Source organism: Heterodontus francisci, chromosome 22 (genome assembly GCF_036365525.1).
Source record: "Heterodontus francisci isolate sHetFra1 chromosome 22, sHetFra1.hap1, whole genome shotgun sequence".
Lineage (NCBI taxonomy): Eukaryota > Metazoa > Chordata > Chondrichthyes > Heterodontiformes > Heterodontidae > Heterodontus > Heterodontus francisci.
Genome location: NC_090392.1, coordinates 49037147 through 49109235, shown reverse-complemented (window position 1 = coordinate 49109235; position 72089 = coordinate 49037147). Strand labels below are relative to the sequence as shown.

Here is a 72089-nt window from a genome sequence, read left to right as displayed (position 1 = left end):
GAGACCATTCAGCCCCTCGAGCCTGTTTTGCCATTCAGTTAGATCATGGTTGATCTGTACCTCAATTCTTGTTACCTGCCTTTGATCCATGTTCCTTGATATCCTTCATATCCTTACCAAACAAAATTCTATCAATTACAGTCATGTAACTTTCAATTGAAATGCCTTTTTGCAGAGAAAGTTCCAGATTTCCTTTCCCCTTTGTGTGAAGAAATACTTCCTGATATCACTGCCATAGCCTGACTCTAATTTTAATACTGTGCCTCCTAATTCTGGATTCCCTGCCTGCAACCTATCAAATCCCTTCATAATTTAAGGGCTATCGGAAAAGAGAAGGGAAGTGGGACCAATTCAATAGCTGTTTCAATGAGCTGGAGCAGGTAAGATGGGACGAATGGCCTCCTTCTGTGCTGAATGATTCTTTGATTCTATGAACCTGAATGACTCCAATTAAATCACCTGCCTCATTAGTATTGTGTTCTTACCCATTTAAAATGAATATCCAGGGTTGCTTGGCACTAGGAATGGACTGAAGAGAATTCTGATAGCTGGACACCAATGCTGACAGCATCCGTTTAAAGTTTATTACTTTTGGAGGGGGTGTCTTCTTTTGCAATTATCTTTACATCAGCCTCTGTGCCATTTGGTGTGGGGGTTGCCGTTAAATCCCGCCTCTGCACCCCACCCCCACCCCCCCCCCACCCAACCCCACCTCCATAAGTATTTCAGCTAGACAGTAATGGGCTTTTCAATGTAAATTCACCTGTAATTTTTCTTTAGAAGAGGACCAGTGGAAGGATGTCAGGCTGATCAGCCCCCACAAGTCAGTATCACCTAGGCCAGGATATTTAGGCAGACACCAAACTAGCTGGATTTGTCAGACGATCAATTCCTGTGGAAGTTTTGTTTCTCCAAGGAATCTGGCCGAGCTCTAATTTTCAGATTGTGCCTCCTTGTTCTGGATTCCACACCACAGGAATTAGTTTCTGTGTATCTACTCTGTCGAATCCCTTGACCATTTTGAACACCTCAATCAGGTTGCCCCTCAACCTTTTCAACTCAAAGAAATAGAAATTAAGTTTATGAAACCTGATCTTGTATGATTCTAGATCAAACCTGCTACAAAAATTTGAGCACATAATCTAGGCTGGCACTTCAGTGCGGTATAGAGGGAGGTGCTGCACTGTCAGAGGTGCTGTCTTTCAGATGAGATGCTTAACTAAGGCCCTGTCTGCTATCAGGTGGATGTAGGAGATCCCATGGCAATATTCAAAGAACAGCAGGCGAGTTCCCCCTGGTGTCCTGGCCAATATTTATCCCTTAGCCAACATCATAAAAATAGCCAATCTGGTCATGATCACATTGCTGCTTGTGGGAGCTTAATGTGTACAATTTGGCTGCCCACATTGCCTACATTATAACAGTGACTACACTGCAAAAATACTTAATTGGTCATGAGGCACTTTGGGACACCCTGGGGCTGTGAAAGGTGCTAAATGCAAGTCCTTCCTTTCTCCATGGACAATCAGTGACAACGTATCAGGGCACTGAAACGTTACCCAGTGACAGATTCCCAAAGGTTCAGTGTTATACATGGTGGCCATGTTGCCCTCTGCTCAATGTCACTACTGACATCAAAAAGAAGGGATTTGACTTTCTCAGTGTGAAGCTAATTTGCAACCAGCATCGGCCATGTTATGCAGGTGAGCGCTCGTCTCATAAAGAGCTGCAACGGCACCTTCATTTCCTTCATTGCAAGGCAGCTCTCTGTGCCAGCACTCATTGTCTCAGTACGGCAAATCACAGGGTGGCTTCTTGGAAGTGGACGCTACCTTCTGCAGTCATGGCTCATGACACCTGTGTGGTATCCCAGTGCACCAGCTGAGCAAAGGTATAATAACATCCCTTCAATCATTCATTGAAAATTGGCTAGTTAAAGATGAGTTTCAGGTGCCTGGATCAATTGGAGGGGGCAGGGGGTAAACAAACAAACACACAAAAGTGACAGGCAGCACATGACTAGCTGATTCATCAAGCATGCCCTGTATTCAGGATATCTGGAACATCTTAATTAGACACTTCCTACCCACCACTGTCCCCCACTGCTACCCTGCTACCCAATTGCAGCGATGTAATATCTTGGGAGAGGCAAAATAAACAGAAACTGAAATCCAGGGAGAGAAAGGGAAGCAAAAAAAAAATTGGAAAATCCTTCTTCAACCCCCATAGTTGATTGAAACCAGTCTGGGAGCGCATATGGACCAAGTGTACATTAACTGCTAAATCGCCATGCTGGCTTCATTGAATTGATGCCAAAGGCCCAACATTGGGGAGCCTCAAGCCCGACCGTTCAGGCACAGGATTGTATCCTGCACCCCAGCCCCCGAGTTTCCACCCCAAGGAATCTGTTGGCAAGAGGATGGGAGGAGGCTTCCATTTTCCCTGGCAGTGTTTAGGGAAGACTAGCTCCATTTCCTTTGTAATGTTGGGGATGAGAAAGGGATGGAAACAATCATCGTGTTCCTCATTACAAGTCAAAGTCACCGCTTTGGTTTTATAAACATGATGTGTTTCGATGTAGATCACTTAAAAATAAAAACAGCTTTGTTTCTTTGAATGGATTTGTGATCCGCTTTACACTTACTGACCCTCAAAAATTATTTAATTGGATCACATGATATTCTCTGCACCATCTGTTAGCGTTTAAATGGAAGACAGAGGAATATCGCACACACACGTTAAGCATTCAACCACTAATATTGTCAACAGTCATTTCTACTTCCCATCAACATACTTCTAGCATCATTCTCCATGTCCCAAACTGTTTTGGCAGCTGGAATGAGGGTGAGCCAGGAGTTGGGGGTTATAGTTTGGTGTCCTGAGATTTGTTTTGCTGATTCTGAATGCAGCAATAATCTGAATGAGATTAACAGTGAACACGAAACACAGAGATAATTGTAAAATATTGCCTTTTATTTAAAAAAACAACCATTGTCCATAAATTTACCAATCCCAAGCTACCTGAGGGGAGCTGAGCCCAAAGGATCATGCTTTTGAAAATTGGTACTGTATAGCCCCTTTCTCTGGCCCTTCTTTGCTTCAAGTGCAGCTCTCCGCTAGGACCCCATGTTTGGTGAATTTACCCAATTTAAACAGATTAACCTCTGCATTAAAATATGGATAGAGGAATGTAGCACCACATGTTAATCACTATTACACCATGTTGCTTGTGCCCATCATTTGCCAGTTTTCAGTTTAGAAACTCCAAAACAACCAACTCAGAAATTAGACTAGTCCAAGTGGACAGGTGGTAAACTGAACTTCTGCCATTGGTAAGGAGCTAGAATGGAGGACCAGAGTCTACCCCTGCTAGTGTAGTAGGTGTCAGCTGTATTGATCTCTTGACCCTACAGCATGCTGAAAGGGCAGAGATCTTTGGACGAATGTTCCTGTGGCTACTCGTCTGATTTTTTTTTGGCCAACTTGGCATTCATGTTTAATATCAGGATGCCCCAGTGAAAATAGGACTTTTGCGTGTAATAGCGTCCAAAATCTTGCATTCTGAGAATTAGAAAGATATCTCCAGTCCACGTTCTTTCTCCAGACCTGTGCTGTACAATCTACAGAGAAGACAATGATTGAAACTCCTTGCAGTGATGGACAAAGACATCCCCTTGCTGACAGAGAGATAGGCCAGTTTTCATTCCTCTAAAGAAGTGCTGACTGACTTGGACATTAATGTATTAAATTGCCATTTGATTCCTGTTTATTCACACATCTGTCAACAATGCGTTATCTATCTGATACATGCAACAAGGCAAGGCTGTGCTGTGGACATTAAAGAACTGCTACAGCCTTAAACTCTTCCCTTGCTTTATACTCAACACATTCAAACTCAGTTATTTTTTGCCCTTCTCCAGTTGAAGCTTTGACATTGCTGAATGTTTATAACCCTTGCATCAACATCACTTTGACTGGCATTATTAGAACATTGAGGCATCCATGACGTGACTGCGTGCAGCAATGTGCAACAGCCATGGGTTCTACAAATGGCTTTGTACTGCCTTCACAATTTCTATTCAGAGTAACAATTTCAGGCAGAAGACTGTCTTTGGCCCACCTATCCACAGCATTCCCTTTGCGCATTTCTTAATGAGCCTGAATCCCATTTGTTAATAAGAACCTGTCTAGTTTCTTCTTGCAGATTTCTTCTTCCACCTGCCATGCCACCAATCTGTTCCACATATTTACCATTCTTTTAGTGAAAACGTTCCTTTTGTATTTCCTATTTTCATTTGTTGTCCTTAATTCGTAAACTTAGCTCCTTATGTTTAACTTCACGGAAGAATAGCTTCTTAGATCCGATTTATCCAAACCTTTATTAATTTTAAACACTTCCTGCATATCTCCTCTCAGCCTTCTCTTTTCAAGAACGATAACACACAGGGTACTCAATGGCCCAGGATAAGAATAATCTGGTTATGATGTTTCTACTTTATACCTACTTTGTTTCAGTAGAACCCATTCAATTCAGAAATGTTTCAGGATGTGTGTAATTGACACCTTTCAACCTGACTGGCATCCTTTGTTCTATATAGACAGGTTGGCAATGCTCGAATACACATGTAGCCATCTTTTGTAGCATTATCCATTTTTTAAAAAGGTAAAGTCAAGTTTATAACTCTTCAGTTTGAGTCTGTATGTTTACATCGTCGCACTTCTTGTAAGCATGACGGTTCTTTGGCTCTATCCATTGGTTCCCAATCCACATTTTCACCCGGTTGTATATTTCCTGGATAGATCCCCTGTCCATATCGCCATTCTGCTTCCATCCTCACTAAGGAATCCATAGACTGGAGGTGGGCAGCATCACAGCCAAGCTCAATCCTGTCCTTACCCAAGGCTCAAACTCAATATATATCAGTATCAGGATTCCTCAAAAGATCAGATCTCCGGGGCTGATTGTAGGCACTCACATTTCTCTACTAAGATCAGTCAATTAACACAAACCAGGGATCAAAGCAGGGATCTGTGTAATTGTACATCTAAAGCTACTCATTCAATAAACTCTCTGAGCCCATGGAGGATCTCAAGAGCAGTCTTAAAGAGATAAAGTCTCTAGCTGCAATTCTTTGGGAGGGGAGGGAGAGGAGAGGAAAAGTGTTCCTTTCAGTGACTCTGCAAGAACAGACAAAGATCATGGAGTAAGAACAATGTTGGTACGTGAGTCTCTTTCCTTTTATTCATTTTCAGCATGTGGACGCTGTTGACAAAGTGATATTCAATGCCCATGTATATGGGAGCCACCTTCTTGAACTGCTGCAGTCGTGTGATGAAGGTGCTCCCAAAATGCTGTTTGATAGGGAGTTCCAGGATTTTGACCTAGTGACGATGAAGGAATAGTGATACCTATCCACGTTAGGGGTTTATGGCTTGGGGAGTGGATTTTGGAGGGAATGGTGTTCCCGTTGTCCAGGTCTTGCTGCATGCGGGCATAGCCTGCTTCATTATCTGAGAAAAACTGTGCAAACATCAACGAACAGCCCCACTTCTGACGTTATAACAAAGGGAAGATCATTGATAAAGCTACAGAAGATAATTGAGCCTAGGACACTGCTCTAAAGAACTGCTGTAGCGATGTCCTGGGACTGAGATGATTGGCCTCTAACAACCACAATCATCTTCTTTTGTGCTAGGTATGAATCCAGCCACTGGAGATTTTCCCCTGATTCCCATTGACTTCAATTTTACTAGGGCTCCTTCATGCCACACTCCGTCAAATGCTGCCTTGATGTCAAAGTAAGTCACTCTCACTTCTTGTGACCATGTTTACAGTAAGGCTTTAGAGGTCTGGAGCTGAGTAGTCCTCGTAGAACCTAACCTGAGCATCAGTGAGCAGGTTATGGGTGAATAAGCAGTACTTGATAGCACTGTTCTGTGCAAAAATTGAATCAAATAGTCATAGAATCATAGCAGAAGTAGGGCTATCGTGCCATGCCAGTTCTTTGAAAGAGCTATTCAATTAGTCCCACTCACCCTCTCCTTCCCCATAGCCCTGAAAATTCTCCTTTTCAAGTATATATCCATCTTTCGGATGAGAAGTTAAATCAAGGCCCCGTCTGCCCTCTCAGGTGGATGTAAAAGATGTCAATGATTCAATGAAGAACAGGGGAGTTCTCTTTGATGGCCTGGTCAATATTTATCCCTCAACCAACATCACTAAAACAGATTATCTGATCATTATCCCATTGCTGTTTGTAGGAAGACACAGAGTGGGGAGAGGGGGATGAACACACAGAGAGAGGACGGGGGTGGAAATGGGGAGAGGGAAATGGATGCAGATATAGGGGAGAGGGAGATGGACATAGAGGTGGGAAAGGGGGATGGACACAGAGGGGGGGAGAGGGGGATGGACACACAGAGAGGGGGAGAGAAAGATCACGATCACTCCTCCGAATTCTCCGCATCGCTAAATCAAGTGTGTGGGCCGACATTGTGCAAGCAAAAATAATGCATGTATCTCACTAAATAGGGAAAAATGTGTTTTAAATCAGACTTTGTTTTAATGGCATTAGGCTGACTATACTCTTTACATACAGATTAATTTCTCCCATATTTGGGGCTGAATCAATAATTGTGTCAAATGTGGTGCAACATGTTGGTGCCTATCCCTGTGCCCACTGCTATAACACGGATTTACCTTCAAGTAGCTGTTTCCAGTCACATCTCAGTTTAGCAAAATTGTCCTGTCCCCAGTTGAAAACTTTTACTCTTGTCTATTTTTTTCCTTTTCCATAAGTTCTCTAAATTTACTGAATTATGATCACTACCACCAAAATGCTGTCCCACTGATACTCCTTCCACCTGCCCAGATACATTCCCTAAAACCCGAAGTCCAGAACTGCCTCCTCTCTTGTTGGGTTTGTTATATATTGGCTAAAAAAGATCTCCTGATCACATTTTAAGAATTCTGTGCCCTCTGTACCTTTTACAATGAACTTATCCCAGTTAATATTAACGTAGTTGAAATCCCCTACTCATGCTGCCCTTTTGTTCCTGCACTTTCAGCAATTTGCCTACATATTTGCTCTTCTATCACCCTTTGACTGTTTAGGGGGTCGATAGTATACTCCCAGCAGTGTGATAGCCTCTTTTTTGTTCCTTAGTTCAATCATATGGCTTCATTTGATGCTTCTTCTAGCATATCATCCCTCGCCTTACAGCTGTGATTGTTTCTTTAACCTCCTTTTTTTATCCCCCTCGCTATCCTGTCTGAATACCAAGGCTGGTCCAGTTAGGTTTCTGGTCAATGGTGACTCCCAGTATGTTGATGATAAGAGATTCAGCGATGGTAATGCCGTTGAATGTAAAGGAGAGATAGTTAGATTCTCTCTTGTTGGAAATTGCCAGCAAGTTGTAAGTTACTTGCCACTTATCAGCCCAAGCCTGAATGTTGTCCAGGTCTTGCTGCATGTGGGAACGGACTGCTTCAGTATCTGAGGAGTTGTGAATGGAACTGAACACTTGCAATCATCAGCGAACATCACCACTTCTGACCTTATGATGAAGGGAAGGTCTTTGATGAAGCAGCTGAAGATGTCTGGGCTTTGGATACTACCCTGAGGAACTCCTGCAGTGACATCTGCGTTAAGATAATTGGCCTCCAACAACAACTACCATCTTGCTTTGTGCTAGGCATGACCCCAGCCAGTGAAGAGTTTTCCCCGATTCCCATTGAATTCAGTTTGGCTAGGGCTCCTTGATGCCACACTTGGTCAAATGCTGCCTTGATGTCAAGGGCAGTCACTTTCACCACTGGAATTCAGCTTTTTTTGTCCATGTTTGGACCAAGGCTGTAATGAGATCTAGATTCGGGTGGTCCTGGTAGAACCCAACTGAGCATTAGTGCACGGGTTATTGGTGAATAAGTGCTGTTTTATAACACTGTCAATGACATCTTCCGTCACTTTGTCGATGATTTAGAGTAGACTGATGGGGTGATAATTGGCTGCATTGGATTTGTCCTACATTTTGTGGATAGGCCATACCCAGGCAATTTTCCACATTGTTGGGTAGATGCAGTGTTATAGCTGTACTGGAACAGCCTGGCTTGGGACATGGCTAGTTCTGGAGTACAAGTCTTCAGCCCTACGGCCAGATGCAGTTGGGGCCCATAGGCTTTGCTGTATCCAGTGCGTTCAGGCATTGCCAGATATCATGTGGAGTGAATTGAATTGGCTGAAGTCTGGCACCTAGGTAGATATATCCATCAGAACTTGGCCAGCATGGTCAGTAGTGGTGCCGCTGAGCCAGTTTTGTGATGGACATTGAAGCCCTCCACCAGCATACATTCTGTGCCCTTACTACCTTCAGTGCTTCTTCCAGGTGGTATTCTACATGGAGGAGTACAGATTCGTCAGCTAAGGGAGGTAGGTGGTAATAAGCAGGTTTACCCAGGTTTGACCTGATACCATAAGATTTCATGGAGCCCAGACTCAATGTTGAGGACTCCAGGGCCACTCCTTCCCAACTGTATACCACTGTGCCACCATGTCTGGTGGATCTGTCCTGATGGTTGGAAAGGATATACCTACAGATAGTAATAGAGGAGTCTTGGATTTTGGCTGAAAGGTATGATTCTGTGAATATGACAATGTCAGGCTGTTGCTTGACTCATCTGTGGGACTGTTGTTCCAATTTTGCAGGGTCAACTTTGTCATATCCAGTGCCGAGGTTGATGCCAAATGTCTGGTTTTCTTCTTATTTGACTTTTTCTCAGTGGGTTGATACAACTGAATGATTTGCTGGGTCATTTCAGAGGGCAATTATGAGTCAACTACATTGCTGTGGGTCTGGAGTCACAAATAGGCCAGACCAGGTAAGGATGGCAGATTTCAATTCCTAACGGACATTAGTGAACCAAATGGATTTTTACAACAATCCAGTAGTTTCATGGTCAAGATTACTGAGACTAGCTTTTTACTCCGGATTTATTTTTAATTAATTGAATTTAAATTCCCCAGCTGCCTTGATGGGATTTGATCTCATGTCCTGGATCATTAGTCCAAGCCTCTGGACTACTAGTCCAATAACATAACAACTATGCTACCGTTCCGTAGAAACTTTGAGGGGTCCGTATGTAAGTGGATGAGCAGAGGCTGGAGGCGGACTCGGTGTGAGTCGGGAGGTGGGAGAGTGTGGCTGTGACACGTGCAGCACAGAGTGGGCTGGCTGTCTTACCTAGAAGGGAAGCGCGCATGGAAGAGCACTGAGAGCAGCATGAAAAATTCGCAGTTACTAAGGCTGGTAGTGGGCACCAGGTGAGTTCAGCCTTGTCCAAGAGAGGCGAGTTTTTAAATATTTAAGTTAGAACACCCATCTCACTGACATCTGCAAGTAGATGTTGTATGATTGCCTTTAAGAGTGCTATCCCTTTAAGATATTAGTATGCTAATGAGCTAAGTACCAGGATGTAGTCATGTGACTACAAGCCAAAGTCACTCTGTAACTGTAACACCTAGAGGAAGGTTCTGTCAATAGTTTGCTCTGTGCTGTATATAGCTGGCTGTAATAAACCTGTTTGAGATCTTCAGCATAACTGGACACCATGCATCTCATTTATGTGGCATCAGACATCATCAAGAACTCATTACAGTAGATACCCTCCTCATTCTGTATCCATCCCTGGAAAAAAACTATCCCCCTATTCACTTACAACTGTACTTTCAAAATCTCAACCATCTAGCCTTGGGCCCTCCATTCCCCACAATGTTGCAGCTACTGATTTGCTCAACCGCACCCTCACCTCCACCTTTGATGCCTTAGCCCCCAATAAAAAGATCAGTCTCTCTCACCTTGGCTGTTCCCCCATTATGGCCTTCATCTCCACTCCCTTAGGTCCAAAGGATGCAGACTTGAAAGGATATGGTGGAGAACTGGTTTAGGCATTCACCACCAGATCTGGCTGGTCTCCCACATTCAACTCTCTGTAAACTTCAGGTCATCCAAAACTCTGCTGCTCGTGTCTTAACTCGCACCAAGTCCAGTTCTGCTATCACCCCTGTGCTCACTGACCTACTTTGGCTCCCAGTCAAGCAATTTTTAAAATCTCATCCTTGTTTCCGAATCTCCAAATCCCTCCATGGCCTCACCCCTCCCTATCTCTGCAATTTCCTACAGCCCCACAACCCTCCTCTAATTCTGGCCTCTTGTGCATCCCTGATTTTACTCGCTCCATCAATGGTGGTGCGCCTTCAGTTGCCTAGGCCCCAAGCTCTGGAATACCCTCCCTACACCTCTCTACCTCACTTTCCTCCTTTAACACACTCCTTAAAAGCTACCTCTTTGACCAAGCTTTTAGTCATCTGATGGGGGGGGGGGGGTCCAGAATTACAAATCCATTTGAAAAGGGGTTCTTCAATCACAAAACATTGAGGACCACTGGTCTAGCTGTAGCCTAACCAGTCATTTATAAAGATTTAGCATAACTTCCTTGCGTTGGAATGTATCCAATGAGCAATACCACAGAGGTTTTGAAAATTTCATTGACACAATGATGGCACCGATGGCATGGTGATCTCCTGGGATTTTTCTCCTTGTTCCCCTGTCCTAAAATTAGAAACTTAAAGCTGGGAATTATCAGTCAATTACATTGACATGTATAACCGGAAAAGTGCTGGGGCCGTACATGAAAGAGCTCATTCAAAGCATTTAATCAGCGTAAAATCCAAAGTGACAGGTTTTTGAAAGGCAGGTCATGCAAAGATTTTTCTAAATTCTTTGAGGTCGTGACACACTTGGGAAATTTTCTGGACCTTGACCTTCATCAAATCGTTGAGAAGGTCCCTGGCCAGAGTGGTGTGTGTGAAACGAATCTCTCCTGGGACCCGAGATGGAATTGTAAATTGGATTAATGGGCGAAATGGGAAACAGAGGATAAGTAATAGTTCTAATTGCGAAGTGATGGCCAAGCGACGTCTCAGAATTCGTTGAAGTTCCTTCTATAGTTAATGGTAAAATGTGTTGGATGTATTTATATTTGACTATTTAGATGACCAGCTTGTGAACGAGTACAAAGGGAATCAATAGAGCGAACCAGGGGTAGATGAGAAAAAAATGTTCACATAGCAAATTATCGTCATCTGGAATGCATTGCTATAAGGGACAGTGGAAGCAGATTCAATAGTACCCTTTAAAAGGGGATGAAATAATACTTGAAAAGGAAACATTTGCAGGGTTATGGAGAAAGAGCAGGGGAGTAGAAATAATTAGGTAGGTCTTTCAAAGAGCCAGCATGGGCACAGGGGGCCGAGTGGCCTTGATCTGTGCTGTATGATTCTATAAATGTTGCAGAAGGTCTTGATAGAACAAAGGTACATCCACGATACAGAATTTGAGCAGTAATCAGATTGTGCTCAATCAGCAGAATAGACTGGTACATGGTGCAGTATATCCAAGCCAGCTGAAGCAGTTGGAAAGGAAAAGATTCCAAATTCAGCAGGAATTAGAGAGACCAGCCTTGGTGCCAAGATAGAGAGGGTCGAAGCTGATGCAGAAATGAGAACTGGGTAGGTTCAACTGCCTTCTCATTCCCATCTTCCTGCATTCTCCAGGAGGTTGCCACTTACACACAGGCATGACCTCAAAAGTATCCAAATCTCAGCAAGTTTCAATCTATTGAAGCCTTGTCTAAAATGCCATTAAGTGAGTGGACCTCTCTCCCACCCCTCTGTTGGTTGTCTCATAGCATATGTAGTTCAGAGACTACAGGCAGAATTTTACCAGCCCCTGGGTAGCAGGTTGGGAGGTGGGGTGGGTGGATGGGTGAGGTGTGGGTGGAAAGCTGGTGAAATAGCAAGGATCCATGTTAGGACATCTCCCCAGTGCAGTCCCGCCATTGGAGAATTTTCCCAGCAGCGGCTGCAAGACAGATCGGCTGCTCATTCCAAGGGGGTGGGGAGTCGATTTACTATTTAAATGCCCGATGAAGGGCCATTTTATGGTACTGCTGCCATTTTGTCAATGGTGCGGAGGTCATCGCCTTAATGCAGGTTGCTTCCCTGAGGCACCCAGGTGAGGTGAGGTGAGGGGGGAGTGGGGAGGGGGGGTGGCCATTGGAGCCAGGGGCTGCATGGCCCCAAAGAGGGAGAGGGGAGGTTGCGGGCAGGAAAGGCAGCCCCGCAGCCCCAACAATCTCCCCAAAGGGATTTCCCCTGCGACCCTCAGCCTCCTGATTTTTTTTAGTTTTTATTTACTTACCTGTCCAAGGCTCAAGGTCTCACCTTTCCTGGTGGCGATGCTGGGGCTTCAGAGCTGCCAACCCTCTAATTGGGCTGGCAGTATCAGGAGTCCACTCGCTGCCCTTAATTGGACGACGGGCGCAAAGGCGGCCAATTAGGAGGCTACCTGTGCTAAAATGACAAGTGCGGGCTCTGGACCCACTTTTCACCCCAACGCCAGAGTCCAAAAGCTTGTGGTAAAATTCATCCCAATTACAAGTCAGTGTAAAAGAGACTGATACTAAGCAGCTGCCTGCAAAAGACAGATGTAGGAGATTGGATTCTGTTTAAATACTGATTTAAAACTCAGACAACAAGGAGTTTGGAACAGCTTGGGAGTCTCGCAACCAGAAAAATAAGGGAGATGAAGAAGTGAGGATTCAGAGCCCAATATCTGACACTAAACAGATGTTACTGCTTATCTGTAACATCTGTCACCGACACAAACACAATGAGCTAAATGTTCTCCATCTGTGGTGTAATTGCTGTGATTCCGTGATTTATGCATCTTCACAGCGATAGAGCTAATATCACTAGTCTTGGCGAGGGAATGTTCAATGCAATAAGTGAGGTTGTTTGAATTGTGCTTCCCACTACACCAAGTGAAGCTTCTCACTCGTGGTCAAACCAAAACGTAAAATGCAGCAACGTTCTAAAAACGTGTATTATTTAATATTTCAACTTGTAAGATAGCATGGCCGAGAAATTGGTCCCATTTTTCGGGCACTGCTAAGACTACTAAGGCCCCAATATGGTGGGGAGGAAGTGTGTGTACATTTCAGGCTGGAAATGTGCTGGCCAGCATGTTGGGTAAGGACAAACCTGAGGTGCCCTTTACCACACCTAAAGCAGGCAATAGTCCATTAGCATATGCAAATCAGGGGTCTACTACCTGTTTGATGTCCCCTCTCCAAGATTGGCTTCCTGAGACAGCTGATGTCATCGCTGACTGCAAGCAAACCAAGTCAAGGGATTGCCTGCCAACCAAGATGATAAGTAATTTACCTGAATGTGGAGCCTGGAAGAGGAGGAGTGGGGAGAGTATCGAGGGAGCCTTGGCTTCTCCATGCAGGTGTAGGAAATGTGCCCTGTGCCCCACACATATGCAAAAATGGGCACGCCTGAATTTCTGAGCCCATATGTTTTCTTTTCATTATAGTCTGTATTTCCAAATGTCTTAAAGAGAAGGAGCTCTCTATTTATTTATGAGAATTAATGATGCATCTGAGGCCTGTTAGTTCATGGATGGGCATTCTATCTCAGGGAAGGTCACCCCATGAATGTGTTTGTGAACAACGAGGTACTTCTCCAATAGTTGGCCAGCTTAGAACAGCGCATCTGCTGACCTACAGCTTCAGGGTCAAAGTGTGAATGGGTCATCTGACCAGCCTTAGGGATTGGTCTCACATTGCGCCAAACGTTCAGACTATTCTTCACAATAGTTTTTGCTACACCGACCCATCTGAAGATGGAATTTTCTCTGCAGCCCAAAATATACATGTCAAAAAGTTTTAGAAGGATGATGTTGCTGTGTTGGGATTCTGAGCAGGCTCACTTCCTCATTTCCAGTATCATCGGGCTGAATTTTACCAACTACCCCCCCCACCCCCCGCTGTTGGGGGTCGTTGGGTGGGGGGGCCTGGAAAATACCTCTGGGAGAGGTCCGCCACAGGCCCAGGAAGGCCCTGCCCCACACTACCGCTCGGCGACGGGAAACACATATAAATATGGTAATCAATGTAAATTAATGAATTAATAAATTACTGGATGCCGCCGACCGTTCCGCTCCGTTATTGCAGTCGGTGGCCGGCACTCCCATGCTATCCGATCTCCAACCAGTGATGGTAGGGAGGGGGGAGGAAATAAGTATATCAGTGTGGGAGCAGGGGAGCGGGATCAAGCTTACCTGATTGGTCTAGGGGGTGATGGAAAGGGGTAAAGTTGAAAGTTTCTAACCTTTGGGGGCGGAAGGTCAGGTACACAAGGTGAGTATTTTCAGGGAGGAGAGGGCAAGGGATGAAATGTAAATTTTTTAGGGAGTTGGGAGAGGGGCTAGGAACATTAATTTAATAACTTGTAATAAACTTTAAAGCAATGTGCCTTTCAAACTTTAAATGAAATGTAAGGGCTTGAAGCCCTTTAAAAGTGGCGCCAGCGCTTGCGCAGTGGCACTGGATGCCATTGGCGGGGACGGAGTGCCCACCCCCTCCATGTCATGGGGGGCAGTCCGCCCCAACCATGTAAATGAGCCGCCACGTTTAATATCGTGGCGGCTCTGTGGAGCAAATCCCGCGCGTGCGCCCCGCTATCTTTGAAGCTACCCGCCGAGATTGGCAGCAAGCTGGTAAAATGCAGCCCATCGTGTTGCTAATAGGGTATGTGGCATTTTATCTGTTGCAGTCCTTCATGCCGGTCTTTTATTGAAACTAAGGCTACAAATTTACCCTCATTCTAATTGCAACCAATATGGAATCTGGACCTGGGAATGAGCTGAGCAACAACCTCTCGCTGGCACTTTGGACAGCTGGGCAGGGCATCAGGGAGCAAAGACTGAGCAGGAAATGATCAGTCAGCTACATTACATGCTGCAGATGGTTTAAGGATGCATCTCTTGCTTCCCCTCGCCCACCCCCCACCCCAACCTTAACCACAAACCTACCCTTGTGCCTTTCTCCTTTCAGATACCCAAGAACAGCCACCCGGCCAGGAGGTGGTGGAAGACCAAGAGCGGGAAGAGCAGGAGGACAGTGATGAGGAAAAAAGACCGTCACCCGCTCGAACACTTGCAGCCACCAGCACAGATACTGACCCTGCACATACTTTAGAGGCACATTGTGAGACACCGGACATGAGTTTTCTGCACCCCGGGCAGGGAACAAGGTTGGCACAGGTGGCATCTTGGAAAAGGGCAAGGTCACACATGAGTTCAGCTGCAGAGGACTCAGGTGAGGACATTGATGGGTTGGCATACAGAAGAAGGATGATATGTATGCACACTGAAATGTTTGCTGCATTGGCAGGCCTGCCAGAAATCCTGCAGTCAATATTAAACAGATTGGAGGAGTCCAGCACCAACTTCGCACAGGGCTTTGTGCAAAGCTTGGAGCTCATCCTTTCCAGAATTGAAGTGGTGGCCAACTCCATGGCAACACTTGCAGACCCATCGATGATGCAGCATTTGATGGCCAATGTCTCAGCTTCCATTGTAGTATTAGGAGCAGCCACCCAACGTCTAAGTGCTGCAGTGGAAGCTCAGACTTCAATCATGCAAGCTCAGCTCGCTGCCACAAAGGCTCAGATGCTGCCCTCATTGCTGCTGATACCAGTGTTGAAAGGGGCTTACAGGGTGTCACAGCAGTCCAGCAATCTGTCCTCCAACACATTATTACTTTTGCTGAGGCACCATCCCAGGGGAATGGCAGTGGCACCGTGGAGCACAAACCTGCTGTCCTCTCTCAGGAGGACATCATTTGTCCCCCCACCACTGCCACTCCACCAGTGACCCTGCTATTGCCTCTCAGCCAGCCCAGACTGCTGCTGCCCATGCCAAGATGGTGCAGTCTGAAACCAAGCCTTCGAGGCCAGAGCTGCTTGAAGGTGTCCTGAAAGGCCATCTGCAGTCTTCCCCAGTGGAAGTCAGCAGCCTTCCACCAGTCATGCTGCAGCCACTGGGGTAGCGCTGCATAGGTGCACTAGGCCAGACATAGGCATTGGCCAGGCATAGGTATCCGCAAGACAGCCGCTAAGGGAATGCATAAAGATGCTTAGTTGACTTTTCTATGAAATATTGGATGGTTTGATTTATAAATTTGGTTTGTAATGTTTATTTTATGTGGCTTTTACTTTAGCGTTGTGGCCAAGATGATGCTGTGATGGTCAGTAACAGAGGGAAGGTAAGGTGTGAAACTGTTGGTGAATGGGGAATTAGGGCTGAATTCATTGGTACTGCAGTTGGGCGAGTCAATCACGCACAGCCTGGCCAGAAAGGGGATGTGTCGGATGCCTCCTCGCTTCCTCCTCTTCCTCCTCACCTGGTCACCTAATACCTGATGGCAAGGTCATAATACCTATGATGGCGAAATTGTACAGCATACAGCAGACCATGACAAATCTTGACACACATTCTGCCGAGTACCTGTACGGCTCCTCCAGAGGGGTCCATACAGCAGAAGCATTGTTTAAGCACCCAAATGGTCTGCTCGATCACATCCCATGTGACAGTATGGCTCTCATTATATGTATGCTGCTCATGTGTGTGTCATGAGCAAGGTGGTCAGCGGAGAGCCATGTCGTCCAGTAGCCACCCTCTGGTTTCTCATCAAGGTTCAAATGCAGATAGTAGAGCGGACTGCCACAGAAAGGAGGCTGACTACTGCCAACATACTGGGCATTAGCTTGCATGATTCACTGAGTATGGTCGCACACCAGATGGACATTGAGGGAATGGAACCACTTCTGGTTGTGATATATTGCTGAATTGACATGTGATGCCCACAAAGCAACGTGCATGCATTCTGTGGCACCCTAATCCAGCAATCCTCAGAAAACCGCATTCCTGATCCACCTACTTCTATCTAGCAAGATTGAAATGTATTCAGCTCTCTTGGAATGCAGAGTCTCAGTGACCTCCCTAATACAACAGGGACTGGTGAACTGGGAGATGTTGCAAATACTTCCTGCTCCAGCCTGAATGAAGCCCGGCACATAAAGGTTCACAGCCACGGTCGCCTTCACAGCCACTGGCAATGTCGTCCTCACCCTACTCTGAGGCTGCAGTTCTGGCTGTAACAGGTCATAAATTTCAGTGAGCACCTCCTCAGTGAAGCAAAGACATCTGACACACTGTTCCTTGCTGAGGTTGGAGTTGAATTGCTCCCAGAGCACCCTGGATGGATATGGCTTCCTACTGAGAGCCTTTTCCCTGCCTCCTCTGCCTCACTCTTTGAGCAGGTTGACCTTCTCTGTGTCGCTCCCTGTCATGCTGCAGGCCAAGGGGAATACAAACTACTGTATCCATGGCTGAGAGAAAGTGTTTTGCCCAGAATCCTTGAAGTCAGGACCAAGGCCTTTACCATGTGTCACAGCATGCCCTGTAGACTTCAGCAACTTTAACCAACAGTACTAACTTCCAAACTGTTTTACAAACTCAGCAACAGCCAGTTCACTGGTTCCACCAGAGCCTTCCTTGGTCCAAACATGGACAAAAGATCTGGATTCCAGAAATAAGGTAAGAAAGACTGCCTTTGATGTCAAGGCAGTGGTTTTTTTTCAGGTTCGCACTTGCTGCTGTTCAATATTCAGTGTATTTACACCTAATCTGTACTAATGCTTTGTCTTTCAACACACCATTAACATATTGTTTGCCTTTGCTCCATGACCTTTTGGTCAGCTATGTGGCCTGGTCCAATCTAGACCTCCTTTGTTATCTCTTGCCCCACCCCCACCTCACTTGCTTATAACCTGTGACTTTTCTAATATTTGTCAGTTCCGATGAAGGGTCACTGACCCGAAAGGTTAACTCTGCTTCTCTTTCCACAGATGCTGCCAGACCTGCTGAGTGGTTCCAGCATTTCTTGTTTTTATTTCAGCATTTGACTGAGTGTGGCATCAAGGAGCAAAATTGAAGTCAATTGGAATTAGGCAGAAAACTCTCCACTCGTTGGAGTCATAGTGAGCACAAAGGAAGATGGTTATGGTTGTTGGAGGAGAATCATCTCAGCCCCAGGACATTGCTGCAGGAGATCCTCAGGGTAGTGTCCTAGCCCAACCATCTTCAGCTGCTTCATAAATAACCTTCCCTCCAACATAATGGCAGAAGTGTGAATGCATGCTGATGATTGCACAGTGTTTGGTACAATTCACAACTTTTCAGATACTGAAGCAGTCCATGCCCCCATGCAGCAAAATGTGGGCAATATTCAGGCTTGGGCTGACAAATGGCAAGTAACATTAGCATCACACAAGTGCCAGGCAATGACCATCTCCCACAAGAGAAAATCTAACCATCGCCCCTTGACATTCAACAGCATTACCATCGCTGATGAATATCCTGGATGTTACCATTGAACAGAAACTGAACTGGACCAGCCATATAAATACTGTGGCTACAAGAGCAGGTCAGAGGCTGGGAATTCTGCAGTGAGTAGCATCTACTGACTACCCAAAGACTGTCCACCATCTACAAGGCACAAGTCAGGAGTGTGATGAAATCCATTTGCCTGGATGAGTGCAACTCCAGCAACACACAAGAAGCACGACACCATCCAGGACAAAGCAGCCCACTTGATGGGCACCCCATCCACCACCTTCAACATTCACTCCCTTCACCACTGGTGCAACAGTAGCATCATAGTGTATCATCTACAAGATGCACTGCAGAAACTCGCCAAGGCTCCTTCAACAGAACCATCCAAACAACCTCTACCAACTAGAAGAACAAGGGCAGCAGACGCAAGGGAACACCACCACCTGCAAGTTCTTCTCCAAGTCACACACCATTCTGACTTGGAACTATATCGCTGTTCCTTCATTTCATTGGGTCAAAATCCTGGAACTTCCTTCCAGCAACACTGTGGGTGTACCGTCACCACATGGACTGCAGCGGTTCAAATAGTCAGCTCATCACCACCATCCTAAGAGCAATTAGGGATGGGCAGTAAATGCTAGTCTTACCAGCGACGCTCACATCCAATGAACAAATGAAAAAAAAGGACAAATCAATCAGCAACTAACCTGAAAGTACTTGATGATTTCTTTGAACAGTGCTGGTGGGGTGTCCTTCCTGCTGCTTAATGCATAATCTGCTGTGTGAGGTCAAGAGAGGGCATTAGCTGGAGTGTTGAACTCCAAAGTGACAATGCTGGCGGCAAATCAACATGTAACGCCAAATGAGGTCACAATTTCCCTACTCTGCACGCTTCCGGCACACGCTCCTTGCATCTGTGCTAATGCCCTATCCAAGATGGTGACTGGTGTGGCCCAAACTAGAAGTGCAGGCACAGGATGTGGACAATTTTGGGACAAGAATGGCACCAATAGCGCTGATAAAAGCAGCACTACGCAACTGAATTTTGTGGCACCTATTAGTGAATCGCCCTAAAAACCCTCTTTATGACTCTCCTGTGACACGATCTCGGTGATCCTTGGTATAATGCAGTGTGGCGCTGGAAGAGTTCCTGATTTTAACTCTGGCTTTTACTCTTTGCAATAAAAATAAATGGCAAAGAACACACTGACATGCTTTACTGAAATTTTATTCCATTTATTTTAGTGTTAATTAGTTACACAAGTTCAGTCAAAAAGTTGACACAAGCAATATGACTGAGGGAAATTGCCAGCTCGGGTCTGATAATAATATTGTGTTATTCTGATCGGGGAGTGAACCCTGTTCAGAGTCAGAGCGCATCTGAAGTGTAATTAATGTCTGATGCTCATGTCAAAAACCACATTGAAATTCCAGTGGCTGCAGTAAATAAAAGGAGAAGATCTTCCAAGTTAGAAATCCCGGCACAGAGCTTTGAATGACATAATCGTATAATGGGAATTCAGGCACAAAGATCAACATCTCTCACTCCTAGTGACAATTTTTCTTCTCAATAAATAGATAATCATGCAGGCTGTGAACCAGCTGTGTCAATCGCCATGTTTAGTTTCTGGCTATACACTCACGTTGCATCAAACTCTGTACTGGGAGCTCCAACTGTTAATATTGATTCCTTGATTTCTCTGTATTTTGTATCTCTGACCCCCACTCTCCTGCATCATGGTGCCATATGCCCACATTTTTTCATTCTGTGATCCACTGAACACCATTTTCGATGAGTGGAACAGAGCCTCTGTGTACATTACAAAAGAAGACTTGTATTTACATAGCACTTTTCGCAACCTCAGGATTTCCCAAACGCTTTACAGCCAATTAAGTACTTTTGAAGTGTAGTCATTGTTGTAATATAGGAAACATGGCAGCTAATTTGTGCACAGCAAGCTTCCACAAACAGCAATGAGATAATGACCAGAAAATTTGTTTTAGTAATGTTGGTTGTGGGATAAATAGTGGTCAGGACACTGGGGATAACTCCCTGCTCTTCTTCAATATAGTGCTATGGCATCTTTTACATCCACCAAAGTGGGCAGATGGCATCTCGGTCTAACAATTCATCTGAAAGACATCACCTCAGAAAATGCAGCACTCCCTCAGTACTGCACTGGACCATCAACCTAGATTTTGTGCTCAAGACACAGCTGTACTCAGAGGCAAGAGTGCTACCCACTGAGCCACAGCTGACCATTATACAATGATGGTGAGGAATATGTTACTGGATAACACGGGATATTGTGAGCCTAGTCAAAAAGAAAAAGGAAGCATTTGTAAGGGCTGGAAGGCTAGGAACAGATGAAGCACTTGAGGAATATAAGACAGTAGGAAGGAATTTAAGCAAGGAGTCAGGAGGGCTAAAAGGGGTCATGAAAAGTCATTGGAAAACAGGATTAAAGAAAATCCCAAGGCTTTTTATACATATATAAAGAGCAAGAGGGTAACCAGGGAAAGGGTTGGCCCACTCAAGGACAGAGATGGGAATTTATGTGTGGAGCCAGAGGAACTGGGCGAGGTGCTAAATGAGTACTTTGCATCAGTATTCACCAAAGAGAAGGACTTGATGGATGAGGAGCCTAGGGAAGGGAGTGCAGATAGTCTCAGTCATCTCATTATCAAAAAGGAGGAGGTGTTGGGTGCCTTGCAAAGCATTAAGGTAGATAAGTCCCCAGGGCCTGATGGGATCTACCCCAGAATACTGAGGGAGGCAAGGGAAGAAATTGCTGGGGCCTTGACAAAAATCTTTGCATCCTCATTGGCTACAGGTGAGGTCCCAGAGGACTGGAGAATAGCCAATGTTGTTCCTTTGTTTAAGAAGGGTGGCAAGGATAATCCAGGAAATTATAGGCCGGTGAGCCTTACGTCAGTGGTAGGGAAACTATTAGAGAGGATTATTCGGGACAGGATTTACTCCCATTTGGAAACAAACAAACTTATTAGCGAGAGACAGCATGGTTTTGTGAAGGGGAGGTCGTGTCTTACTAATTTGTTTGAGTTTTTTGAGGAAGTGATGAAGATGATTGATGAAGGAAGGGCAGTGGATGTTATCTATATGGACTTTAGTAAAGCCTTTGACAAGGTCCCGCATGGCAGACTGGTACAAAAGATGAAGTCACATGGGATCAGAGGTGAGCTGGCAAGATGGATACAGAACTGGCTCGGTCATAGAAGACAGAGGGTATCAGTGGATGGGTGTTTTTCTGAATGGAGGGATGTGACTAGTGGTGTTCCGCAGGGATCAGTGCTGGGACCTTTGCTGTTTGTAGTATGTATAAATGTTTTGGAGGAAAATGTAGCTGGTCTGATGAGTAAGTTTGCGGACGACACAAAGGTTGGTGGAGTTGCGGATAATGATGAGGATTGTCAGAGGATACAGCAGGATATAGATCGGTTGGAGACTTGGGCGGAGAAATGGCAGATGGAGTTTAATCCGGACAAATGTGAGGTAATGCATTTTGGAAGATCTAATGCAGGTGGGAGGTATACAGTAAATGGCAGAACCCTTAGGAGTATTGACAGGCAGAGAGATCTGGGCATACAGGTCCACAGGTCACTGAAAGTGGCAACGCAGGTGGATAAGGTAGTCAAGAAGCAATACGGCATGCTTGCCTTCATCGGTCGGGGCATAGAGTATATAAATTGGCAAGTCATGTTGCAGCTGTACAGAACCTTAGTTAGGCCACACTTAGAATATTGCGTGCAATTCTGGTTACCACACTACCAGAAGGACGTGGAGGCTTTGGAGAGGGTACAGAGGAGGTTTACCAGGATGTTGCCTGGTCTGGAGGGCATTAGCTATGAGGAGAGGTTGGAAAAACTCGGATTGTTTTCACTGGAACGACGGAGGTGGAGGGGCGACATGATAGAGGTTTACAAAGTTGTGAGCGGCATGGACAGAGTGGATAGTCAGAAGCTTTTTCCCAGGGTGGAAGAGTCAGTTACTAGGGGACATAGGTTTAAGGTGCGAGGGGCAAAGTTTAGAGGGGATGTGCGAGGTAAGATTTTTACACAGAGGGTGGTGAGTGCCTGGAACTTGCTGCCGGGGGAGGTGGTGGAAGCAGATATAATAGCGACGTTTAAGAGACATCTTGACAAATACATGAATAGGAAGGGAATAGAGGAATATGGGCCCCGGAAGTGCAGTTAGTTTAGGCAGGCATTAAGATTGGCGCAGGCTTGGAGGACCGAATGGCCTGTTCCTGTGCTGTACTGTTCTTTGTTCTTTGTTGTTCTTTGATTGCACGAAGATCATCCATTTATTCTGAGATACACTAATTCAGGCTCAGAAGCACCTCCATCTTCAGTAAACACATCTTGTGGTGCTTCTGAGGACGTTTCCAACCTCATGGTGAATGAGGAATTTGGATATCTTATTGGTGTCATCTGAACTGCTGTCCCAGCTTCCTTTGGGAAGTGGAGCCTCCACCAACACTATTTGTTGGGTACAGTATTGCAACAGTTTTGTTACTGGAATAGTAATCCAGAGGTCTGGCTTCAAAATCCAGAAAACATGAGTTTGAATCTTGCCATGGGTGTTCAGAGCCAAAGCAAGGTATGCGTACCACTGTCTGTAGATGTAACTGTATGGGCACTTTTCCTACAGCCTAACCTGACTGCGGTCTCTCTGTTTTGGGTTCCCATCTTGTTTCTCCTAATTACTGAGATAGGGGAATTCCCATTGGAAAACGCATTTTGTAAAAAAAAAATTCTCAGGATTTGGGCATTGCTAGCAAAGCCAGAATTTATAGCTCATTCCCACAGGATGGGGATCCATTGCCATGTGGTAGTTTGATTAAACTGAGTGGATTGCTATGTCACTTCAGAGGACAATTAGGGTCAACCATGTTGGTGTGAGACTGGAGTCACATACAGGCCAGACCGGGTAAGAACAGCAACTTTCCTTCCATAAAGGATATTAGTGAATCAGTTTGTTTTTTTACAACAAACTGATCTCATCATGGTCGCTTCAAACTGATTTCAAATTCTCAAACACCCATGGCAAGATTCAAACTCATGTTATCTGGATTATGAAGCCAGACCTCTGGATTACTATTCCAGTAACAAAACTGTTGCATTACTGTACCCAACAATGATGTCATTAATGGAACAAGGGCCAAAAATATTATAACAATTGACACAAAGGCTCATGAGAACCTACATTCCAGCAGAGAGGAAAAGCACATCTAAATCCATGTGGGAGAAACAGCCTAAGTGACTGCTAGAAAACTCATGGAAAGAAAGTGAGCTGGTGGTAAGAGAGAGAGTGGCAGAATGGTGAGAAGACGGCACAGATGGCAGTGCACTCCTGGCGACAAAGTAACATGCAGTGAAATTCAGATATCGTCCATAGCCCATACAGATTAGTGTAATTATGCCTGATGTCAGTCAGCACTTGGACAGAAATCATGGAGCTGGATAGGTGCTTTTTTAATGTTTTCAGACAAACTAGGGGAATACCGATCATCATTATGACTTTATCAAACTTTCAGTGTTTTGTGTCGGAGAAAGTACTCTGCCAGCTCCTCAGGCACCATCTCCAACTCTCAGGTGCTGGGTGACTCAGCGGCTGCAACATCACCTTGGTCAACACCAGCGGACGGAGATTCAATGGTGGCTGTCGTGGTAAATGTCTCCTCAGCAGAAGCGCCTGCACTGGTCTCTGCAAGATTGAATGCAGCCATTGAGAATATGTCCTGCGTTCTTAGGGCAAGTAATACCAAGCTTCCCCCACACCCCCACCCAACATATGAGGCACCAATTGATTTCCTCTAGAAGGGCATGAGACTTCCATTTCATGACTGGAGGTTACCACAGAACATTGACCTCTTTAATAATCCACCTTTGTAAATGATACAAAAATTCTTTCATTTTTAGTCTGATCAGGCTTTTTATATTTGTGATGTCCTTCTTTCAGGGAGGTTCTTACAAGTTTAAGGTTGGCCGAAGATACCTTCTTTGGTTCAGTGGAGTAAGCTGCTCCTGTAAGCGGTCCAACACCCCTGATGTGCCAAAGACTTACAGGTTGATAGGTAAATTGGCCACTGTAAAATTGCCCCTAGTGTAGGCAGGTGGTAGGAGAATTGAGGGAAGGTGGGATATGGTAGGGAATATGGGATTAATGTAGGATTAGCATAAATGGGTGGTTGATGGTCGGCACAGACTCGGTGGGCCGAAGGGCCTGTTTCAGTGCTGTATCACTCTATGACTCTATGTGCTGGAATTGATTCACACTTCCCAATATCTACTTATTGGTGTAATTTAGGGATGTAATGTTACTCCTGCTGCAACTTCAGTGGAAGTTCAGTGGAAATACAGGGAGAAACATTGCCACCGGCTATTTCTGGGACTTACCTGATCTTCTCCCTGGTGTCAACTTTGGGTGATCAAGGGAATCACACAGAATTAGGAACATAGAAATATAGGAAATAGGAGCAGGAGTAGGCCATTCAGCCCCTCGAGCCTGCTCTGCCATTCAGCTAGATCATGGTTGATCTTCTACCTCAACGCCATTTTCCTGCAGTTTCTACCCACAGGAATTTACCAAAGTCTCTTCTGAGGATAAAGTATAATGAGAACCCTAACAACGAAGATTGGAAATTGCTACATGAGTGCTGACAACTTACCAGTGGAGAGACTTCAATCATGTCCCAGGCCTTCAATTAACTGCGAGGCCACCATTTGGAAGAAGGGCAGACCTTTCCCCACAGGGATAGAGAGTAACTGAACAGGATGAGTTATCCAAGGCTACTTTTGGGCAAGTCTTGAGGTCAACTCAAGGACAACTCTGGGTGCTGTGACCCAGCGAGACCTGAAGAGAACAAAGATGACAATAGAAAATCCATCTGATACCTTCTGCCTGTTCCCTGCCATCCTCAATATCTTCTCCCTCAGCTGGGGAAGTAACATCAGCATCCTCCGGATAATTAATCTGCTCCCGTGATTCACTAGGTGGTCTATGGGAAGGAAGGTGAAAGGGTTCTGAGGATTAAGATCACCTCCATTCATTTTATCATTTTTCACCTCAAAGAAAACATGGAACAAAAAAATCCATTCGGTCCAGCTAGTCAGCTCCATCCACATAACATATTAAAAACCTTCCATCTGCATGGTCTTTTCCTCGATAAATCCCATCATATTTATGACGGTAATTGCCTATGGAAATACCTTGTAAGCATCATACTCAACTTCCTGTAACAGTTTTCCTCTGACACCTTATTGGTACGACCCCTATTGTTAAAGAACAGTGAGTAACTCACCATGAGCAATACCTGGCAGATCTCTTGTATTAAAATAAACACCTTCACCGTATTATTGATTAGAACCATCTGTTGGCAATGAGCACTAATTTCAAAGCCACAACTAGCTGCTGAAAAAACAATCATTTCACCAGAATACCAGAGCGTAAAAGGTTAAATTAGGTTCACAATTTGCATAAATTTGGTTTGTATTCCCTTGAGATTAGAAGGTTGAGGTGTTTAAAATTGCAATGGGATGCGATAGGCGAGATAATGAGAAACTATTCCCTCTGGTTTGGGAATCCAAAACAAGGAGGCACAATCTTAAAATTAGTCAGGCCATTCAAGAGTGCAATTAGGAGGTACTTTTTCACACAAAGATTGGTAGAAATCTGGAATACTTTCCCCAAAGGGTTGTGGATGCTGAGGGGGAGGGGGGATGAAGGGGTAGTGGCAGGGGGAGAGGTGAGGGGGTGGGGGAAGGGAGATGGATGGGATGTGGGAAGGGGAGGGGGGATACAATAGAAATTTTCAAGACAAATCTAAGCTTTGAGCAGCATCAGGAGCCGAACAGTTCGGGAGTGAAACGTAGAAAACATAGAAAATAGGAGCAGGAGTAGGCCATTCGGCCCTTCCTGAACTCTCAGGAAGCGCTGAAAGTGCTGCTCATTTTACTCTGAAAAACCTTGGACAAACCCAATCATTTTCCGCAAGATATACGTGTACATATTATGGGTTGTGCAGTACTTACCGCTGAAACAGCAGGTCGTGCAGCCCTAAGAAAGAGAGATAGTTGGCCATTATAAATCATCCATATCGTAACACTACCCACAAACTGGTTAAGGGGAACACTATGGTTACACAACAATATTTTAGCAAACATATTTCCTCTGAAACTCAGTGTGATTTTTGTTATTACATTGCAAAGTTATCATTCCTCCCTTGTTCAGGAAGTCATGGCAACAAATATAATGGCTTCATCTTCTATTAATTCTCCCTCCATGCTCAAGATAACAAAGAACCTTTCAGGATATGTTTCCTGCAATATGAGCTCCTTAACTAGACTACACTTAGATTAATAACAGCATTTGCGTTGGGGTTAGTGGGGTGCAAGGGCCACCAGTTGTGGCTGTAACCTGCTGACCTCACCCAAATATCACAAGCTGCAAGGTGCATGAGAGTATCTTCACTTCCAAGTTCCCCTCCATGTCACACATCCACCCAACATGCAATGCCATTCCTTCATCGTTACTGGGTCAAAATCCTGGAACTCCCTACGTAAGTAGGAGTACCTTCACCATATAGACTGTAGCGGTTCAAGAAGATGGCCCACCACCACCTTCTCAAGGGAAACTAGGAATAGGTAATAAGTGCTGACCTTGCCAGCAATGCCCAATCCATGAGTTTTGTCTATTCAATTTTTCAGACTGTATGTTGCTCCCATTCAAGTACTTCACAAACTTGGACTAAACCCCTTTGTGCATTTTTTTAAAACAAGCACTACAACGCCTTTAAAAAGTGGAAAACTTTAACATTAAGTATTCATATAGGAACAGAGGACAAAATGAAATCACACCCCTAGCTAAAGAGAACACTCATGATGCAAAATAATTCCTTATTCTGGAATTAATTCTTTGAATATGTTTTTGTGAATATCTGTGCTTATAAGATCAGGGATATCCGCTATGTGGAATGGGGCAGTTTTCTACTCGACTCCCTAATGTCAAGTACATCCAGGCCAGGTACACTTCATGCACCCAACAATGTGCTTTAATTCCAGTTTCAAAAGAGCAAGAAATATAAATGCAATGTTTCCCCTTCCCCGAGAACAACCCTTGTAATTCCACTAACTGAGATGGCCGATATGATTAGTTCTCTACAGCAGGTACATACTGGGCAACAGTTGGAATCTGTCAGTGGAAAGAGTCTGGGCTGGATTCAAAAGCGGATCACAGAGCTGAAGTAGCAGTGTGCATGTTCAACATGCCACCCAAGTTTCATACTGTGTTAACGGCTGGTGAATAGACAGAATCATTCAGAAACTTCATTTGGTTTGACCCTTTGGCCTCCGTGATCCCCAGCTCCTAACCCGCACTCCAGCCCCATGGCCCGATTCTGGCTTTCAGACCCACTTACCGATCTTGCATCTCTTTGGCATGGGCTGTTCCTCCTCCCTGGTTCCATTATAATAAGACAGCCCAAAATCGGAGGAACCTCAGGCCTCACCATTTAGGCACAAGCCATGAATCCTGTGTCTATATATGCCCAAAAATGTGCACACCTGAATTTCTAGGTTGTTTGCTCATGCTCACCAGTCCTAAGTTTAGGGGGCATTAGGATGTAAATGTCAAACAGCTATCATTGTCCAGAATCAACACCTTCCAACCAATAATATTAGTTACAAATTGCTGTGTGGGGTGAGCCACTAATTGGTTGTCCAGGGTCATTTCAAGTCTTCTGAGATTCGGGTTAAAACACATTGTTGAGTCAGTGCAGCGGGAGCTTTACTTGCCACCCAAACCATGTTATGATTGTTAATCTGTTCATTGTGTATCAATTTTTTGATTGCATGCAGGTGGAGGGTGTTAAATGGGGTCTTTCTTGAGCACTTATAAGCAGATACTTACTGACATTGGTGAAGGGTTTAAGTGAGGAGCTACATGTTTGTAATCTGTTTACTCTGTACAATAAATGTGAAACTGAATACAGATAGGCTCCGGCATTATCCTTCCATTACAAGCTTTCTGGAGTTTAACATGGTAGCAGAGGATGGTTGCCTAAAGCTGAAGGTTGGAAACAAGGAAATTTTTTTTACATAGAAAACTAAAATTTCACAGGCTATTGTGGAAAATATGGCAGAAAGAACGTGTAAATTGTCAGGGTATGAATACGCTCTGCTGTTCTCTGAGTCTGAACCATATGACCAGTGAAAGAATGAAGTAGATATGTGGACATGGGTTACATCCCTACCAAAGAAGAAACAAGGTACGGCCTTGGCGTTGTCACTTCCTACCAAAAGTAAAATTAAAAGTAAAGTGTTTTGTGAACTGGATGCTCGTCAATTCGATACTGATGAAGGGTTGGATCTTCTGTTAGAATTCTTGGGTGAAACTTACAAAAAAGATGATCTATTGAATGCATATGAGGCATGGTCAGACTATGATAGATTTTGGAAAACAGATAGTTATTCAATGGAGGAATATATCATGGACTTTAACAGACTGTATAGAAGATTGAGGAAACTCAATTTAGAGATCCCATGTTTAGTGCTAGCATTTAAATTGCTAGATTGTGCTAGGGTGTCACATATGGACAGGCTCCTGGTTCTAACTGGGGTTCAGGTCTTGGACAAAGACTCCCTGTTGGATCAATGTCTGCTACCTCAAAGAAATTCCTGGGGAAACAGTCATTTCCGGGTTTGAATGAGGTGATACATGTTTGTAATCCTTTTACTCTGTACACTAAATGTGAAACTGAGTAAAGATAGGCTCCAGCATTATCCTTCCATAACAAGCTTTCTGGAGTTTAACAGTGACTGCCCTGGGACTGCTTGGTGGAGCAACGTTAGCTTGGGTCAGTTGATAACACACTCATCTGAGTTGGAAGGTTGTAGGCTCAAGCACTTTTCCAGGATTTGAGTGTGTAATTGGCACTGACACTCTAGGACAGTGCTGAGGGAGTGCTGCATTGTCAGAGGAGCTGTCCTTTGGAAAACTTTGCCTGTTAGATGGCTATTAAAGATCAATGGTACTGTTCAAAGAGCTATGAGTTTTCCTCATATTCTGACCCACATTCTTTACTCAATCAATAACACAGATCAATTGACTGTTCATCTCATTGCTGTTTGTGGGGTCTGGCTGTGAAGCAAACGGCCACCACGTTTGCCTACATGACAACAGTGATTGCCCTTCAAAGTAATTTATTGCATGTGAGGCAGTTTGAGATGTTTCTCAGAGGTGTGATAAGGCACTGGTCTTTTTTACTTTAAATAAAAGGAGGGCTTTACTCTGTATCTATCCCATGCTGTACCTACACTGGGAGTGTTTGGTGAGACAGTATAGAAGGAGCTTTACTCTGTATCTAGCCCATGCGGTACCTACCTTGCAAGTATTTGATGGAACAGTGTAGAGACAGATTTATTCTGTATCTAATCTGTGCTGTACCTGCCCTGGGAGCGTTTGATGAGACAGTGTAGCGGGAACTTTGCTCTGTGCTGTACCTGCCTGGGAGTGTTTGATAATGGCCTATGGCTAGACTTTCAATCCATTTGGTTAAAAATGAGTAGAAATCTATCTGTGGGACCTTACTGTGTGCAAGCTTGGCTGCTGTGTTTTATGCATTACAAAAGTAACTACACATCAACAATATTTAATTGCCTATAAAGCACTTTGGGACATCCTCATGTCATGAAATACACCGTATAAATGCAAGAATTTTTTTTAACCAAAGCTCACTCCATGATTATGCATGAAAAATGACAACCTGGATGAGGAACTAGAAGAGTGTAGACCCAAACCCCTGGATGGGGAACTAGGTGTTGATCCAAATGCCTAGATGAGGAACTAGAAGAGTGTAGTCTCAAACCCCTAGATGAGGAACTAGAAGAGTGTAGTCTCAAACCCCTGGATGAAGAACTCGATGGGTGCAGACTCTGGATGTGTCACTGCCTTCAGAAAAGGAGCATTAAGCTGGAACAAATTGGAAGAGGAAAGTATACAAGAAAATGGAGTATAACCTAGTGAAGTACTGAGGAAAAGCATCACAAATGCAACTTGGGATTCAAAGCTAGAGCATTGCACATCAGCACAGTATTGTGTGTGTGTGTGTCTCTCTGAAATTCCCCAGGGAGTAGTGAGCCTCTGGAATACATTGTTGGCTGGTGTAGATAGCATCACATAGAAGGCAAGTGATTTTATAGATACTTGGTCAATGTGACTGCCTGGAATTTTCCAGAGTATTTTTCACTTATTTGCTCTAGATTTTTTCTCTGTTCTTTTGCATCCCACTGGAGATTATGTGACTGCGGGATGGGAGGAGGTAGGAAGTGTCTAGTTATGATACTCCAGCTATCATCAGGGTGGGGACAACTTGAAAGATCAGCTGACCTTTTCTTGCACATCTATTTCATACGTCTGTAATTAAGTTTTTTTTTAACCCTGTAAAATCAGGTTCAATTCTCCTGGGAATCATCATAGTGAGATTGATGAATTAAAAGCCAGTCATGACCAACAATAGATCCCATAATGATCAGGACAGGCTGGGAGTGACTTACATGGAATGTTTTCACGGTTCCTTATAATGTACTGAAACACCAACACAGTTCCTACAACGGCAACCAGCATTCCGACCACGGCTGCACCAATCACGGCTGGCAAGGCACTAAAAGGTGGGTCCGCTGAAAAAATACACAGGTGACAACTCAATACTGCCCTTTTAAAGTGGTTTACTTCAACCAAGATTGGTCACTTACTTAAAAAAATTAAATAAGTTATGTTACACAAGAATTTAAAAAACAGAAATAAAGCTGCCTTATATAAACACTTAACATATTCACATGAAATTACTTCATCTGAAATTTTAACGAGCTCTCCCAATAAAAGAAATGCAGAGAGATTGATCTTAATGTGAATCTTAATGAAGGAGAGGAGAGAAGTAGCAAGGGGATGAGGGCTAGAGTGGGAATCCCAGAGTGTAGCATCCAAGATGGCTCAAAATTCTGCTGTTGATGGAAAATGGCTCAAAGCTCTGCTTCTGAGGCATGGCAGAGAGATTGAGAACGCACAGTGCCCAACAGTTAAAAGAGCGAAGAGTGGCAAGACACTGGGGCCTGTAAAACTGAGTGAGTGGGGGGGGGTGAAGAAGTGACATCATGAAGGAATTTGAAGACAAGGACGAGGATTTGGAATTGAGAATTCCTGGGGGACAGGGAGCTAATAGCGGTCAACAAGAATGGGAATGATGGGGTGGGTAGGAGTTTGCAGCGGGTAAACTGGAGCTTCAGCGAGTTGGGACTTTACGGCGGATGCTGACTCACTGCATGCTTTCAGTAGGGAACTGGACCATTTCCAGATTGGGGCAGAAATCCCATAATATAGTAGGTAAATGGATTGACAGGTAACACTTGGTCCATGTGATCTCCTGGACTGGTTTTCATTGCCTGAAGAGAGCAATTTCCCAAAAACATTTTCCTACTGACGCTGTGTTTTACTTTGTTTTGGCCTCGCCCTGAAGATTACATGGAGTAGAAAGTGTTCCGTCATTTTTGTTTTCCTTAATCATTCTTGGGATGTGAGCATCACTGGCTAGGCCAGCATTTATTACCCATCGTGAATTGTCCTTGAGAAGGTGGTGGTGAGCCACCTTCTTGAACCGCTGCAGTCCATGTGGTGTAGATCCACCCACAGTGCAGTTAGAGAGGGAGTTCCAGGATCTTGATCCAGCGACAGTGAAGGAACAGTGATATAGTTCCAAGTCAGGATGGTGTGTGGCTTGGAGTGAAACTTGCAGGTGGTGGCGTTACCACCCGTCTGCTGCCCTAGTCCTTCTATGTGGTAGAGATCGTGGGCTTAGAAGGTGCTGTCGAAGGAGCCTTGGCGAGTTGCTGCAGTGCATCTTGCAGATGGTACACACTGCTGCCAATGTGTGTCAGTAGTGGAGGGAGTGAATGTTTAAAGTCATGGCTGGGGTGCCAATCAAATGGGCTGCTTTGTCCTGGATGGAGTCAAGCTTCTTGAGTGTTGTTGGAGCTGCACGCATCCAGGCTAGTGGAGAGTATTCCACCACACTTCTGACTTGTGCTTTGTAGATGGTGGACAGACTTTGGGGAGTCAGGAGGTGAGCTACTTGTCACAGAATACCCAGCCTCTATCCTGCTGTTGTTGCCAAAGTATTTATGTGGCTGGACCAGTTAAGATTCTGGTCAATGGTAACCCCCAGGATGTTGATGCTGGGCTATTCAGCGATGGTAAGGCCATTGAATGTCAAGGGGAGATGGTTAAATTCTGTCTTGTTGGAGATGGTCATTGCCTGGCACTTGTGTGGTGCAAATATCACTTGCCACTTATCCCCTTGCAGCATGTAGGCACAGACTGCTTCAGTATCTGAGAAGTTGCAAATGGTACCGAACACTGCGCAATCATCAGCAAACATCCTCACTTCTGACCTTATGATGGAAAGAAGGTCATTGATAAAACAGCTGAAGATGGTTGGGCCTTGGACACTGCCCTGAGGATCTCCTGCAGCAATGACCTGGGGCTGAACTGATTATCCTTCAACAACCACAGCCATCTTCCTTTGTGTTCGGTATGACTCCAAACAGCGGGGAGTTTTCCCTGACTCCCATTGACTTCAATTTTGCTAGGGTTCCTTGATGCCACTCAGTCAAATGCTGCCTTGATGTCAAGGGCAATCACTCACACCCCAACTCTAGAATTTAGCTCTTTTGTCCATGTCTGGACCAAGGCTGTAATGAGGTCTGGAACTGAGCAGCCCTGGTGGAACCCAGGCTCCAGTTATCATGGTGTGGTGCTGGCTTGATGAAAAAGCTGGTCTTTTCCTGCCTATCATTTTCATATGTTCATACTTTTGAAGGAAGGCACTGGAAAAGATGAGTCTGAAGGTGACAAAGGCATGAATAAGGATTTCTGCAGCAATGGGATAGAGAAGCAGAGGGATCTGGGAGTACAGATATACAAATGACTAAAAGTAGCAACACATGTTAATAAGATCATTAAATAAAAAGCAAATAAAGCATTGGAGTTCGTTTCTATAGAGGTAAAATTGAGAAGCCCAGAAGTTATATTAAATTTGTATAAAACTTTGGTTAGATCACACTTGGAATACTCTGAATAGTTCCAGTCTCCATATTACAAAAAGGATATAGAGGCACTGGAGAAGGTGCAAAACAGATTTACAAGAATGATCCCAGGACTCAGAATCATGAAAGATTGAACAGGCTGGTGCTCTTTTATCTAGAAAAGAGAAGACTGAGGGGGGATCTAATGGAAGATTTTAGGATTATGAAAGGGTTTGATAGGATAGATGTAGAGAAGATGTTTTTCTAGCTGGGGAGATCAGAACTTGGGATCATAAGTAGTCATTAATAAATACAGTAGGGAATTCAGGAGAAACTTCTTTACTCAGAGAGTGTTTAGAATGTGGAACTCACTTCCACAAGGAGTAGTTGAGATGGATAGCATAGATACATTGAAGGGAAAGTCAGATCAACACATCAGGAAGAAAGGAATAGAAGGAAATCGCGGAAACTGTGTGGAGCATAAACACTAGCTTGGACCTGTTGGGCCAAATAGCCTATTTCTGTGTTGTAAACACTATGTAATACTACTCTGTAATATGATGTAATGAGGAGGAGGTAGGGACAGAGAATGGTGAATTTCAGAGCTGGATACAATCTTTGTGATGGACTGGATCTGATGTTTGAAACTCATCTCAGGATCAAACTGGACACCAAGGGTAAGATTTTAACTCGCAACCCATCCACTTGCACTGAGTTATAAACAGACCCTAAGGTTCAGGGTCTGCAGCTGTGAGTTGTATTAGGATAGGTGAGATGGAAAACCATAGTAGATCTGATAGGGGCTAGATTGTTGAAAGTGGAAGTGCAAGGTTGTTGAAGAAGTGGCAGAAGGTAGCAACATCCTGATGGATGGAGAGCCAGAAAAGAGGGACTGGGAGTTGGAGAGGGCATTGGAGGGCACTTCTATTTACACAGTTACATAGTGTCTACATCATTGGAACAGGCCACTTGGTGCAATTGAACAATGCCAGCATGTTTGCTCCACACAAGTTTCCATCCAGCCCTCTTCAACTATCCCTATCAACATATCATTCTATTTCTTTCTCTCTCATGTACATCTCTAGCTTCCCCTTAAATGCATCTATGCTATTCGTCTCAACTACTCCTTGTGGTAGCAAGTTCACATTTTAACCACTCTCTGGGTACAGAATTTCTCCTGAATTCCCTGTAGGATTTATGGATGACTAGCTATATTTGTGGCCCCTCGTTTTGGTATCCTAGAAATGGAAACATTTGCTTTACATCTATCCTATCAAACACTTTCTTAATCTTAAAGACCTTTATCAAGTCATCTCTCACCTTTCTCTTTTTTAGATGAAAGAACCCCAGTCTCTTCAGCCTTTCCTGACAAGTATATCCTCACAGTTCTGGTATCATCCTTGTGAATCGTTTTTGTGCCTTCTCTGATGTCTCTATATGATTTTTGTAATATGGAGTTCAGAACTGTGCACAGTACTCAAATGTAGTCTAACCAAGGATTAATATTCCAACATTTCTATTTTTCAATTCTATCCTCCAAAAATTAACCCAAGTGTTTGGTTTGCTTTTTTAATGACCTTATTAAATGGTGTCGCTACATTTAGTGCTTTGTACATCTGAACTCCTAGATCCCTCTGTTCCTCTGCACATTTAGACTCTTATTTATGTTCTTTACTGGGGCAGAGAGTTAGAGGGCTTAGAAATGGAAAGCAAGGAAAATAAAGAAGTCTTCAAAATGGTCTTGCCAGTGATATCAATGTGGGAGGTGGCAAGGTTGAGAGATATGAGTATAAAGAGCATAATTTCAAAGTTTGCAGATGACACAAAACTCAGAAATGTTGTAAATATTAAGGGGAATAATAACAGACTCCAGAACGAGACAGATACCTGGATTATAAAATTTAACACAGAGAAGAGTGAAGTAATGCATTTTGGTAGGAAGAATGAGGAGAGGCAATATATACTAAATGCTACAATTTTAACAGGAGTGCAGGAACAGAGAGGTCTAGGGTGTACGTGTACAAGTCTTTGAAACTGTCAGGACAAATTGGGACGGCTGTTACTAAAACATAAGGGATCCTTGGCTTTATAAACAAAGGCACAGAGCACAAAAGCAAGGGAGTTACGCTAAACCTTTATGAATCACTGGTTAGGCCCCATCAGGAATATTCAGGACCCCATGCTTTAGGAAGGGGGTCAAGGCCTTAGAGAGGGTGCAGAGGTTTACTTAAATGAGACCAGGGATGAGGGATGTCATTTATCTGGAGAGACTAGAAAAGCTGGTGATGGTCTCCTTAGAGCAGAGAAGGTTAAGCAGAGATTTAATAGAGGGGTTCATAATTATGAAGCATTTTTATAGAGTAAATGGGGAGAAACTGTTTCTAACAGCAGAAGGGAAATAACCAGAAGAGACAGAATTAAGGTAACTGACAAAAAAATTAACTCAACTATGAGGAGATGAACTTAACATTGTGGAGCTGAGTTCAACACTGAGATGATGAGCCCAGCAGGGTGAAGAGATGAACAAGGAAGTGAGAAGATTAATTTTTGATTCAAATGATGCTCTGAAGCTCACCCCAGATGATGGTAGTAACTTCACAAATGTTTGTTTAACTCCCTCCCATTGTCATGCTCAGTAACTCCTCCAACCCAGTTTACTCAATGACCAGGTCAGCACTGACTGCATAAACAAAATCAGTTGTAAGAGAGAGGTTAATGGTTAATAACTGAGCCGTTAATTGACAGAATTAAAAATATGATTCAAAGTTCATTTCAAAGAGGTATCAGGAACATTTCCTTACTCAGGGCTAAATGTTAGGAATAATCTGCCAAGTGAGGCAGTACAGATGCAAACATTGAACTGTTCAAAATGCAGTTGTTGCTGTGATAGGAGAGTAGGGTGCCGGAGAAATGGGTAGAACAGGGTTAGATTACCAGATGGTTAGAGTAACAGAGGATCAGAGTATTATTCAGTTAGGGTATCTAAGAGTTAGGTTATTAACTAGTTAGGACACCATATGGTTAGGGTGCCTGTAGGTTAAAGATACTAGATGGTTAGGATATGAGAGGATTAGGGTACTATCCAGTTAGCGTACTATTCAGTTAGGATACCAGACAGTTGAGATACTAGAGGATTTGTGTATTAGCTAGCTAGGAGATTAGAGATCAGGGTATCGGAAGGTTAGTGTACTAGCCAGTTAAGGTATGAGCCAGTTAGGGTACCAAAGGATTGTGATACTTGAGGGGCAAGTTTCCATGAGCCAAATGGCATTTCGAGTCCTTGTCTGTTTTTTGTTAACAATAATCAAAGACAAAAGATTCTCATCATCTTGAGCTGGACTAGATTTGAACCCACCTTCTTACCACTTCACACAGAAAGAGCAGCATACTTGTATATTTCATCCCCTGACCTTGCATCAGAGAGATCAAAGATTTTCCATCTCCCCTTTTGAGTTAGATTCAAATTAGTCTCAGGTTAAAGTCTAGTCCCTGCAAACAAAAGCCTTTGAATGGTGACCCCTGATGACAGCACAGCGTCATCCTCTTATCTCTAAGTACTAATTACTAATTACTAATTCAACAGAGTACTGTTACAGTCACTGTGACCTATATATTACTAGGTACAGGTTAAGTAGGTGTTGGGTGAGGGGGACAGAGTTTCAGACAGGAATTGACAGGATCACCGCCTGGAAACCAGCCTCTCACAGACTTGGCTTCCAGTCAAGCAGGGACAGCTCCAGAGCAGGCCACAGAAGCAGGCAGATCTGCTCCACAACCCCGAGGGTGTTCGATCCCTGGGGACATGGGGTCCAAACCCAACCCAGGATGGGGAGGGAGGGAGGCAGTTGGTGCTGGAGAGTCCAATTCCAAAAGGGGATCCAATCTCGGCACCAACCAGTGTCTCGATTGCAGGGAATCTGATCCCTGACTTGAGTGGGGCAATCCTGATGGGGGCCCAATCCTCAGCACTGGGGTGGGCCAATCTCAGGGATCTTTGTATGAGGGGGGATGTTCTAATGTGGGAGAGCTTGGAGGGCTAGGGAAAGTTCTCCTTGCTTCTCCTGGACCACAAGCAGTACTGTATAGGCCCTTCTCCCCAAAGCTGTCCTCACCGCCCTTGAGCTTTCAAATTTCCCGAGGCCCGGCTGCCCACTGTAAAATCTGCAAAGTCAATTTAATCAGAGGCTACCAGCCTTATTAAAATATTTAAAAGTCAACCTGCTCCACAGTGACGAGTTGGCTGCCCACCCCTTATCCCGTCTGGTGGCGAGTTGTCTGCCTGCCCCTTGTCCCGCCTCTGTTAAACACGGTAATAGGCGGGTTGGAGGAGGGGTGGGGTCAGGGTTCAGATTTTTTAAATTTTAACATCCATCCGGAACACAACCCATACATTTTTGACTGTTAAAATTCAGTCCTGCAATTCACACAGACTCCAGCTTAATCTACAACAGCAACATCTGAAGTAGTAATATAAATCACAGCAAGGCATTAGATCAGAATCTTTCATTTCCAGCCTATTCCATTTTAAGCTAGCATTCAAACAGCACTACTCCTAGACACCTTGCAAAAGTAAGATCTAAATTGTCACTTATGTACTGTCAGTGTTCATTACTATAAACTCCTAGGTTCCAGGAAGTAATTGAGTTTATCAAAGGTCCATCTTGCTCAGGCTGTGTCTTTTCTCCTAACAAATTGGGGCTTTTAGCAAGTCCAGGGAATGTGTTTATCTTTTGAGGAGGTTTGCATTGAGAGAATTTATAGCAATGAGCTTTCAAATAAAGTACAATCAAAATTCACCACAGCTAACATGAAAACACTTGCTCGTTAAAAAATAATTTTCTGATTCTTGAATCAAAGAAGTTGCAACATAGAGGAAGGTCATTCAACCCATCAAGCCATGGGCATTGTTAGCTCTTCATTTACAGATATCTACTCAATGGCCCACCCTTTCCCTATATCCCCGTTATATTCTTCCTTTTCCAATTTATCCTATGAACACTCCTCTGCAATGTTTTTTAGCACTCTGGTTATGGGAAACAGGTTGCCAAATGGCTACTACAGTTATAATTCAGGAAGCCAACTGTAAATGGGAAGAGGCACGACACTGGAATCCATCCCTTCCGCTGAGAACAGGCAATCCAATGGCTAGCTGTAAACTGGAATAAGTGGGAAAAGGGGTTAGATCAGTGCGCCCGGATCACACATAGTAGTGACAAATCTCCTTTCAATTTAACACTTAGACTGAATTGTCCTTTCAGAGGGACTAAATATGACAAATGGCTTTTTAAAAAAGTACATCAATAAATATATACACTTATAATTGTTAAGTGAACGCAGCAAACTCTGCCATGCAAATCAAGATTAACAAATGATAGAATGGACAGCATTTGGAAAATGAAGAGGCCTCCAACAGGTGTAAAGGCACCAAATGGATAACCCAAGAATCAACCTGTCTTAACACTAGAGTCACAGCAACGACAACAGTTCCTTTGGGATCAGTTGTTCTGCAGATACAGAATTTTCAACACAATTTCTGGGTTTCCCTCAGAAATCCTCTATTTCTTCGGATCAATCCAATAAACCCTCTCACTATCCAGTGCAGCCCCTGTGGGAAGATACCAGACTGGATAGAATCATAGAGTCATGGAATAGTACAGCACAGAAGGAGGGTTTTTGGCTCATCTGTGTCTTTTTGAAGAGCAATCCAGTTAGGGCCACTCTCCCACTCTTTCCCCATATCTCTGCAATTTCTTCTCAAGTATTTATCCAATTCCCTCTTGAAAGCTACCATTGAATCTGCTTCCACCACTCTATCAGACGGTATATTCTAAATCCTAAACTCATGTAAAAAAAAATTTCCTCATGTCACCTGTTTCTTTTTGCCAATCACCTTAAATCTGTGCCCTCTGGTTATTGACCCTTCAACCATTGCAAACAGATTTCTCTTTATTGACTCCATCTAAATCCTTCATGTTTTTTCCACTAATGTGTTCCTTTCCTGCCCTCTTCTCCTAAAGGGAGTGACTCTCACCACGATATGCTCTGGTTGCCCACAGTATTACCCAGCATTTACAGCACAGAAACAGATCATTTGGCCCAACTGGTCTATGCTGGTATTTATGCTTCACAAAAGCCTCCTCCCACACTACATCATCTCATCCTATCAACCATATCAGCATATCCTTTTATTCCTTTCTCCCTCACGTACTTATCCAGCTTCCTCTTAAATGCACAAAAGGTGGTGGAAGTTTGGAACTCGCTTCCGCAAGTCAAATGCTTGATCAAATGTTAATTCTAAATCTGATATTGATACAATTTTGTTAAACAAAATGTATTAAGGGATATGGGGCAAAGGTGAGTATACGGAGTCAGGTCACAGACCAGCCATGATCTTATTGAATGGCAGAATAGGCTTAAGGAGCAAAATGGTTTACTCCTGTTCCTATGTTCCTACATCCCTCCTAATATACATCCCACCTGTTATACTGTCTCCGATTATTACATCTGCCATATACACCTCACCCGATTTACACACTACCCATTATATACCATAACTGAAACACATGTCACCTGTTATACATCTGCCCGTCACACATCCCATCTGTTATACTTCGCCTGTTTTGCACCCGCCTAGTTTTCCTTTCCATTGAAGTCAGTGTATAACTGTAGAGAGACCAGGGATTGATCCTGTGGTCTATTGATCTGTATGGCTCAATCCCACAGGAAAATGCTCCCATTTCCTATTAAGCAACTGGAAAGAGTTTTGAGGAGATTTTAGCCAATGTTTTTAACCTGATTTTAAAGAAGAATATCGATGGCAGCGAGACATAGCTCTGCTCCCAACATTTATCTGTCTCCCTCCCTACAAGATTGCTCTCAAAACCAAGATTCCACCCCTACAGTAGCACAACTCTCATGGACCCTCGACAAAACAGCTGAGAAGCTGCCTACAGACCTAGGAGGTTATGCTTTCCTCTGCTGTGTAGACGAGTGGGGATTTTATTGGGGAAAAGGTCTATCCATTACCTGACCTCCCACAACCTCATTCCCAACTGAGCTGCTTTGGATCACCTTGAAGTTAATTTGTTAGGTTTTGAATGATTGACAGGGTAGTGTAGTTATGGTACTAGACTAGGAACCCAGAGACAAGTTGTGAATTGAATTCAAAAAATCTAGTAATTTGTGGCATGGGGATATACCACAAAAGCTGTCAGATTGTCATAAAACTAGAATCCTTCAGAGAAGGAAACCTGCCACCACTGCCCTGGTCTGACCTACACATGGTTGCAGTTGACTATTAATGCCCTCTGCAATGACCCAGCAAACTATTGTAGAAACAACGCTGAGGGAGAATCAAAAAGACAACCCAGCATCTTCTTAGAGGTGGGCAGTAAATGTGCCTCACTGGTGTCAGCCACATCTCAAAAATACAAAATAAAAAAATAATGGGAAAAAGAAGATAGCAGCTCCTGGGAAATCATTTTCAATTCTTCTGAAAGATTTCATACTCTACCTGGAGTTTTCACTTCTGAAGGATACCCTGTTGTCTTGTGATTGACAGCCAAAATACGGAAAGCATACAAGATCCTGGGGTCCATGCCCCCCAGCTTGTGACCTCTAATGGCAGGGTCGATAGCACTGGCGATGATCTGCCAGGGGTTGTATGGGTCGCTGACAAATTCCTCCAGTTTGGTCCTGCCATGAGCCCTAAGAGATCGGCGTGCGGCTCTCCTCTGTATCATAAAACCTGTTAAGTCACCGGAACCTCGAGTCATCCACTCCAGAACTACCTCCGTCCGCTGGCGGCCATATAGCAGCTTGCTGATGGTCACATTTGGGGGCGTTGGGTATTCTGTGAAGGATAGGGAGGAAAGCACATTGTTAGCATGACAACAGAATGTAGAGCCATCAAGCTTCATTCTGTAAAACACTTAGTTAAAACTGCTACAGAAGGAAAAACATACAGAGCCAGTAATACAATAGAGTACAGGAGCACAGTGGTTATGCTACTGGATAGTAATCCAGAGGCTTGGACTAATGATACATGAATTCAAATCACATCATCACAGCTGAGGAATTTAAATTCAGTTAATTGAAAAAGAATCTGGAATTAAAAAGCTAGCATCAGTATTGGTGACCATGAAACTACTGAATCATCGTAAATAATGTCCTTCAGGGAAGGAAATCTGTCGTCCTAACCCGGTCTGGCCTACATGTGACTCCAGATCTACAACAACGTGGTTGACTTTCAACTACCTGTGCAATGGCCTAGAAAACCACTCAATTATACTCAAGATCAATTAGGAATGGGCAATAAATGCCGGTCTGACCAGCGATACCTACATCCTGTGAATGAAGTTAAAAATTATAGAGGTTACAACACAATCAGGAGTGGCACATAAACAGGATATGACACAGCAGGAATGGGATAAATGTTGAAAATATATTATGCTCTCAATACCAATGCATTGAATTGACATGACAACAATCTACAAATGTCCCTTCCGACCCTCAAAGGTCAGTCCTATCGAGGGGGAGGGGCAGGTTAATAGTAAGGAAATTTAATAGATCTAAGAATTTCTTAGTTAAGAAATAAAAATGTACAAGAGCGTCCATCTCAGATAACCCAGGGGTGTGTGTGTGGTACATGTCATGGTGTGTGTGGTATACATGCACAAGCACACACCAATACATATACACACACTCACACAAACACACCTGTACACGCACATTGATATGTGTGCGCGCGTGCGGCCACACGTAAAAACATGTGAATTAGGAGCAGGAGTAGGCTGCTCGGCTTCAACAAGATCATGGCTCATCTGATTGTAACTTCAACTCCACATTCCCGCCTACCCCCAATAACCTTTCACCCCCTTGCTTATCAAGAATCTATCTATCTTTGCCTTAAAAACATTCAAATATTCCCTCTGCATCTCAGAGCTCTGCAATCTCTCACCGTTTAGATAATATGCTTCTTTTGTATTCTTCCTGCCAAAGTGGACAATTTCCCACTTTCCCACATTATACTCCATTTGCCAAATCTTTGCCCACTCACTTAACCTATCTATATCCCTTTGTAGGCTCCTTCTGTCCTCTTCACAACTTATTTTCCTACCTATCTTTGTGTCATCAGCAAATTTAGCAACCATACCTTCAGTCCCTTCATCCAAGTCATTTATGTAAATTGTAAAAGGTTGAGGCCCCAGCACTGATCCCTGTGGCACACGACTTGTTACAACTTGCCAACCAGAAAATGACCCATTTATGCCTACTCTCTGTTTCCTGTTAGCTAGCCAATCTTCTATCCATGCCAATATGTTACCCCTACACCATGAGCTTTTATCTTCTGCAATAAACTTTGATGTGGCACCTTATCAAATGCCTTCTGGAAATCTAGCTACAATACATCTACTGGTTCCCCTTTAACCACAGCACACATACACACACAATAAAAGGAACAGCTAAAGAGTTGGTCAATTCAAAACACGAATTGCCATGGTTACAATCACTAATGAGAGGCTCCTCACTATTCACATGGAGCTGGATGCTGACGGTGGAACTCCCCACCACGTTGCTTGCTGTGCACCAGTAGGTTCCATTGTCATGGTCTCCATCTGTTTCCCGAATGGTGAGGTTCGACCAGGAGACCTCCTGGTGTAGCTGGTACTTCTTGGGCATTAACCAGACGCTTTCATTCCTATTATTGTGCCAGATGATCTCCGTGGAAGGGTACGCTGTTTTAAGGATACAGGTCAGATGGACATCACTCCCCTCAAACACTGTCAGAGTGTTTTTCGGGGTGAGAAGATTGGGCGCCTCTGAAAGCGGGATAAACACAGAGGATTATAACTTTCAAGTAACATCTTCATTTTATTTCATAGAATCATAGAATCTAACAATTACTGGTTTCTGAACCTTTCATCACAGTGAACAGTTTGACTGATCTTCACCAATCTCTTTATAATATTGACAACCTCAATTAGGTTACCTCAAAATCACTATTTTATTTTACAGCAAACAAGCTCAGCATCCTCAATGTTTCCTCAATTTAGATCCTTGATCCCCAGAACCAGCTTGGTTGCTTGTCTCAGTTCAAGGACAGTATATTAACTACTCTCCTACATGATAACAGAAAAACTGAATTCAGGATAGAAGGCCGAAGATCAGTGAATATTTTTAAATTAAGAATCTTTGAGGAGAGACTCAGTACCTAGTCGGATGCTGCATGCCCTGCTTCTGGTCAAAGGATGTGTCGCTTGACAGATAAATTCCTTGCCACTATATGTTGGACTAGACTTTAGCACCTGATTGTTGATGGACCGTTCAGTATTACCCAAGAAACTGCCTCTCCAGTTCTTCCATTGCAGTGAAGCCTGTGGTAGGCCTCCTTCCCAACTACATGACAGCATGGTGTATTCCAAACTCTTCACAGCAGTAGCCGAGCATTTGGGTCTCCCTTCAGGCAACACTGAAAACATAAAAGAATTTTAAAACAAAATTAGACATTGAACAACGCATGGGTGAAAATGAGAACAAGAAAGTAATCTTGAGAGAGAAGCGAGTCCAAAAAATGTCCAGCTTGTAGTCATCTGAATCCCAAAATCGGACTTTCTTTATAATCATCTCCCCATTTTACGTGGGTTTACGTCTTAATTGATGTGCATTTCATGGCATATTCAACCTCTCAGGCCCAGAAATGAAACAATTTCAATTGTTGAGTCTCATTCATGCAATTAGTCAATTGCTGTTAGAGATTTGCAATATTTTTATTGCAACCTTTTACATTTTTCTTACTTTGCCTTTCTGTCTGTTTTCTCTCTCCCTCAGAATCAATCATTCTTTTCCCCTTTGTTTCTCTTTCTAGTCCAGATTTGACTCGACTTCAACCTCCTTCTCTGCATCCTCTGTCTCTTTCTCAATCCTCAAATCTCGTTGGTTAAGGAGATACAGTGTTTGTCCCACAGTTAACTAAAGTCCCAGATGCCCTGTTGATCTCACACTTCCAGCAAGTTATAGTGCAAAATTAATTGGAGCTGAAGTGCTCGGGATAAAGAATAACTGGCAGTCCTCGCAGTGAGATGCCCCACTCCAGTAAGATTTGACCCATTGTTGCAAAAAGAGTGCAAAAGCTTTATTTCATGCACATTTATCTCAGTGGGAGCTTTCTCTATACATTTTCATGGTATGCACATGTCTTTTTGCATGTTGGAGCTTTCGGGGATGAGTGGTTGGGTTTGGGCTAATAATATTTTTCATAATATTGGTGCAGGTTAAGGAAGCCTAGCGCCATCCCTGAGAGCACCATGGTGAGCACTTGCACTAGCTAGAATGACAAGGTGCTGTAGAAAAGAAAATCACACAGGGTCCCCAATCCTCATCATTAGCCAGTCATTCCTGCTGGCAAGTGAGCATTAGGTGAGGTCAGGATCAAAATCAACCATGACACTCCCAACAATCAAATAGACAGCAAGTGCCGGAGAGGGAAAAATAATTGGAGGTAGCTGGAGGATAAAGAGCAATGAACATATTCTACCCAAGCCAACAGTTATTAATCAGTTATACTCACAAGCAGTGGTTCTGCAGGACCAGTCTGCCCTCAGAGCTGGGTGAGAAGCTCGGCAGGAATAGGTACTGTTGTCTGAGGTCTCCCGTCCTGGCTTCACTCTTGAAATACTGGATTTTCCTTCTGCATCAATGCCATCCATTGCTGTATTAACCCACTGGAGAGTCGCTGGCGGGTCTCCACCTTCCCATGAGCACCACAAAGCTATATCCTGATTATCATTAACAGAAAGCACGGTGCAGATGGGCCTCCCAGCAGGCAGATCTATACATGGTATGAAGGACTGCAGGGGTTAGTAACTCAGTATATGAGCAATTGTAATGAACTAAAATGAACCTGGTCCTACCTTCACTGTTTCAGCCACCTCTTCCCATTTATAATTAGCCAGTGGGCTACCTGTTTCCAATAAGCAGGATCATGGAGCAACATCTAGTCAAAGTGAACAGTTCAAGGGGGACAAGAGGAATGTAGGAATTGGAGGAGGTAATTACTGTTTCAGAGAGATGTTTGCAGGCTGACCTAGAACTGAAAATTTACAAGCACCCAGCAATCTGTAAACTTCCCATTATCCGCAGCAATTAAACTCTAATTGGCCTCAGGCATCTGCTTGGTTAGACCCATTGATGTCTAAAGGGGTAGGTTTAAAAACAGACTTAAACTATGAATTGTGGCTTACATTCTACAGTGCTTCTGCCGTTGTGAAACTACAGAGCTTCTGACTTACCATGAGCAATGCCGAAGGAGATGTGCAAGTAAATTTCAACAGTTAACAGTCAGTCAGGCTAGTTGTTATTTTGAGGTGAATCTATGACTGTCAAGGAAAGTGTTCGTTTCAATTTCAAGGTATGTTGAAATAGGTTTTCTGTGGTGTTGAATTGGGAAAATGGAGAGAAGTTATGATTTTAAAGTATATAGCTAAGGAAAATCATGGACAAGAAATCTCACTGAAATATTCTCCTAATAACATCCAGCTCCATTCTGAAGGATTCAATGTTTTTGCCTCCAATACCCCACCTAGCAGCTTGTTTGAAACATTCATCACTCTTCAAGCACTCTTCAAGTAAGGTGTTCTTCCTAATATCTCTTTACGTACAAGGCCATGAAGAGCGCGGATACATGCTCTCGGGCTCCTTTACCTCACTGGGACTAATTGCCTGTTCCTGCAACATCTGAAGTTGAAGGCGCCAGCTAAGGCAGTTATCGGGAAAGATTTGCCCAAGAATACAGCTCTCCAAACCTTCTAAGGAGATTAATAATGGGGCAAAGGTGAATAGGATTAGTTTGCACAGCTTAATGCTACAAGAGCAACATGAGGGAGTGATCTTGATAGCACCAAATGATTCAATTTTTATGTCATGTACAATTCATACTTCAAAGGATTTATTCATTTGAATATACTAAGCCAGTCTTCGAATGCCTCAAAAGATCGCCTGTGGTGAGTCTCAGCTTCCTGGAGACATAGATAGAAAGAGGGTACAAAAACAAGAAATGCTGGAATCACTCAGCAGGTCTGGCAGCATCTGTGGAAAGAGAAGCAGAGTTAACGTTTCGGGTCAGTGACCCTTCTTCAGAACTGACAAATATTAGAGAAGTCACAGATTATAAGCAAGTGAGGTGGGGGTGAGGCAAGAGATAACAAAGGAGAAGGTGCAGATTGGACCAGGCCACATAGCTGACCAAAAGGTCACGGAGCAAAGGCAAACAATATGTTAATGGTGTGTTGAAAGACAAAGCATTAGTACAGATTAGGTGTGAATACACTGAATATTGAACAGCAGCAAGTGCAAACCTGAAAAAAAACCTGAAAAAAACAGTGGGTAAGCAAACTGAACAAACTAAGATGAAATGAAATAAATGCAAAAAAAGATTGCAAAAAATGTAAAAAAGAAAGTTAAAAAAAAGGAAGAAAAAATAACTAAAAATGAAAGTAAAGTGGGGGGCTGTCATGCTCTGAAATTATTGAACTCAATGTTCAGTCCAGCAGGCTGTAGTGTGCCTAATCGGTAGATGAGATGCTGTTCCTCGAGCTTGCGTTGATGTTCACTGGAACACTGCAGCAGCCTAGGACAGAGATGTGAGTATGAGAGCAGGGGGGAGTGTTGAAATGGCAAGCAACCGGAAGCTCAGGGTCCTGCTTGCGGACTGAGCGGAGATGTTCCGCAAAGCGGTCACCCAGTCTGCGCTTATAGAAAGAGGGTAACCTGATTCAAACTAATTGGGAATGTCCTAAGGTTGTCCATTTTGAGGAGTCAGTTAACAGGAGCATATAACCCCCTCCTTTTACTCTATATCAGGCATCCTGGGGGACCCCTCCTCAACAGTAAGCCCCTGATGTGAGTTATGGTGGCTGATCTTAGCCAAGGTGACGGCCAAGGGTACCACAGTTGGTATCACCCATGCGTCCTGTGCATTCTATTTTCAGGCTCTATTACCTGAACATTTTGAGCATGGTATTGCATTACTCCATGCCAGAGAATGGTCCTTTAATAGAGTTTGGTTGCTAAACAATTGGCTGAGAATAAAATGAAAACATCACAATTTTTCAGCAAAGCACTGCAGAAGCCATTGCCCTGAATTGTACTTGCAATGCAAAGAAGATTATCCCAATTGTGCAAACTGCCCCTATAATTTTCTAGTTTCGTTATGAATTAGTGTAGAACATTGCTCTAATATATTGACAGCAGTTTACACAGCAAATGTTTATTAATCTCACCTTATTGGCTTAAAAAATCTGCAAGTTTGTCAAGAAATATTGGAATTTATGGCAAAATCAAAGGCAGAAAAACAGTTCAGGATAAGAAAAGTTTATTGTAGCAAAAATAATGAGATTAAATTGTACTCACAGTAGACAGTGAGTACGATGCTGCTCTTAGTCCTGGCGTTGAGAACTGTGTTGTGCGCAAGGCACATGTAGGTTCCTGTTTGACTTCGGGCAATTCGCTCAATGACAAACTGCTGTCCCGCATAGATTTGTGAATTATTGTGGAACCAGATGTACTGGCTGGGTGGATTGGAAGAAGCTGAACAGGTCATGGAGACTGTCTCCTGCTCAATGGCTGAATAACCCACGGAGTTGAGAGCGTAAGGAGTAACATTGATGGCTGGCTGATCAGGACCATCTTGAAAAAAAAAACAAGGTGAGCCAACTTCACTTTAGAGCTTACATCTTGCTGAATACCACAATTGTATTTTTGCATGCAACATCACTGACTAATACTGGGTAATGAAAACAAGGCTGATTGCAGCAATTATTCTCTTGGCACTGACCCTTGCCAATGGGAGCATGGGTTGTAGAATTTTCCCAATAGTGTCAAAAAAACTTGCTTTTACATTTTTTTTTTAATTCATTCGGGGGATGTGGGTGTCGCTGACTATGACATTTATTGCCCATCCCAAATTGCCCTTGAGAAGGTGGTGGTGAGCTGCCTTCTTGAATCGCTGCAGTCCTTGGGGGTGTAGGAAGGGAGTTCCGGGATTTTGACCCAGCGACAGTGAAGGAGGGGTGATTATAGTTCCAAGTCAGGATGGTGTGTAGCTTGGAGGGAAACTTGCAGATGGTGGTGTTCCCATGCATCTGCTGCCCTTATCCTTCTAGGCTGCGGGGTTGGAAGGTGCTGTCGAAGGAGCCTTGGTGAGCTGCACCAAGATGGTACACACTGCTGCCACTGTGTATCGGTGGTGGAGGGAATGAACGTTGAAGGTGGTGGATGGGGTGCCAATCAAGCGGGCTGCTTTGTCCTGGATGGTGTTGAGCTGCTTGAGTGTTGTTGGAGCTGCACTCATCCAGGCAAGTAGAGAGTATTCCATCACACTCCTGACTTGTGCCTTGTAGATGGTGGACAGGCATTGGGGAGTCAGGAGGTGAGTTACCTGCCACAGGATTCCCAGCCTCTGACCTGCTGTTGTAGCCACAGCACTTACGTGGCTGGTCCAGTTCAGCTTCTAGTCAATGGTAGCCCCCAGGATGTTGATAGTGGGGGATTTAGCGATGGTAATGCCATTGAACATCAAGGGGAGATGGTTAGATTCTCTCTTGTTGGAGATGGTCATTGCCTGGCATTTATGAGCCCAAGCCTAGATGTTGTCCAGGTCTTGTTGCATAGGGACATGGGCTGCTTCAGTATCTGAGGAGTTGTGAATGGTGTTGAACATTGAGCAATCATCAGTGAACATCCCCTTCTGATGGAGCAAAGTTTATTGATGAAGCAGCTGAAGATGGTTGAGCCTAGGGCACTACCCTGAGGAACTCCTGCAGCAATGTCCTGGGACTGAGATGATTGACCTCCAACAACCACAACCATCTTCCTTTGTGCTAGGTATGTCTCCAACCAGTAGAGAGTTTTCCCGATTCCCATTGACTCCAGTTTTGCCTGGGCTCCTTGATGTCAAGGGCAGTCACTCTCACCTCATGGCTAGAGTTCAGCTCTTTTCTCCATGTTTGGACCAGGGCTGTAATGAGGTCAGGAGCTGAGTGGCCCTGGCTGAACCCAAACTGAGCACGTTATTGCTGAGCAAGTGCCACTTGATAGCACTGATGACGATTCCTTCCATCACTTTTCTGATGATTGGGAGTAGACTGATGGGGCGGTAATTGGCCAGGTTGAATTTCTCCTGCTTTTTGTGCACAGGACATACCAGGGCAACATTCCACATTAGATACCAGTGTTGTAGCTGTACTGGAACAGCTTGGCTAGTTCTGGAGCACAAGTCTTCAGTACTTGAGTTCTGAAGAAGGGTCACTGACCTGAAACATTAACTCTGCTTCTGTCTCCTCAGATGCTGCCAGACTTGCTGAGTATTTCCAGCATTTCTTCAGTACTATTAGAGTCATAGAGAGATACAGCACTGAAACAGGCCCTTCGGCCCACCGAGTCTGTGCCAACCATCAACCACCCATTTTTACTAATCCTACATTAATCCCATATTCCCTACCACATCCCCACCTACTACCTACCAATTTACAATGGCCAATTTACCTACCAACCTGCAAGTTTTTGGCTGTGGGAGGAAACCAGAGAACCCGGCAGAAACCCACACAGTCACAGGGAGAACTTGCAAACTCCACTCAGGCGGTACCCAGAACCGAATCCAGTTCACTGGAGCTGTGAGGCTGCAGTGCTAACCACTACGCCACTGTGCCACCCTATTGCTGGAATGTTGTCAGGGCCAATAGCTTTTGCAGTCTCCAGTGCCTTCAGCCATTTCTTGATATCACGTGGAGTGAATCGGATTGGCTGAAGACTGGCATCTGTGGTGCTGGGAACCTCAGGAGGAGGCCGAGATGGATCATCCACTCAGCACTTCTGGCTGAAGATAGATGCAAATGCTTCAGCCTTGTCTTTTGTACTGATGTGCTCAGCTCCCCCATCATTAAGGATGGGGATGTTTGTGGAGGCCCCTCCTCCTGTCAGTTGTTTAATTGTCCAGAACCATTCACGACTGAATGTAGCAGGACTGCAGAGCTTAGATCTGATCCGTTGGTTGTGGGATTGCTTAGCCCTGTCTATTCCATGCCGCTTCTGCTGTTTGACATGCAAGTAGTCCTGGGTTATAGCTTCACCAGGCTGACACCTCATTTTTAGGTATGCCTGTTGCTGCTCCTGGCATGTCCTCCTGCACACTTCATTGAACCAGGGTTGGTCTCCTGGCTTGATGGTAATGGTAGAGTGAGGGATATGTTGAGCCATGAGGTTACAGATTGTGGTTGAATACAATTTTGCTGCTGCTAATGGCCCACATTGCCTCATGGATGGCCAGTTTTCAGTTGCTAGATTTGTTCAAAATCTATCCCATTTAGCACAGTGGTAGTGCCACACAACATGATGGTGGGTATCCTCAGTGTGAAGATGGGAATTCATTTCCAGAAGGCCTGTGCGGTGGTCACTCCTACCAATACTGTCATAGACAGATGCATTTGCAGAAGGTAGATTGATGAGGACGAGGTTAAGTTGGTTTTTCCCTCTTGTTGGTTCCCTCACCACCTGCCGCAGACCAGCCTAGCAGCTATTTTCTTTAGGACTCGGCCAGCTCGGTCAGTAGTGGTGCTACCGAGCCACTCTTGGTGATGGACATTGAAGTCCCCCACTCTGAGTACATTCTGTGCCCTTGCCACCCTCAGTGCTTCTTCCAATTGGTGTTCAACACGGAGAAGCACTGATTCATCAACCAAGGGGGGTCGATAGGTGTTAATCAGCAGGAGGTTTCCTTGCCCATGTTTGACCTGATGCCATGAGACTTCATGGGGTCCAGAGTCAATGTTAAGGACTCCCAGGGCAACTCCCTCCCAACTGTATCCACTGTGCCATCACCTCTGGTGGGTCTGTCCTGTCGGTGGGACAGGACATACCCAGGGATGGTGACGGTGGTGTCTGGGGCATTGTCTGCAAGGTATGATTCGTTGAGTATGACTATGTCAATCTGTTGCTTACATATTTCCCTTCATGATCTCGGGATGTCCCAAAGCATTTTACAGCCAATGGAGTACTCTTTGAAGTATAGTCACTGCTGCAATGCAGGAATTAGTGCAGCCTATTTGCACACAGTAAGCTCCCACAAACAGCAATGAGATAATAACCAAATAACCTTCTTGCAATGATGTTTGCTAAAATGGAAATATTGGCCAGGACACCAGGGATAACTCCCCTTATCTTGTTCAAAATATTGCCATGGGAGCTTTTACATCCATCGAAAGAGCAGACAGAGCCTCGGTTTAACATCTCATCCAAAGGATGGAAAATCCAAAGGATGGCAACTCTGACACAGCAGCACTCCCTCAGTATTGCAATGGAGTGTCAGCCTAGATTTTGTGCACAAGTTCCTTCAGTGTGAAGTGAACCCATGCACTTCTGACTCAGAGGTCAAAGTGCTACATGCTGAACCAAAATCTAGAGTTACATCCCAACCAAGAGCAATAAAAGCTAGCAACAAGCCAACAAGGGCCAGCTGACCAGTGCAGACCTTTAGGGATCTCAGTGGGAATCATTTACACTCCATGTCAGGGCAGGGAGAATTTCCCAGGACCTGGAGTCATTTCAGTTTCCAGAATACAGTGCAACTAAGTAATTAGCTGGGCACAGAGCCAGATTTCATTAGATGAGCTCTTGACTGTAAATTTCATAAAGCCTTCAGTCCGAGTAGCTAAAGGGACTCACAGATGACATCGAGCCAAACCCGGTCGCTGGTCGCTTCATTCACCTCGTTCTTGGCAGTGCAGGTGTACCAGCCCGTGTGGTTCCTGGTCACTGAGGTCAGGTTCAGCAGGCTGTCCGTGGTCTCAGAGACATTGACGGCACTTCTGGATAGACTTGCCTGTCTGTTCCAGGTGTACTCCAGGGGTCCAGTTCCATTCTCCACAGAACACAATATTGAAATTGCAGACCCTTCAACAGGAGCCGAGATGCTCATCTGAATGGACGGTTTGGTAACTGGAACTGTAAAGTAAAAGGAACATGGTTATTTCCATAAGTAAGCTGACCGCTTTCACCTCGAGGAGTTCAGTTGAAAGACAACTTCCACCTCCTGATTATAAGCATTGTATACTGTTCCACCTACAATGTTCCCATGAAGCTTAATATAAGCTCAAGGAACAGTGCCTCAGCTTTTGGTTAGACATTTTACAGCCTTCCGGACTCAACATTAAGTTTAACTATTTCAGATCGCAACCTATGATCCCATTTTCTCCGGATAGCAGGTGCCAGTAATGATTCTACTGTTAACATTTACAGCTCTCTAGACACATTTTTTGTTTCTCTGTCCCATTACCATCTGCTTTGGCCTTGCACCATCATCCCTTTTTTCATTTAATCTCTCCTGCCTTCCACCCTATCACAAGCCATCCCTTTCGTCCTTTGCTCACCTCCCCCTCTCCCTGCCTCTGTATTTACTTGAAACCTGTCGCATCTTCAACTTTTTCCAGTTCTGATGAAAGGTCAATGACCTGTTTCTCTCTCCACAGATTCTGCCAGACCTGCTGAGTATTTCCAGCATTTTCTGTTTTTATTTTAGATTTCCAGCATCTGCTGATGGAATGGGCGGACACATAGCAGGTGAAATTTAATGCAGAGAAGTGGTAAGTGATACATTTTGGTAGGAAGAATGAGGAGAGGTAATATAATCTAAAGGGTACAATTCTAAAGGGGGTGCAGGAACAGAGAAACCTGGGCTGTACGTATACAAATCACTGAATGTGGCAGGGTGGGTTGAGAAAGTGGTTAAAAAGTCAAATGGGATCTTGAGCTTTACAAATACAGGCATAGAGTACAAAAGCAAGGAAGTTATGGTAAACCTTTATAAAACACTAGTTCTGCTTCAACTGGAGTATTGTGTTCAATTCTGGGCACCACACTTTAGAACGTGAAGGCTTTAGAGAGAGTACATAAAAGATTTATAAGAATGGTTCCAGGGATGAGGTAATTCAGTTACAAGGATAGATTGGAGAAACTGGGGCTGTTCACCTTAGAAAAGAGGAGGTTGGGAGGAGATTTGATAAATGTGTTCAAAATCATGAGGGGTCTGGACAGAGTAGATAGAGAAAAACCGTTCCCATTGACAGAACGGCTGAGAACAAGAGAACACTGATTTAAGGTGATTGACAAAAGAAGCAATAGTGACATGAGGAAAAATGCTTTTATGCAGCGTGTGGTTAGGATCTGCAATGCACTGCCTTGGAGTGTGGTGAGGCAGATTCAACTGTGGCTTTCAAACAGCAATTGGATAAGCACCTGAAGAGAAACGAAATTGCTGGGCTATGGGAAAAGAGTAGGACGAACATAGTTGCTCCAGCAGAGAGTCAGCAAGGAGGCTGAATGGCCTCCTTCTGTGCTGTAACCATTCTGTGATCCTATGATTCTACAATTTAGCAGAATGATACCTCGGGGCCTAAACTCAACAGCCCATTTTATGGACATAAGTGAGATACAACAATGACAAATTCAGCAATGGGAGGGCCTATGCTAAATTCGGCAAGGCCCTTTTCTTGGGAGGCCATGGAAACTGCCTGAAATGAATCCTAGTTTTATTTCAATACTGCAATGAGGCACCTGCAGCCATTTCTGGATCTATTAGCAAAATTGATTAAGAATAGTTAAAACTAATGGCAATGGAAGCTTCAACTACTTATTCAGGCTCTGCAGAGGCCTATCCAGGGACCACAAGAGAGCGATGAAGAAGCCTGCAGGTAAGCATTTTTTTAAACTCCTTGATGTGGAGCCTGAATCTTCTGGTGTTCTCCTCCACATTAAAACTGTGGGCGCTGCTCCCCCCTACCCCCGTCCATTCCCGATCTTATCCCTTCCTCAATCCCTGAACTCATCTGTGGTCCTCAACCAGCATCTGAGCTGGACGACATTTTCCAGGCCCTGGCCTGCGAGTTGCTTTAGGGCAGCCTGATTTCACCAGGCCCAAGGACCAATTTCGGGCCATTCTGCTCTGGTGCGTCTTGACTGCTCACCATACAGATCACTTCCAGTTTTGAACGCTGATGAAGTTAGGCCCCATTGTGTTTCATATTGCATAATATTCCTGTCAAACACATCCTCGGGGGTGGGGGGGGTGGTGGTGTGGAAGGTAAAATTCAACTTTGGCAGCAGCACAAAATGGGGTGGGTGAAGGTGGGGGACAGAATTGACTGAATTTTCCTTTCTGCCTGCTGAAAAATCAAAATCTCAAACTTACCCATGACGTGTAAATCCACGAAGACGTACACAAGTTTCGCCCCATCATTGGTGTCATACAAGCTTTGACACGTGAAGCGCCCCTCGGCTGCAAGCTGCAGGTTGTCTATAATCAGGGACGCGGTGTCGGAAAGGACCTTCACGTCACCGAACATGGAGGCCATTTTTTGCAGTTTGGCGCCCATCCCATAATTGTACAGCACCGCACGAATGTCACTGAAGCTAGGTCTAGTGAAACCCCAGATGTAAATAGTGGGCACAGACTGGCCGCATTCCAGCACCACAGATCGACCTATGACCCCTTTCACCTGGGTTTCGATGTACGTGACCTCCTCTGGATCCAGGATAACCAACCCTGAATAGGAAAGAGACTAAGTTAAATACACAAATTAAATCAGAAAATCCTGGGAAACGCTCAGCAGGTCAGGCAGCATCAGTGGAGAGAGAAACAGAGTTAATATTTCAGGTCGGTGACCTTTCATCAAAATGAAAAGATGTTAGAGATGTAACATAATGTATACAACTACAATCGAGGGAAAAGGGGGCAGGAAAAGAACAAAAGGGAAGGTCTAATGATAGGGTGAAAGATAGGAGAGATTAACAACAAAAGGGATGATGGTGAAAGGCAAAAGGAGATAGTAAAGGGATCATTAACATATTGTTTGCCTTTGCTCCATGACCTCTTGGTCAGCTATGTGGCCTTGTCCAATCTACACCTTCTCCTTTGTTATCTCTTGCCCCACCCCCGCCTCACTTGCTTATAACCGTTGGCATTTCTAATATTTGCTAGTTCCGAAAAAGGGTCACTGACCCGAAACTTTAACTCTGCTTCTCTCTCCACAGATGCTGCCAGACCTGCTGAGTGGTTCCAGCATTTCTTGTTTTTATTTCAAATTTCCAGCATCTGCAGTATTTTGCTTTTATTATAGTAAAGGGATCAGTATAGTAATAAAAAATGGGTGCAGAGGGCATATAAATGGTTACAGCAGAATAGTAGAGGGGGAGAAAAGCATGGAATTTTTGTTGATTTATTCATGGGATGTGGGCATTGTCCATCCCTAATTGCCCTCGAGAAGGATGTGGTGACCTTCTTGAATACAACTGAGTGGCCATTTCAGAAGGCAGTTAAGAATTGACCACATTGCTGTGGGTCTGGAGTCGCTTTTATGGCAGGCTGGGTATGAACAGTAGGTTTCCTTCCCTGAAGGACATTAGTGAACCAGATAGGGTTTTAAGATAATTCATGGTCACCATTCCAGACACTAGCTTTTTATTTCAGATTTAAAAATTAACTGAATTTAAATTCCCCAGCTGCCATGGTGAATTTGAGTTCACGTCTTTCTCATTATTAGCCAGGCCTCTGGAATACTATTCAGGTAACATAATAACTAAGCTACCGTACCCAACAAAGAAAAGGCCCAGGAATGTGGCAGAGAAAAGGTGGTAGACCCCAGGCCTGTGAACCAGCCACTGGCTGTGTACCAATAGAGGATCCCCACCCCAGCACCATCTCACACCTCCTCCACTCCCAGTGGCTCTGGTGCAGCCATCCTCCATCACCAACACCTGCTGTCTGAGAGGAATTGGGAGCAGTGATTAAGAACTAAAGTTGTTAAAGTCAACATAAAGTGCCTGGTAGAGAGAGGAAAGTTAATACACACCCCCTCATAAATGACAAAAGAATTCTGCAGACTTGTATTTGATATGGCACTGTATCACATCTCTCACAAGCATTTCAAAGTGCCTCACATGTAGCGAATCACTGAAATACAACGAATGCTATTGTATAGGTGAATATACAGCAGCCATTCATACCCAGCAAGGTTCCATAAACAGTTAAAAGGTAAATAATCAAGTCACCTATTTTTTGGTGGGTTTGATTGAGAGCGTGACATTGGTGGGTTGTCAAGTGATTTCACTGCTCTTCTTTAAATAGTGTCATGGGATCTTTTACATCCAGCTAAACAGATTTGATTTCTTATACCTCCACAGTGCAGCACTCCCTTAGTACAACACTTGAGTGTCAACCTACATTGTGTTCACGTCCTAGGGTTGGGGCTTGAATCTATGACTTTTTGACTCAGAGACTTCTGGAGGTTGATTGAGTAAATGTATTGCTCAGTGTGGTACTAAGTCATACCGGCCAGGGAGGTTTCAGCCGCAATCCCTGCTAGAATTACATAGAAATTACAACATGAAAGTAGGCCATTCAGTGCAACCAATCCGTGTTAGTGTATCGTCTTAATCACGTGCCCACCTAGTTCCCATGTTCTTTTCATCTCTAGTTCCTCAGAGTGAGTTGCTAAACAGAGTGACAATGGGAATGTGGGGCAGAGGGAGAAGATGGTGCTGAGTAATTTAAACCAAATGGCAACAGGAAATAAATAAACATATGAGTAAGTAATTAGAGTAAATAATTAAATCTAAGGGGATAAAACTAAAATTAACTCAGTAGCAGATACCAACATTAAAAGGATCTAATTGCATTGAGCAAAAATCTGGTATACATAAATAATAAATAATGAATAAATAATTAATGAAAGGTGTTAAAGCGATATTAAACCAGCGCTAAGTAGATAAACTTTTAAGTAAAATGATAGGGCACCTGTGACCTTTTGCCTGCAATTCCTGTGCCATGTGGAAACTCAGGGACGCGGTGTGTCCTGGATAACCACATGTGCAGGAAGTGCCTCCAGCTGCTCGCATTTGAGCTCAGGGTTTCTAAGCTTGAGAAGTAGCTGGAGTTACTGTAGGACATAAAACAGGCTGAGAACTTCCTGGAGTGCATGTTCCAGGAGGTGGTCACCTCACAGCCACACAGAGCTGAGCAGAGTAGGGAAAGGCAAGCAGTGCAGGAATCCTCTGGGATTGTGACACACTCAAACCTGTTTTCAGTGCTGACTGAGAGTGACAACACCTCAGGAAAATGCAGACTCGAGCCCATTAACAGCAGCATGGGGGAAATGACTGCATGGTTGCAGGGGGGGTGGGGAATGCACAGTGAAATGTAGAACTGCAGTTGTCATAGGGGATTCAATAGTCAGGAACTTCTGCACCCACTGACATGAGTCCTGCCTGGTGTGTTGTCTCCCTGGTGCCAGGGTAAAGGACATCACTGAGAGAGTGCAGAACATTTGGAGGGGGAAAGGGAACAGCCAAAGTTGTGGTCCATGGGGAACCAATGGCAAGGGAAAGAAAAGTGTTGAGGTCCCGCTTCAGAGTTTCAGAAGTTAGGGAAGAACTCAAGGAGCAGAACCTCAAGAGGTAGTAATCTCTGGATTACTCCCATTGCCATGTGCTGGGTATATACTATAGGCAACCAAATAGTGGAAAGGAGATAGAGGCAAAATGCAGAAAGATGCAGAAACTATAGACTGGAAAAGAACAATTTAGAGGGAAAAGAGGGGGAGAATTCCTTTTATTTTTGAAATGTGCCCAAGAGAACCTTCTTCAGTTGTATGTTTCCAGCACAGCAAGGAAGGACGCATTGCTGGATTTGGGTCTGGGGAAGGAAGTGAGGCAAGTGGATCATGTTTCATTGGGGGTGCATTTGGGAAACAGTGATCACAATATCATTAAGTTTAGAGTAGTTATGGAAAAGGACAAGGACAAATCAAATGTGAAAATATTCAACAGGAGGATGGCTAATTTCAGTGAGTTGAAAAGGGATCTGGCCCAGGTGGACTGGAATCAAAGGTAGGCTGGTAAAAAAGCCAAGTAGGGACAAAGAAAGAAAGATCTTCTTGTAGAGACAGATGGCATGGTTGAGATACTAAATGAATGTTTTGCATCTGTCGTCACTAAAGAACAGGATTCTGACCATGTCACAGTAAAGGAGGAGGTAGTGGAGAAATTGGATAAAATAAAAGTAAAGATAAGGTACTTAAAAGCTTGGCAGTGCTCAAAGTAGAAAAGTTCAGCCACTCCAGAGTTGGTTCCATTGACTATTCTGGTGGACATCTCTTATCCCCTGAAAGCCTGTTGCCCCAAACTCTTTTTCACACATAATCCTCACAGCCAACAGAAGGGATACTCAACCCTGGGCTAGACTCCAACCCAAGTGAAAGTTGCCAGAGGTGAAAGTTTAACCCAAAGCACCACATTGTTTTCCTGTATTTTAAGACAATTGTTTTATTGCTAAACATTTCCAAACACAAACACAAATACAATGCAGAAATTCTCCTGCAACAGCACTGAACAGCATTTACACACTTCATTATTTGCACTGAAAGGAAACAGTCCAATTAGAAGGGATTTGTTCTTTAAATTATATTTCATCTTATAACTCTATACCTTTAAAAATACTTTTTCACAAATTTGAGGAACAGACAGGGCATACTCCCAGATCTTACCTAGGGTCAGTGGAGCAAGGATCCAGAGAAACTTAAACTGGATTTGAAAATTCCACGTCAATCCATCACCCATTTCAGGATCATGTTGCTGCAGGGTCCACAGGATGTGAACACCCCTTTCAGCTAGCGGGCTGTCAAAGTGATCAGTCCTGGGGAACCTATCTCACTCCTTTCATGCGTATTTCCAAGCTTGGTGCATTCTGTCCTGGGAGGATTGGTGTAATCACAGTGAAATACCTGGACTGACTCACACAAGCACGACTTAAGGAACATGAAGCACCTGAAGCGTTCTCAGATTGACTCTGAATTATTTATTGCCTCTTCTTTCATAAACCAGTAACTGTTTCCTAACGTGTTTCGTGGGCTATCTATTATGCAAAGATAAACATTTCCCCTCAGTCCCAATCATTTCTCTGAGTACTTCACTCAATTTAAACAAAAAATATATCAGTATCTAACTTGGGGCATTTGTCCAATTTCAGAAGGAGTCAACCTTTAACACAGAGAATCCTGGCGATGTTAGTCAGCCTCATTTATTTACAGGGGTCTCAGCGAGATCATTTTGTCTCACCTCTATCCTTCCTCACTTGGCCCACTTGCTTTCATAAAAGTTGAAAAGAATCCAAACTGATGGGAGAACGATGGAGGAAATACTGGGAAAAGACCCCATAAAGCATCTCACAGTATTTGTTATATTATGAGAATGGGGTACAGGCTTGAATCTAGTTGACATTGAGTGATTTATGAATACAACATTAGACATTCAGGAGTGTGATTTATACATACTCAATATCAAGACGTGTTACAAGATGGAATCGAAATCTGGAGTTCAGGTACTTTACTATATAGAATAATGGATATCCAGGATTGAGTTACAGGCTGGAATTGAATCAAGAGGTTCGAGTTGTTTATATATGACAAAATGTTGGCATCCTTCCATCTGCTAAAGATGGTGGACAGGCAGCAAACAATCTAGCTTCCAAGTCAAAATGTTACCTTTCTTTGTTTGCTGCATAGTCTAGGCATGGTTTTAGGAGGTGTAGACTTGCCTAGCATCTGCACCCCCTTTCGGCCTCGTAGACTGGTGTCCAGAGGAAAGAAGAAAGCCTATACGTCTGAGGCCTATTGGGTTGTAGGAGTTGCCAGAAAGTGCTAACTTGAGGGAAACAACAACCACCTAATGGGACTCCACTCCAGATTTGTTGTGTTTACTCACTTAGTCATTAGCTTTTGATGTTGTTGTTAATGTTGAAGGCAGCAACCGGCAGGGCCCAGGTTGCTATAAATGTAGGTGTGATCTTATCCTCCAGGTGTGTGAAGGGAACAGCTCCAGGTCACGGCTTCCTGCCTCCAGGTTGCCATTTCCGTCTCCTGAACCCTCCAGCTAGTATGCCCTCAGGAGGTCAATCTGAGATCATTGCAGGTTGTTTCGGAGTGACCTTGACCAAGATGTTCCTGCCTAGTTCACCAGGACTCTTCCTGTCGATATGTACCTTCTGTCTTCTTTCTCGAGCCTAGCTGTGAGGTTTAATTACATAAAAATTAGGGTACATAAAAACCTGATAGTAAATGGGAAATACGAAATAGATGGAGATAATAGGGAGGAGTTCAGAGTTAAAGTCAGAGATACCTGGGAGTATTACAGGCTGGAATCTAATCATACGAACATACGAATTAGGAGCAGGAGTAGGCCACTCGTCCCTTCAAGCTTGCTCCGCCATTCAATAAGTTCATGGCTGAACTGATTACTCCACATTTCCATCTACCCCCGATAACCTTCCACCCCCTTGCTTATCAAGAATCTATCTATCTCTGCCTTAAAAATATTCAAAGACTCTCCTTCCACCGCGTTTTGAGGAAGAGAATTCCAAAGACTGACGAGCCTCTGAGAGAAACAGTTTCTCCTCATCTCTGTCTTAAATGGGTGACCCCTTATTTTTAAACAATGGCCCCGAGTTCTAGATTCTCCCACAAGGGGAAACATCCTTTCCACATCCACCCTGTCAAGATCCCTCAGGATCTTATATGTTTCAAGTCGCCTCTTACTCTTCTAAATTCCAGCGGATACAAACCTAGCCTGTCCAATCTTTCCTCATAAGACAGCCTGTCCATTCCAGGTATTAGTCTAGTAAACCTTGTCTGTACTGCCTCCAATGCATTTACATCCTTCCTTAAATAAGGAGACCAGTACTGTACACAGTACTCCAGATGTGGTCTCACCAATGCCCTGTATAGCTGAAGCATAACCTCCCTACTTTTGTATTCAATTCCCCTCACGATAAATGATAACATTCTATTGGCTTTCCTAATTACGTGCCGTACCTGCATACTAATCGAGGGATTAGGGTGGTTTATATATAGAATAACAGATACCAGGGAGTGAGGTACTGTCTAGAATATAAGCAAGGAGTTCAGCAACAGCAGCTTAGATTCATATAGCCCCTTTATGTAATAAAACTTCCCAAGGAGTGTTATAAAGCAAAATTAGACAGCCAAACCACATAAGGCAATATTAGGGCAGATAGCTAAAAGCTTGGTCAAAGAGGTAGGTTTTAAGCAGTGTCTTAAAGGAGGAAAGAGAGGTAGAGAGTCAGAGAGGTTTAGAGAGGAAAATCCAGAGCTTATGGCCAAAGTAACTGAAGGTGCAGCCACCAATGGTGGAGTGATTAAAATCGGGGATGCTCAAGAGGCCAGAATTAGATGAGCACAGATATCTTGAAGAGTTGAGGGGCTGGAGGAGATTGCACAGTTAGGGAAAACGTGGATGAGAATTTTAAACTCAATGCGTTGCTTGACTGGGAGCCAACGGAGGTAAGCGAGCATAGGGGTGATAGGTGAACGGGTCCTGTTATGAGTAAGGATGCAGGCAGCAGAATTTTGGGTGACCTCAAGTTTATGACAGGTAGAATGTGGGATGGTAATCAGTAGTACATTGGAATAGTCAAGTCTAGAGGTAATAAAGGCACGGATGAGGGTTTCAGCAGCAGAAGAGCTGAGGATGGCATAGATGTTCGCTGATGACTGCACGATGTTCAGCAACATTCGTGACTCCTCAGATACTGAAGCAGTCCATGCAGAAATGCAGCAAGACCTGGACAATATCCAGGCTTGGGCTGAGAAGTGGCAAATAACATTCGCACCACACAAGTGCCAGGCAATGACTATCTCCAACAAGAGAGAATCTAACCATCTCCCCTTGACATATAGTGGCATTACGATCATTGAAAGCCCATTATCAACATCCTGGGGGCTACCATTGACCAGGAACTGAACTGGAGTAGCCATATAAATACCGTGGCTACAAGAGCAGGTCAGAAGCTAGGAATCCTGCAGCAAGTAACTCACCTCCTGACTCCCCAAAGCCTGTCCACCATCTACAAGGCACAAGTCAGGAGTGTGACGGAATACTCTCCTCCACTTACCTGGATGGGTGCAGCTGCAACAACACTCAAGAAGCTCAACACCATCCAGGACAAAGCAGCCTGCTTAATTGGCACACCATCCACAAACATTCACTCCCTCCACCACTGCGCACAGTGGCAGCAGTGTGTACCATCTATAAGATGCACTGCAGCAATGCACGAAAGCTCCTTAGACAGCACCTTCAAAACCCGTGACCTCTGCCACCTAGAAGGACAAGGGCAGCAGATGCACAGGAACACCACCACGTGCAAGTTCCCCTCCACGCCACACACCATCCTGACTTGGAACTATATCGCCATTCCTTCACTGTCACTGGGTCAAAATCCTGGAACTCTCTTCCTAATGGCACTGTGGGTATACCTACTCATCATGGACTACAGCGGTTCAAGAAAGCAGCTCACAATCACCTTCCCAAGAGCAGTTAGGGATGGGCAATAAATGCTGGCCCAGCCAGCGATGCCCACATCCAGGCATGAATAGAGAAAAAAGATATGTGGCTGGAAGCTCATCTCAGGGTCAAGTGTGACACCAAAGTTGCAAACAGCCTGGTTTAGTCTTAGACAGTTGGCCAGGAGAGCAATGGAGTCAGTAGCTAGGGATCGCAGTTTGGAGTGGGGTATGAAGACAATGGCTTCAGTCTTCCCAATATTTAATTGGAGGAAATTTCTGCTCATCCAGTACTGGATGTCAGATAAGTAGTCTGATAATTTAGCAAAAGTGGCGGGGTTGAGAGAGGTGGTGGTGAGGTAGAGCTGAGTGTTGTCAACATATGGTGGTGCAGTGGTTAGCACTGCAGCCTCACAGCTCCAGTGACCCGGGTTCAGTTCTGGGTACTGCATGTGTGGAGTTTGCAAGTTCTCCCTGTGACCATTTGGGTTTCCTCCCACAGCCAAAGACTTGCAGGTTGATAAGTAAATTGGCCATTGTAAATTGCCCCGAGTGTAGGTCGGTGGTAGGAGAATGGTGGGGATGTGGTGGGGAATATGGGATTAATGTAGGATTAGTATAAATGGGTGGTTGTTGGTTGGCACAGACTCAAAGGACCTGTTTCAGTGCTACATCTATAAATAAATAATAGCTCTGTGCTTCCAGATGATGTTTTTGAGGGGCAGCATGCAGATAAGAAATAAAGGGGACCAAGGATAGATCCTTGGGGGACACCAGCAGTAACAGTGTGGAGTGGCTACAATTAGATAGTTAAGAATGGAACCAGGCAAGTGAAGCCCCACCCAGCTAGAAGACAGTGGAGATACGTTAGAGGAGAATGGTGTGGTCAACCATGTCAAAGGCTGCAGACCGGACGAGAAGGTATAGTTTACCTTTGTCACAGTCACAATAACGGATGATGGAGAGTTACAGGCTGCAATCTAATCAAGGGGTTTGGGTAATCCCATGATCTATGAGACTAGAACTTGAGTATGGAATAACCATTGCCTAAAGCCAAGTTCAGATCACTGTCTTGGAATCATTCCCAAATATATTGGCGTTGGTTGGAAAGTGATCTATAGTGTTAGTGTAGGTTTAAGAATGTTCTGGGACCATTCCATATTGACTGCCAGTTGCGTAGGTGATCTGCATGTTTTGTGTAAATACACAGCTAGAGGAAACCAGTTGGACAGTGTATGCAGAATGCAGAAAGTTGGGCAACTTTCAACTGTGCTGTTCCTTTATTAAAAGATAGATGAAAGTGAGTAGACGTAGAGAAGATATTTCCACTTGTGTGGGTGTCCAAAACTAAATATAAGATAGCCAGTAATAAATCCAATAGGGAATTCAGGAGAAATCTCTTTACCTAGAGAGTGGTGAGAATGTGAAATTTGCTACCACTGGGAGGATTTGAGGCAAATAGCATAGATGCATGTAAGGGGAAGCTAGAGGGGTAAATGATGCAGAAAGGAAGAGAAAGATATGTTGATTGGATGAGATGAAGTAAACAGAGTGGGAGGAGGCTTGTGTGGAGCATAAACTCCTGTACAGACCGGTTGGGCCAAATAGCTATAAATTCTGTGTAACACTGGTGATGGGCTTATTCAGTTTTTGCCAAAGGCAAGTGTCACGACCTGGAGTCAACATGCAGCCGACCTATGAACTTGTCCCTACCATAGGACAACAGCTGTGATGTAATCACTACAAGCATTAGCAGCAATGATAGAGAGTTGAATTCTGGGAAATAAGAGCTAACATTTACAATGCGAGTGTAATAATCCCCGGTGAGATCCTCAAGGCCTATGAATAGCTAGTCTTCATCAAGAAACCCAAGCCCTTCAGTGGCTTTCGTCAGCCACAGGTCTCCTTGACAACAGATCCCCTGGAGACATAGGCTTACACAGCAATGCACAGACCACACAAGCCGATCATCGAAAGAGCTGGAATCATTGCGAGCTCCAATTAAATCAGCACCTTTTGCTCAATTGGTCTCCACTCTGAATTCTTGTACAGCAAGCATCGGAACCATGAGAAAATACAGTTTTATCATTGTACCACTTCTCTTTTTTGTCAAAACTCAAGCTCTAGTTTCACACAGCTGGCACACGTCCAATCAAGCCTCAGATCTATTAGAAAACTGAAGCAAACAATAATAAATCATTCAGCTTGATTCTCAAGTATCACATTTGGTATTAACATTCCATGTTATTAATGCCTAGGATATCATGCAGTTGTATCTCAAACTTGCTACAGCACTAACTTTTGATCAAAGTGTCAAATACCAAGTTCCACCAATGGTATCATAATTAAGTTCTAAGAATGAACAGAATGTTAAATTACATCCTGCAAATTTTCAATAAAGCAGATCTAAAGAAAGAATTAATCATAAAGAATTTATATTATTAAGTGTTTGGGCTCTAAATAGTACAATAGGACCTGGGCTCAAATGTACTTGAAGATCACGCAACAAGCTCCAGGTCACAATAGAAGAAATTGCAGTACTGTAAATTCTTCCACATCCGTGGGAAGAAAGACTATGGGGGAAGAGGGTGTACTGGGTTATGGAAAATCAGTCACCTGCAAACTCCTACTACTCCTTCTCCAATGCTTGCTGTACCTCCAGCAAATGCCAAGGTCAGCCAGGTTCCAGTTGCCTCTGGCTGCAAACTCTTGCCATACATGACCGTCAGAAAGCTTGGAATGAGAGAAGCCATTGATCCCATCAAGGTCGTGCCTTCCTCAACCATGAACTCACTTTCCCCTACCAATGCTCTATAATCTCTTCCCAACCTCAATGTTACTTTATTAATATTTGTAAAACCACATCCCGTGAGTCATATGCAGCCCATGAAGCTTGGCACTCAGGCCCATGAAGACCATTCAACGAATGGGAAATAAATGAATTGAAACATTGATTTAAAAACTTTCCTTGTGGGCCATGAAGCTCCATGGTTCACACCTAAAGAGTTCACAAAGGCAAAGAGCATTGACACTATAACCCTCAATATGCCTTTCTCAGTAGTTATTGATGCACAGAAGGAGGCCATTCAATTAGATCATGGGTCATCTGTATCTTAAATTAATTTACCTGCCTTGGTTCCATTTCCCTTAATACTATTACCGAACAAAAATATATCCGTACCTTATTGAAGCTATCAATTGACACAGAGTTAACCCTTTCTTTCTGGTAGCCTGTTCCACAAGTTGCACCATCTAATGTAAAAGAAGAGTGTTAGACTATAATTGTAATATCTGGTGTCTAGGCTCAGCACCAGGACTGCAAGAGGCATTGAACAATTAACGTTTCACAGCAAAATCAGAGCTCGATAACTGTGGGGAAGTGGAATCCTACATTTAACATGGTGAGAAATGTCCAATCTAGTGGAACGGAACACACCTCCAATTCGGGGTCAACTATTTCCAGTTCAGGTTACCCATATCCCCACTGTGTGCTGCCCCTGTAATATGTATTAATCACAGCCTCCATTTCCCACATCAGATATTCTTGTTGCCTGGGAACAGTGCTTTAGAAAAAATGATTCTTTGGATGTTGGCAACATTATTTACTGCCCATCCCCAGTTACCCTGAAGGAATTAATAGCTAACCACATTGTGTGGGACTGGGCCCACATGCAGGCCAGACCAGGTAGAGATTGCAGTAATGAACCAGTTGAGTTTTTTTTAATGAAAATCTAACAGCTTTATTGGTCCTTTTGTTTCTGATGCCAGTCCACAAATTACTAGAATTCAATTCCACAAATTGCCATGGTGGGATTTGAACTCTTGACCTTTGAGGGGGAACTAGTCCAATAGCACAGCCACCATACTAACATACCCCATTGACAAATGCAATTGTATTTTTGTTTGCAAGTTGTCCATTTAAGCAGTAAGGTGCAGAGAAATACCAGGGAGTGAGGGGAAGGCATCAGAAAGTGGCAAACGTATTAAAGTAATTCTTCACACAGAGTGAGAGGGGGGTATCAAAACTTATCTGCAGAAACAATGTTTCAGTGAGAAGTGAGTGGTCAATCAATGGAACAAGCTCCCTAGGGGATTACGGAAGAATGTATTTATTCATTCAAATCCAAATTGGATAGATTTCTTTTACAAAATACAATTTTGGGATTCAGTACAAGTAATTTGAGACATGACGTGATAAGTGTAAAGTGCTTAGGAAGAACAGGTGGCTTTGGAGCAATGGTTCCAGAAGCTCTCCAGAAGTAGGGAAGTTAAGTTAAACTGTAATTGAAGTCCTAGAGGACTGGATACAATATTTGACAAACTTCAAGTGAGACGAGGAATAGACATTTCCACTCAGATTAGTGGATTAGTGAAATGCACATCCACTGAAAATAACGCCATGTTGGTGAATGTTTTGTTCATTGAGGTTCTGGGGCAAGGAACACCTTCCTCTTTGTCACTTGGGGGTAATTTTAACCTTACCCACGGGGCAGGAAGAGGCTGATTCGAATAAGATAGTCATTTTACAGCCTGCCCAATGGGGCCACCTCCCCATCATCACATCTCTTCTCTCCACTTGTCCCATTTTGTTAAGACTGCTCCTTTGACAGACAATTCTGAATGAGCCTTGGATTACTACAGCTTGATATTGGTAAGGCTGAAGCCATTGCCTTGGCCCTGCCAAATACTCTGCTCTCTTGCTACTGACTCTATTAACTTCCCAGGCCACTGCCTCTGCCTTAACCAGACTGCTCACGGCCACTGAGTGTCCATCTGCATATCTTCTCTATCACAATGAAAGTTTACCTCCACCTCCATTCTTATCCCAGCCCTTACACCACTAAAAACCTCATTCATGCTTTCATCACCTGAAGACTCAACTACTCAAATCAGATCCTGGTCATCCTCCCAACCTGTTCCCTCCACAAACTCAAGCAAAACTTTTATCTTATCCCACAGAAAATCCTGCCCATCCATCTTCTGCTTCCTTACCCACCTACACTGCTCACAATGTACCAACAATTCACATTTTAAATTCTTGTTCCTCCCTACCTCTGTGACCTTCCGCAGCCTCACAACCTCTCTGGACTGCTTCATTCCTCTGACATCTATGGAGCACCCTCTCTCCCTTCATCCCACTATTGATGGACGTGCCTGGCCCATTCTCTGAAACACTCACCCCAAATACGTTTACCTCTCCACTTCCCACCCCCTCCTTTAAGTCCCTCTTTGACCAGGACTTTGGTCCCCCCTTATAATCCCTTTTTGGTCCAGCACCCATTTCTCACCACTGTTGTGTCACTGGGCTCTTCACATAAACTGACCAATCACACACTGGCAAATGGTAACAAATATTTTGGGGTCTTTTTATTGAAGATTCATAATACTATATACAAGTTACAGGAGAGTTCTACATGCATATCTTATTAGGGATTAACACAACTCCTACTGATATGTCACATGCTGTATGACATCACTTCCTGCAGTGATGTTGCACACTCACTATTTACATATTCCATTAAAGCAATGTAACAACAACTATGAAATGCCTTGGGATGCTTTTTCTTTGTTAAAGGTGCTACTGATGTAAGTTGTTGCTATTGAACATGTTGGCCTTTCACAGGATTGTAATGTAAGGGTCGTGAGCATTTACACAACCAGTCTTTTTTGAGTTCATTGTCATGGCAAAAGCTCTCCTGAGTCCTTTGAATCTTTCATGTAGCAGAATCCCATGTCGTGCTGCCAGATGGGACCATATGAGCTGGCAAATTGATCCTTACTTTCATCTGTAATAGAGGCCGATGCATCCGGCCTTGGCAAACAGTTCTGATCCTTACTGCAGTGCCCCAAATGTGGAATGCATTATTTCTACAAGGTTCTGCTAAACGACTAAGAAAAACAATTTCGCCACCAAGTAATTTCTAAACCATTCTCTTGCAGATGTGAAATTTTTATGTTATGATACATTCCATTGCTTATGAGTCAAGTTGTTTTATATGAGGCAATCCTATCAGTGCCAGCACTTTGGTCTTCAAGGAGAAATGTTAGCTGGAGTAATGTCACTGAACGAAAATCTCCAATTACGAAGACCAAAATACATATCTGATATACTATGCAGCTTAAGATGGATATTTTATTCTCTGTTACGCTGAAATATCCACAGTGATTAAGAACATCTGTTGAAGCTTCAATGTCTTCCAGTTTTCCATCCTTAAGTCTGTGACTATTATTTAACACCATGAGATGTTCATGGAGATAGTTTAACCAGGAGCAAGTTTTTGTACTGGGCTAGAGCAGGTGGACATGTGGTGTTCAGCATCCAGTCCAATCCCTGGTTGGCTACTGAGAAGAATCATAGAATGGTTTTAGCACAGATGGAGGCCATTCAGCCCATCATGTCCATGCCGATTCTCTACAACAGCTTCTCAGCTAGTTCACCCCGCCACCCCGCCCTTTCCCATAGCCTTGCAAATTTTTTCTTTTCAGATAATTATCCAATTCCCTTCTGAAAGCCACGATTGTATCTGCATGCACAGCACCCATACTCAGTGCATTCCAGATCCTAACCACTCATTGCATGAAAATGTTTTTCCTCATATCACCTTTGGTTCTTTTGCCTTAAATCGGTGTGCATGGCCTCAATCCTTCCACCAATGGGAACAGTTTCTCCCTATCTACTCTGTCCAGACCCCTCATGATTTTGAACACCTCTATCAAATCTCCTCTCAACCTTCTCTTATCTAAGGGGAACAGCCTCAGCTTCTCCAAACTATCCATGTAGGTAAACATGTAGGTGACCACCTCATGATGACGATAGGAATACAAGTACGGGTTTCAGCCCCTCAAGCTTGTTCTGCCATTTAATTAGATCATGATTGATCTGTATCTTATCTCCATCTACCCACCTATGTTTAGCACCTAGGGTTGCCACCACTGGTTGAACGTATTCCTAGAGGTTTAATCACATGATATCCTGCCTCCAACAGTCCTGCCTCCAACAAACAGCCTTTTATCCCATCATCATTATTTTTATAATGAATAAACAATAGTGTTCAAAGAAAATGAAAAATAAACATTTTTTAATGCCTCTATGTCTTTTCTCCAGGAGTTGTTCAAGGCAGTTCCCAGGAAATTATTCTTTAATGTCTGGAGACTCCAGGACAATCCTGGAAGGGTAAGAACCCTATCCATAACCCTTAATACCCTGTCTAAAAAAAACTATCCAAGTTTTGACATTTTCAATTGACCTAATCTCAACAATTTCTGGGGGAGAGAGTTCCACATTTCCACTGCCCTTTTTGTGAAGAAGTGCCTTCAGATATTACCCCTGAATGGATGAGCTCTAATTTTAAGGTTATCTGCCCTTTGTTATGAAAGTGCTTCTATTTTTAAAATATTTTTGAGGATTTTTGTTTTAGAATTGTAGAGATGGATTCATTGGAGGACTGAAGTGATTCCATAGATGTTAGACTTTTTTTGAAGGGTCACTGGAAGGACTCTGTTTAAAAACAACATTTACTGCATGGCACATGTCTTCAGCTATATAAACAACAGGTGCCTTCTGACTATGGGAGTTGTTTACAAGAGAAGTGACATGTCAAGATTTATGGTGCTCAAGAGTGGGTTTCATTTTTGAATACTGTTTTGAGTCAGTTGGAGGTCAGCCTGTTAAGAGAGAAGCACCCAGCTCATCTTTCTCCATCTCTCTGAGAAACCCTGAGACTAAAAAGTAATAAATAGAGAAACCAAAGACCAGTGGCAGGCTGGAAGATTGGGAAACTTTTAAAGATCAACAAAGGGTTGCTAAAAAAGTAATAAAAAGAGCAAATGGAAATTATGAAAGAAAACTAGCACAAAATATAAAAACAGATCGCAAAAACTTCTATAAGTATATAAAAGGGAAGAAAGTAGCTAAAGTGAATTTTGGTCCTTTGGAGGATAAGACTGGGGAGTTAATAGAGGGGAAATGGCAGAGACATTAAATCAGTATTTTGCCTCAGTTTTCACGGTGGAGGACACTAGTACCATCCCAATAGTAACAGGTAATACAGAGGTTATAGAAAGGGAGGAACTTAGAACAATCATCATCACTAGGGAAAAAGTACTGAGCAAACTATTGGGATTGAAGGCAGACAAGTCCCCAGGGCCTGATGGCCTACATCCTAGGGTCTTAAGGGAAGTGGCAGCGGAGATAGTGGATCCATTGGTTAGAATATTCCAAAATCCCCTGGATGCGGGAAAGGTTCCAGTGGATTGGAAAAAAACTAATATAATGCCCTTATTCAAGAAGGGAGGGAGGCAGAAAGTAGGAAACTATAGACCAGTTAGTTTAACATCTGTCTTTGGGAAATTGTTAGAATCCATTATTAAGGAAGTAATAACAGGACATTTAGAAAGTCAAAATGCAATCCATCAGAGTCAGCATGGTTTTTTGAAGGGTAAATCATGTTTGACTAATTTGCTAGAGTTCTTCGAAGCGGTGACAAGCAAAGTGGATAATGGGAATCCTGTAGATGTAGTATATCTGGACTTCCAGAAGGTATTTGATAAGGTGCCGCACAAAAGGATAATACACACGGTAAGATCACATGGGGTTAGGGGCAATTTATTAGCTTGGATAGAGGATTGGCTAACCAACAGAAAACAGAGTCGTGATAAATGGGTCTTTTTCTGGTTGGCAAGATGTAACTAGTGGGGTGCCACAGGGTTTGGTCCTCAGGTCCCAACTATTTACAATCTATATAAATGACTTGGATGCAGAGATAGAAGGTACTATAGCCAAATTTGCAGATGACACTAAAATAGGTGGGATAGTAAGTTGTAAAAAAGAAATAAGAAATTTACAAATGGATATGGATAGGTTAGGTGACTGGGCCAAAATGGGCAGATGGAATTTAACGTGGATAAGTGTGAGGTTATCCATTTTGGTCAGAAGAATAGAAAGGCAAATTGTTATCTAAATGGAGAGAAACTTCAGAGTGCTTCAGTGCAGAGGGACCTAGGTGTCCTCGTGCATGAATCGCAGAAAACTAGTATGCAGGTGCAGCAGGTAATAAGGAAGGCAAATGGAATTTTGGCATTTATTGCTAAAGGAATAGAGTATAAAAGTAGGGAAGTGTTGCTGCAACTGTACAAGGCGTTAGTGAGACCGCACCTAGAGTATTGAGGACAGTTTGGTCCCCTTGCTTGAGGAGGGATGTAGTTTCATTGGAGGCAGTTCAGAGGAGGTTCGCTGGATTGATTCCAGAGATGAGGAGTTTGTCTTATGAAGAGAGATTGAGCAGTTTA

At 43.8% G+C, this 72089-nt stretch overlaps 1 protein-coding gene across 1 annotated transcript; it reads right to left on the bottom strand.

Moving 5' to 3' along the window:
- Positions 1-23860: 23860 nt before the first annotated feature.
- LOC137381560 (V-set and immunoglobulin domain-containing protein 10-like 2) lies at positions 23861-57427 on the bottom strand. Its single transcript, XM_068054254.1, has 13 exons — positions 57259-57427; positions 54641-54994; positions 52120-52398; positions 47812-48087; positions 44972-45232; positions 43616-43873; positions 42933-43223; positions 41127-41254; positions 40916-41084; positions 30880-31002; positions 26359-26383; positions 25222-25325; positions 23861-24031 (listed from the first exon to the last, which is right to left on the bottom strand). The coding sequence occupies exons 1-13, from the start codon at positions 57425-57427 to the stop codon at positions 23916-23918; spliced, it is 2553 nt and encodes an 850-aa protein (XP_067910355.1). The 3' UTR covers positions 23861-23915.
- Between the last annotated feature and the right edge of the window lie 14662 nt (positions 57428-72089).

Excerpts from the sequence above, each read along its gene's own strand:
- LOC137381560 (XM_068054254.1), bottom strand. The coding sequence starts at position 57,427 with ATGCACTCCAGGAAGTTCTCAGCCTGTTTTATGTCCTACAGTAACTCC. Across the intron at positions 54,995-57,258 it reads ACATGGCACAGGAATTGCAG|GGTTGGTTATCCTGGATCCA; the intron begins GCAAAAGGTCAC and ends TTTCCTATTCAG. Across the intron at positions 48,088-52,119 it reads GGTTTGGCTCGATGTCATCT|ATGGTCCTGATCAGCCAGCC; the intron begins GTGAGTCCCTTT and ends TTTTTTTTCAAG.